At 44.3% G+C, this 71611-nt stretch overlaps 2 protein-coding genes across 12 annotated transcripts in view; one reads left to right on the top strand and one right to left on the bottom strand.

The window, feature by feature from the left end:
- Nucleotides 1–27441, top strand: part of DLC1 (DLC1 Rho GTPase activating protein) — a 250599-nt gene extending 223158 nt beyond the window's left edge. For 7 of the 10 annotated variants that reach the window (XM_083457972.1, XM_083457966.1, XM_083457969.1 and 4 more), the window contains 11 exons: nt 5900–5963; nt 10679–12096; nt 12994–13170; nt 15554–15713; nt 16158–16356; nt 19085–19310; nt 19785–19899; nt 20056–20274; nt 21600–21817; nt 22318–22491; nt 23220–27441. In XM_083457972.1, coding sequence (XP_083314098.1) covers nt 5900–5963; nt 10679–12096; nt 12994–13170; nt 15554–15713; nt 16158–16356; nt 19085–19310; nt 19785–19899; nt 20056–20274; nt 21600–21817; nt 22318–22491; nt 23220–23340 — 3091 coding nt within the window. In that variant the 3' untranslated portion in view covers nt 23341–27441. The remainder of the gene's footprint in view (nt 1–5899; nt 5964–10678; nt 12097–12993; nt 13171–15553; nt 15714–16157; nt 16357–19084; nt 19311–19784; nt 19900–20055; nt 20275–21599; nt 21818–22317; nt 22492–23219) is intronic. The other 3 variants (XM_083457974.1, XM_083457970.1, XM_083457971.1) reach the window with 1 other exon arrangement.
- A 9684-nt stretch (nt 27442–37125) lies between these two features.
- TRMT9B (tRNA methyltransferase 9B (putative)) lies at nt 37126–61348 on the bottom strand. 2 transcript variants are annotated; one of them, XM_083458385.1, is made up of 4 exons: nt 60980–61348; nt 42084–42238; nt 39497–39670; nt 37126–38406 (listed from the first exon to the last, which is right to left on the bottom strand). In XM_083458385.1, exons 1-4 carry the CDS (start codon nt 61021–61023, stop codon nt 37373–37375), a joined length of 1407 nt encoding a protein of 468 aa, XP_083314511.1. In that variant the 5' UTR covers nt 61024–61348; the 3' UTR covers nt 37126–37372. The 2 variants fall into 2 exon arrangements, with proteins under 2 accessions (XP_083314511.1, XP_083314512.1); XM_083458386.1 differs by lacking the exon at nt 60980–61348 and adding an exon at nt 60761–60898.
- Between the last annotated feature and the right edge of the window lie 10263 nt (nt 61349–71611).

The following is a 71611-nucleotide window of genomic DNA, read 5'->3' as shown; positions in this document are numbered from 1 at the left end:
GTTTGAATGTCTCAAGGATGCATTCTAAATTTGTTTTCAGCCAAAGCAACAGAAACAAAAGTGAAATGGATTGACTCGGTGTATGTAGGTCTTAACATTTTGCAGAAAACCCCCATCATAAATGGATTTAGGAGTTTTTTTTAAGAAAAATCATTTGCCTCTGTTTAATAATGTGTTAAAGCTATGGTTTTCCCAGTAGTGATATATGGAAGTGAGAGCTGGACCATAAAGAAGGCTGATCACTGAAGAACTGATGCTTTTGAATTATGGTGCTGGAGGAGACTCTTGAGAGTCCCATGGACTGCAAGAAGATCAAACCTATCCATTCTGAAGGAAATCAGCCCTGAGTGCTCACTGGAAGGACAGATGCTGAAGCTGAGGCTCCAATACTTTGGCCACCTCATGAGAAGAGAAGACTCCCTGGAAAAGACCCTGATGTTGAGAAAGATGGAGGGCACAAGGAGAAGGGGACGACAGAGGACGAAATGGTTGGACAGTGTTCTCGAAGCTACCAGCATGAGTTTGACCAAACTGCGGGAGGCAGTGGAAGAAAGAAGTGCCTGGCGTGCTCTGGTCCATGGGGTCATGAAGAGTCGGACACGACTAAACGACTAAACCACCACAACAACAATAATGTGTCTCATCAGTTGCAAATAGATTGGATTTACAAGTCTAACCAAGCATTGACACTCTTCATTCAGTCAAGTGTGTTACAGGACTTGATTTTGCTGCTGTAAACTTGATAGAATGAATGCACTTAGAAGGTGCTACACAAGTTATGCACAGGCATTTTGCCTTTCCTCAGCTGAAGAAAGGGCAGCAGCAGTAGTGAGTGGCGACGTCCCAGACTGAGGGCTGGACCAGTATTTGATTTGCCGTTTTGGGTGCAGTGTCTTTTAAACTGTGAAACCCGGAGGGAACTGGGTTTGCAGTGTGGCTGAGGAATGCCATTGTGTGCACTTTCCCCTTCTGTTAAGTTTGTCTTCTCCATGAAGTAACAATGGCATAAATACCCCGGCTTGGATTAGGAATAATCATATACCTCAGTTTTCACCATTGCCTCTTCAGGCATTCTCTTTTCTTTTGTGATTGTCACTTACCAAGGGACGGTGGGCTCACGCTGGCAAGCCCTGTCCCCGTTGTCTTGGTCCTCTTTCCTCCCCCCCACCAAAGCTCCCTAGAAGTTTAGGATAGAGTAAAATTCTGAAGCAGGGATCTTCCCCTACTCATCGGGGTTGCCTGCATGATTTAAACACTTGATTATGCACGATTCTAAATCACTTAACACAACGGCATGCAAACAACATGAATCTTGTGGGTTCTTGTTTTTGTCAGGATTCCAGATTTCTTCCTTTTTTCTCTCTAGAAGCCAGCTTCCAGCAATCAAAGTTGCTGTGGTATTTTTTAGATTCTTAGGGTTAGTAGAAGGCAAAGCTGTTGTTTTTTAAGCCACGTGGATAAATGTTTTTGTTGTTAGACTACAACCCTGTACCTGCTTCCTTGGGAGTTGACCCCACTGAACTGAGCAGAACTTACTTTGGGTTAAATATGTCCAGGATTGTACTGCTAGGTCCATTTCAGGGCACACCAGATTACCCCTTTAAGTGTGCACAGCTGCTAAGCAACATCCAAATACCTTGCTCAACCAACAGTTGGTTTCCATGCACTTAATATGTTAGGGAAAATGAAAATGTCCTTTAGGCTTCTGATTGTAGTGCCAGCTCCAGTATCGTTATATTGCTGGTGGTGATTCCCAAATAGTATAGCATCGATTTTGAGATCTTTACACATAATAATGTAGGAAACTGCCTTCCCTTCTTCTGCATCAGACCATGGATCCACCTAGCCCAGTATTGGTCCATTGGCCCATCTAGCCCTACATGGACTGCTTGTGACTATCCAGGATTTCAGGCAGGGATCACTGTCACACTACTTGGGAGATACTGGGAATTGAACCTGGACCTTCTGCGTACAAATGAGATGTTCTACTACTGCACTACCATCTTCCTCTTATATATGCTTTGTGTGTGTGTGTGTGTGTGTGTGTGTATTCTGAATCAGGGTTTCCCAAACTTGGGTCTCCAGCTGTTTTTGGACTACAATTCCCATCATCCCTGACCACTGGTCCTGCTACCTAGGGAAGATGGGAGTTGTAGTCCAAAAACAGCTGGAGACCCAAGTTTGGGAAACCCTGCTCTGAATGTTCACTCATTGCAACTCTTAAAACTGGGATCTTAAAATTAGACTTACTAGGTTGTGTCCTTTCATTTTAAAGGGTTGTTTTGTTTAGCGTTCTGCTTCTTTTCTGTTTGCCTTTCTGCAAAGTGTATGTTTAAACTTCTGAAGGTACCTCCAAGGAAATAGTTTTCACCGTCTCTACACTTATCTATTTCAGCTGCCTAAGGGTCTTATTTTGAGGAGCAGGCTACAGATAATCTTGGTGAAATCAAAGCTCTTATCAGGCCAGCTGGAAATATGTTTTCTCTGACAGATCAAAGTGGTTGGGCTGGTTAAATGCAACAGGTTGAAACTAGAGAAAACTCCATGTGGGGACCAGTGTTGTAAAATGTGCAAATGTTTATGTAAAACAAACCTGGAGATCCAAACTGGGAGATTCTTTCCCTTTTCCCCTTTTCCCCATTATTTTTAAGGAGGAAGGCATGCGCAAGCCATCTCAATGTTGTCCCTTAATTTCATTTGATGTATCGGAAGCTTAATTAGTTATTTTATATAATTTTTGTAAATTAAATGGAAACGTGTTTGGGGATTCCTGGAAGGGAGTCCCTGTGTGACACCTCCTGGGTTTGGAAGCAGACCTTGGTCCTCTGTACTCTCTCCTCCATTCCTCTCACGTGGGGAAGAAGTGAAAAACTGAATCAAGAGATCCTACATTTATTTACCGTATTTTTCGCCACATAGGGCGCACCGGCCCATAGGGCGCACCTAGTTTTTTGGGGGGGAAATAAAGAAAAAAAAAATTCCCCAGGTGTGGGGCTTGGGCAGGGCCCCCAGAACAGGCTGCTATCCGCAAGCCATGGGAGAGCTGCGCAAAGCCCAAAGCCTGGGGGGTGCTGAGCGAAGTTGCGCACCTCTCCCTCAGCTTGCGGATAGCTTCCTGAAGCCTGGAGAGCAAGAGGGGTCAGTGCGCACCGACCCCTCTCGCTCTCCAGGCTTCAGCGAAAGCCTGCATTCACCCCGTAGGACGCACACACATTTCCCCTTCATTTTTGGAGGAGAAAAAGTGCGTCCTATAGGGCGAAAAATACAGTAACTCCAGGTTCCTGCTTGACCAACACAGCCAACATTGTACTCTACAAATGTTGTTGGACTCCCATTTCCATCAGCCCCAGCCAGCATGGCCAATGGATGATGAGAGGTTTTAGTCCATCCACATCTGGATTGGCTGCCCCTGCTCTAGACCTCTTGAGATTAAGCCCTCTTGCCCCCATATTATCTCAGTGTAGGATCTCCTGTTCATTTTTCTCTCCAGTTGGTGAAGAATACATGTGTGACTGAATGTGGCCTTCCACAGGGCTCCTGTGACAGCTGGTTTCTCTGGTTCGCAAATGTGCCCATGGACCCAAAAAAGGTTGCCACCCCTATGCTAAACTGTAGTAGTGTTGTGTCCTAGTGGGTAATGCTGGGATTGAGCCAGGTCTCATGTACTTTGACCCCAAAGCATTGCATCTCTTGTGGTCAAGTGAAATGTTTTGGCAAACGGTGTTTAAGGAGATAACAGAAATCACAGGGTTAAAGCTGACTGGAAGTCCAGAGGTAGCATTGTTAGCAATTTATGACAGGGTGGATGGCACGCAGGCTATGAAATACTTGCTCACAAATTTATTGACAGCTGCACAAGGTATTCTAGCTAGGAAGTGGAAGGGGCAAAGTGAATATCAAATGGAAGAATGGTATAAAGAGGTGTGAGAGAAAGCTATTAATGATAAATTAATGTGTGCTATCAAGGTAAGATAAGACAGGGAATATGAAGGAGGAATGATTTTGAGGAGATATGGAAGGTATTTGTACTAAGAAAACGGAAAGGGGTCAAGTGATCGCAAAAGGTGCTGAAATTTTGGAAGGTTTGATAGTTACGATGGAGTGGTCTCGAGGGTGGGGTGCACATTTTTATTTATGCTTTGTAACTTGTATTATTTAATAAAAATAAAAAAAGAAAGAAGAAGTAGTATCTTTACTGGTAAGCTTACTTTAATTCACCACTTGCACTTAAAATAACAACCCAGCAATCCTTTTTGTTTCATTTTTGTGTGTCGGTGTAAAATTATGAGAAAAATTGTACAACCTTGAGAGAGAGAGAAGTAATCTGATTTTCTTCGTTTTGGGAATAGATTAGCAGAGTTCTCCCGGAGCTATACTGAAAATAATTATATTACAGACTGAAAAGAACAATCTAGGCACCTGATGTGTGGGAAATTAGTTTTCTTCTTTGAGGCTTTAGCTTAGTAGGTGGGGCAGGGGGGAGGAAATGAAAACAGATTCAGCAAGCTGCACCACACAAAGACATACGGGTAGAAGGATTCCATCTGATCTGGTCAAGAAAAGAGTGATTCCCCCTCTGCCCCAGGATTTTGTATGTACAGTAATACTGATGATAAATTACAATTATTGTTGCCTGTTCCTTTGTTGTTGTAACTTCTGATCATTTAAAATGGGTGTATTCCCTGGAGAAATTAAACTTAGAATCATAGAACTGTAGAGTTGGAAGGGACCACAAGGGTCATCCCGTCAGGCCCCCTGCAATGCAGGAATCTCTTGCCCAACATGGGGCTTGAACCCACAACCCTGAGATTAAGAACCTCTTCCTATCCCAGCTGGACTTGTTCAGATGTTACACTGAACACTGGTACAAGCTGCCTCAAGACATGTGAGCAATCCTGCAAACCCTTCCACATGTTCCATTCAACGAGTGTGCAATATGTGTACCTGTGTACGCAAATAGCTTGGCTGTTTATTCATACAGTTATTCACATTAAAGTGTGTGCAATCTGCATACACAAATCGTTGAGCTGTACAAATCAACAGGTTACATTCACACCAACACTTGTATGTGCATACATAGAGGCAGACAACTGGTACTTCGGTTACACAGACTCTACACATGTTGAGCATTACCTGTGAATAATTGTATGGCCCGGCTGTTGTATAAACATACTGTACACTTGTTGAATGTAACATGTGAACGTTCCTTTTGCCTTAGTTACAGTAGGGACTATGGAGATCTGGAAAAGACGAGTTTTGAGGAGAGAGCTAGAGGAAATCAGGGAGGTGGTCACACAGAGGTATTCTAGAAGGCAACTGAATGGATAAGGCTAAACAGCAGTAGCAATTTCTCCATCTCTCCAAGTCCATTTTGAGCCAGCTTGCACCGTATTAAGGGGAAATGGCTGGCAGTTCTCAGATGTTCTTTTTCAATTCCGATGTCTCCTTAAGGCCATTTGAGCACCGTGCTAGATGCAGACGGTTTATTCCAAAATATCTTAACTCCTGCTTGCATGCATAGAGCACAGCATTCCAAGAAAGTTCAGTCCCTGGAAGGGCTTGGTAGTTTTCCATTAGAAGAACAAGAGCCACACTCCAATTACCCACATTTCATGGCTTCTGGCTGAACAAGCTCTCCTTTATGGTCCTGACTCATAAGGAACTGTTTTTCTTATGCCTCTGCATCTGCATCCCAACCACTCTACAGAATCTGGTATCCACCTGATGTAACGTGGTGTTAATTAAACATATGTGCTATTCTGAGGCTCTCCTTTGGGGCATTTGCATGTAAATAAGCGTAGTGACAGCTTCCAAGATGATCTTTTATTTGAAATAGTTAGTTTCACAGAATGACAGGTTTACTGTTAATCTTGTTTTGTTTTTCTTCTTCCCTGCATAGGCGTTTAAATACTTTAAACAAATGTGCAATGATGAAGCTAGAGATCAGTCCACACAGGAAGCGGGTAAGTGCCCTTGATGAATCTGTCACAGTACTGTAAAGAATTGGTTGATATTCTGGCTTCCTGTATATGTTTACTTGGAAGTAAGCCCCCCATTGATGTCAGTGGGTCTTATTCCCTTGCAGGTGTGCATGGGATTCAGTCTGCAGCCCTAAACATACTTACTGTGTCTGCACCATTCAACAAAATGGCATTTCTTTCCAAGTATAAGCATGCATAGGATGACATTGTTCATTCTCTTCCTTTATGATTATCCATGTGGCAAACAAAGGCATCATTGGTCAGACTGATATTCTTTTAACATCAGACTGTCTGTTTTAATGGGCGCAGCGTTGTCAGGATTAAACCTGCCTTTCTGGAAGCTTCATGCCTGATGGTCCTTATTTTTCAAGATGGAATCTGAGTTTTTTCATCTCTATCAAAGCTGTTCATTACAAAATCGTGGTAAAGATCTGTTAACTGATATCCTGGTACCAAATCTGTGTGAATTTTGGCGCTTTTGCATTGAATAGAGTTTTTTTAATAATAAAAAAACACAGCTGCCAGAGATGTCAAGTATGTGAAATGTCAGCATTTTGTTTTTCAGTCATCTTGACAATAAGGCACATCGCTATGTTATATAGGCTGTTTTTGATCAGTTGCTTAAAGATGGCCAATACAGATAGACCTCTGCCCCATGTGGGGCTTGCAGACTGGGCAGAATGAGTTGGCCTCAGTATTACATGAGGAGTTGTTGTTATTGTTGTTGTTGTTATTGTTGTTGTTGTTGTTGTTTTATTTGTATGTCACCCATCTGACTGGGTTTCCCCAGCCACTCTGGGTGGCTCCCAGCAGAATATTAAAACACGATAAAACATTGAACATTAAAAACTTCCCCAAACAGGGCTGCCTTCAGATGTCTTCTAAAATTCAGATAGTTGTTTATTTCCTTGACATCTGATGGGAGGGCATTCCACAGGACGGGCACCACCACTGAGAAGGCCCTCTGCCTGTGTAATCCTCTGTATGTAGTCTTCTGAATGCAATCATGGGACCATTCCCGAAGTGTCACTGTTTTGAAAATGTGTTTGTTTACAAATTTTGTAATGCTTGCTTTTGACTCCCCAAAGTAAGTCCCCAAAGTGGCTGGCAATAGTAAACCAGTTTTTTAAAATATCCACATTTAAAGCAGTAAAGTACATTGGGTTGGATTGAGCAATATGCCAACACAAGACATTCTGGCAGAGATACTGTTCTGCGGACTGTTGTGCAAGAACAAGATTTTGCTACACAACTTGAATTTAGCACAAGCGCACATTGTGATGATCTTGTGCAAGACTTCATGTACGTGACCGGGCAACACTCTACATCATACATCTATTCTGCATAGCCTCAATAACTACATATAAACCTTCTTTATACATTTTTCCATCTGAAACATTAACATACCTACCCAATCCTAGAAACAGCAGCATGAACACCTAAACTTCCTCTGTTCCCAAATGCCCAGAGGAATGAAATTACCTTAACCAGCGGTTAGAATCATAGAATCATAGAGTTGGAAGAGACCACAAGGGCCATCGAGTCCAACCCCCTGCCAAGCAGGAAACACCATCAGAGCATTCCTGACATATGGTTGTCAAGCCTCTGCTTAAAGACCTCCAAATCTGAAATCTGGTATCTGAAATAGATTTGAAACTGTTACATTCCCATTCATTTAAGGGGAAAAATCAGTCTAAACTTTCAAGAGAATTGAACATTCCCCACGAAAATGGGAGAAAGTAAATGGAGGTATGTAAAAGAAATTCCTTTCTTAGCTATACCCCCTCATTAGTCCTCCTTGGTCTATTCTCCCCTACCCCTTAAAAACAGACTCTTAGCTTTGTTTGGTTTTTATATTGTGCACCAGTGTGTGGAAGAAATGCCACAAACAAAATTATTAAGACAGTATAGCAACTAAATAAGTAAGTTACGCACTGTACGTGCTGTTCCATGTCAGCAAAAAGTGGAGGAGCCACTTCTGCAGTCTTGATGCTGCCCTAGCTTTCTAGTTTTAAAAACTTGAAGCGGATCTTCCACGTTCAAAATCTCATTTGAGCATTGCCTGGAAGATATTCAGTGCACACCATTGTCATGTTGGGTGTGCATTAATGTGCACCCTCAGCTGACTTCTGCTTCTCCCGAGTTCCATGAAGTCAAATATTTAAAATGCCTGAAGCAATGTCTGAAAAAGCATCTTCTCAAGGTTCTCATATACTGAGTTGAGGGAAGGAGGCGACAAGATATGGTAAGAGGCCTGGAGGCATCAACCTGCAGCAATCTCCCACATGGCCTCATTAGTCACACTTGAAAGACCTTTAAGATCAGTAAGGAGTTAAGCTGCTACAATTCAGAACTGCTTCTTAATTGCATTAGGGAAAATAAACAAGAGAGCAGGGCTTGGATGGTGCTGCCCTCGCTGGCACCAGTGGAACATTTTATGCATGCCGCACTTTTCCACTGATCTAAATGGTATCTCGTGTAACTTAATAGAACATCCACAGGGGCTAGTGGCAGCTCATAGACACCGAAAGATTTGTGTAGTTCCTTCTGTTTTGTAAAGCTGTTTTCTTTACGTTTCAAATGCATAACACACATACACACATATATATATCTCGGCACCATGTCATGGAACACACTGCTCTGTCTTCAAGCACTTTGCTGCTTCTGAAATTCATGACTGTTTGTAGGGAAAGGACCACATTGTTGTGATACAGTCCCCTATTCTGTAGGGATCCCCACCTCCAAGTGGCAGATTTCAAAAGTAGGTCTTCCCCCACCTTTTAAAATCCTAGTGAGGGAAAATCTAGCCTTTAGGAAGGGTCTTCTAGCCATTAGTCCATCAGGCCGTTAGTCCATCTAGCTCATTGTTGTCTATGCTGGCTAGAACCAGTTCTATCGCAGGATTTCAGACCTGCCTGAAAATGCCAGGGATTGATCCTGGTGTCTTTTACATACAAAAATTTTGTTTGGGGTGAGGAAATACCAGGCATGGTAAAGATGAACCACCCCCTCACCCTGCTGTTTCTTCGCTCATAATCTGCCTCTCTCCCAGCTGCTTTCCCTTCTTTTTCAAAGCAGTTTCATGTTGAGTATAGTTTTTATTTGTTGCATACATTGGGTTTCATTATTTATTATTTTTATTGTTAGTTATCATTTTCACACAATGCAGATAACAGTAAAACGCACAAAACCCCAACCCCCCACCCTCCTCAGGAGATGAGATTACATACAGTGGTACCTCAGGATGCGAACGGGATCCGTTCCGGAGCCCCGTTCACATCCTGAAGCGAACGCAACCCGCGACTGCGCATCTGGGTCATGATTTGCTGCTTCTGCGCATGCGCATGACATCATTTTGACCGTCTGTGCATGCGCAAGCGGCAAAACCCGGAAGTAACGCGTTCCGTTACTTCCAGATCGCCGCGGAGCGCAACCCGAAAGCACTCAACCTGAAGCATATTCAAGTGTATGACTGTATTACCATGAGGCCTTACAACAACACAATTCCAGTCAGTTGTCCAAATGAGTAAATAAATTATAGCTTGAAATTACACTAGCCAGAAAATTTCGTACAGGCAGACCTTGGAGCGATTGTGGGTTCAGTTCCAGACCAAAGCAATAAAGCAAGTCGTACATTTCTTTTGGTTTCCCGGCGCATATAAAGTAATTTTTGCACAATACTATTAAGCCAGCTCCCTGCCCCCCCCCCAACTGCAGGGGTGGGAGGGGGAAACCCCAGGTCCAGGCCTAGGCAGTTCTACTCCCCATGGCCAGAAGCGGGGTGGTGGTGGAGGGGGGGGATTTCCTTTCCTGGAAATGACTGGCATGCCTGCATCCACACCCGCATCCTCATGAGGAGCACTATCTGCAAAGCACAATAAAACGAGGTATGGCTGTAATGTGAGGGAGATTCTGCCATGTCTTCTTTTGCTGTAAAGGCAGCAACCATTTTGTGTGTGTTCAGTTGACACGCAACTGCTGATATATGGCTCCTTTTGGACCTGGAAGAGAGCAGAAGGGGGACATGGGTTGCCTGCAGACATAATAATAAAGCTATACCCATCTGTTGCAAGTGCATCCTTTTGTTCCACACCCCTCAGAAGCTTTAATTCTTAGAGCCACTTCCGCCCTCCAGAGGAGGTGGGGTTACGGGCTTCACGCTCCCATCACACGCGCGGTGGCTAGAGCCCAGCCCCCGTGCGATTGGGGGAATCCCTGGGCGCGTCACCCCTGGCCAGCCAATTGGCTGGCTTTGGGGGGGTGGCCTGACCTATTTAAAGGGAGCGCGGCCGGGGATCTCCCTCTTTTGCCCCTTCCAGCTGATTTTCTTATACCATGTGGCAATTGATGCTTTCTTTAAAATAAAATAAAAAAGTCAATAGGACTCCATTGTGCACAGTTACATGTAACATGCAGCCAACATCTGAGTTGGGATATGAACCCTAGTCTCACAGACAGAGGTTGATACTGCATGCACAACTCTGCTCTGCTCTTCTAATGATCTTCTTGGATTATCACACTGACATGAAACCAGCATCCACTGGCTTACTAAAAAGAGCAGAAAATACTAAAGTGTTCACATCAGTAGGTCATTGTTAGTTGGGATAACATTGATTTGAAATGAACTGTATTGCCATTGGAAGTATTTTATTGCCATTGTTTTTTGTAATCATTGGGGATGTCCTGTTTCATTGCAGAGCGAGGATTCGGATGAAGATGAGCCTTGTGCGATAAGTGGCAAGTGGACCTTCCAGAGGGACAGCAAGAGGTGGTCCAGGCTTGAGGAATTTGACGTCTTCCCCCCGAAGCAGGATGTGAATCCTTCATGCCCAGAAGCGGCTCATCTCAGCAGTGCAGCTAGTCATGGAGGCCTGCTAACTGACCACACCGAACATCAGGAGGTAGTTTCCATCCACAGCATCAGCAGCCACCCAGATGCCTCTCAGAGCGAAGCGCCCACCACCAGAACCAACTCTGTCATCAGTGTTGGCTCCTCAGCCAACCTCGTGGCAAACGAGGACTCCTTCAGCAGCCTGCCCTCTCCTAAAGAGCTGTCAAACTTCAATTTCAACGTGAAAACTAACGAGAAGAATGCCAAGTCCAAAACGAGAAGCCTCTTGAAAAGGATGGAGAGCTTTAAAATAAAAAGCTCCCATCATGGTAAAAGCAAAGCTCCTTCAAAGCTTGGTCTTATCATCAGCGGGCCTATCTTGCAAGAAGGCGTTGATGAAGAGAAACTGAAGCAGCTGAACTGCGTGGAGATCTCCACCCTCAATGGCAACCACATCAACATCCCTATGGTACGTAAAAGAAGCGTCTCCAATTCCACCCAGACCAGCAGTAGTAGCAGCCAGTCGGAAACAAGCAGTGCCGTCAGCACCCCAAGCCCCATCACAAGGACACGCAGCCTCAGCGCCTACAATAAAAGAGTGGGAATGTACCTGGAAGGCTTTGATCCTTTCAACCAATCAACGTTCAACGATGTCATGGAGCAGAACTTCAAAAACAGGGAGGGCTTTGCTGAAGACACAGTCTTCTTCATTCCGGAAGACCACAAGCCTGGGACTTTCCCCAAAGCCCTCTCCAATGGTAACTTTGCTCCCTCGGAGAACAGCACTTCGGTCAACTGGAGAACGGGGAGCTTCCACGGCCACAGCCACCTCGCCCTCAGGAGGGAGAACAGTTCCGACAGCTCCAAAGACCTGAGCCTTGGGAAGAGGCGCAATTCTTCTAGCTCCATGTGCAGCCGCCTCAGCATTTACGACAACGTGCCGGGATCTATCCTGTATTCCAGTACGGGGGACCTGGCTGGCCTTGAGAATGAAGACCTCTTTCCTGAGCTCGATGACATCCTGTATCATGTCAAAGGCATGCAGAAAATTGTGAACCAGTGGTCCGAGAAGTTTTCAGACGAAGGAGACTCTGATTCAGCCCTAGATTCAGTGTCCCCGTGCCCTTCGTCTCCCAAGCAGATCCTCCTCGATGTGGACAATGATAGGACAATACCCAGTGATCTTGACAGTACAGGAAATTCCTTGATTGATACGGAAGACTCAACAGGGATCCAAGAAAGAAGAGACTCTGGGGTGGGAGCATCATTAACACGTTCTAACAGGTCAGTAAACACAGACTTTACAGTGGTACCTTGGTTCTTGAACTTAATGCATTCGACTCCCGAAACGGTTCAAAAGCAAGACTTGGCTTCCAATTCGCTGCAGGAGCTTCCTGCATTCGAGCGGAAGCCGCGTAGGATGTTTGGCTTCCAAAAAACGTTTACAAACCAGAACGCTTCCAGGTTTGCAGCATTCAGGAGCTGTTTTGTTCTGGAGCCAAGCCAATCGACTACCAAGGTACCACTGTATATATATTGGTGTATATGCATGCTTGTGTGGCTATAGATACATATATATGTTTGTATTGATACAGCGTACATAGGAAGTGTGATGCTTTTCAACAGCATGTTGGCTTTTATATTTGAGGATGGGATGTAAAGAGTGGCTGGAAAATTCTACATAGCTCTGTGTCTAGAAACACGTTTTCTGGACTGATTTATGGCAAAAAATAATAATACCAAAACAAAAAAAAATCCCAGTTAGCCCAACTGAGGAGTTATAGAAAGTGCTCTGTCAAATACCCAAAAGTCAGAACAAGCATTTTTCCTCTTCTGCATCATGGCTTCCTTGAATGAATCCTAGGAACTGCAGTTATTTTAAGGGTTCTAAGAGTTGTTAGGAGACCCCTATTTCTTACAAAGAGTTACAATTTCCAGAGTGGTTTGGCAATCAATCCCTCTTCCCAGGAATCTCTGGAAAGTGAAGCTCTCTGAGGGGAATAGAAGCAACAGACTTTGGAAAATTTAGCCTTGCAATATTTTACACACACTGTGCATGCTGTACTTAAGTTCCAAATGTCATCAACATGTGAGATCTTGCAAATGGTACAGCAGGTGCCGGGCTTTCCTTTTACTCTGACTTCTAACCATTAAATGTCTCTCTTTCTCCCTCTCCTGAAGGCACAGAATGAGGTGGCACAGCTTTCAGAGCTCCCATCGACCCAGCCTAAGCTCAGCACTGCTACAGATCGACTGCCAGTCTGTGGCACAGATGAACCTTCTGCAGAAATATTCCCTCTTGAAGTTAACTGCCCTCTTGGAGAAATATACACCTTCCAATAAACATGGCTTCAGCTGGTAAGGAGCTGCAAACATCTCTGGGAGGCCAGTCAGAAGCTACAAACAGTAAAACATAAAGTGTTCATTCCTTTCTGCCAAAAACCAGTTGATTTTTTTTTTAGGTGTGCATTACCTTCAAAAGTTGCTTAGACTTGGGGTTTTGGCATGGGTGAATGGGTGATAGGTAAAATTGAGAACACCCTCTTAAGTTTATCTTTAAACTTTGAGTTGGACCATATTCATGTCCAGTTACCCCTTGCCAGATAAATGCTTTTGAAAAACCCTGCATTGCCTAATCTCTATTGCTGGTTCTGTAGGATTCTGAAGCAGTCCAAAGTACAATATAAGTTCTGTGGGGTGGTATTTGGTGTTTTTTTTTTTGTTCCCATTTCTACCATCTGGTCTTTCTCCTCCTTCCTTTCCCTGGGAGTCACAGAGAGTATTTAAACTCCATCATCAAAGCTCCTCCTGTTCAAAGACTGTTATTATGGGAGCTGTGCTAAATACAGAAGTTGTTTGTTCTGAAAGACAGAAATAAGTATTGACCAGTTTATCCCTGCATGCTTTGGATTCTCTGCAGATGTCGTAATGTGTGTTTCTTTTTTGCATTCCGCTGCTGTGTGTTGTGACAAAATGCAAACTATGTGAGCACTCGGGTCAATAGCGCCGTATGTTAAAACCCCGTGGAAATACAAATGGGGAGGGGGTATTTGCACAGGGAGGATTAGTCATTCATAAACCTAAAATGCTGTTTACGTAGCTATAGTGTGAATTTAGAATTTTATGGGTTTTGCCTGCTATGCTAGTATTTGCTTTGCGCGCCAACGTGCTTCCTAGCTGATCTCAATTTAAAACTCAGAATGGTTTTATTAAGTGAAATAGCAGGACTCTGGAATTCCTGCGGGTAGATTTTTCCTACTCGTCAAAACCAAATGGAAAGGCCTTTTACCAAAGTGGGTGGGTGAAGTGATAGAGAAGGAAGGTGCCGGGGTGGGGTGGGGGGGAGAAACACGCCTGAAAGGTCATTTGTTGAACTGAAACTTGTTGCTGGCAAACGCCAGCTTATTACATCAGTTTCCTGCTGCGACACAGGCTGGTGGGTGGTGGGACGGGGTTTGAGGGCTTTCTAAAGCGAGTGGTTAACATACAAAAAGCTCATTGTTCACATGTCTATCTTTCCCTAGAGCCCTAAAGAAGTCAGATTATAAAGGGTCATTGACTGCTAGATTTGCGTTTGACTCTTACAGGGGTTGACATGGCCACCCTCATTCTGCCTGGTACCTTTTAGGCACGGCAGATTCTGGTACACAAGGTTAACTAATTAACTGAAAAGATCCATCTGCTAATGGAAGGATTCGTCTATTTCGTTGATACTATCAGATTTATTCTGTAGCTGCACAGTTAAGCATGTTTGATGCAGCCAACTTAAATAATTTGACATGGCCATATCCCCAAGGAGTTGTCACCTAGTTGGCATAAATCAAATGGTTTTGCAGCAAGCGATGAGAAAGATAAGAGCTCCCACCTGCACAGAAGTGTTGTTGCTAATGCTGATCTTGCGAACATTTTGTAATACCTTTTATTCCACCAATCTGATGGAAGTTGATTTCCCAAATAAGAGAGGAAATTATATTAACTGGGATGCAAAGACGTTGTCTCTGTTGACGTTGGAATGTTGGCTACAACTTCTTTCCCAACTTGACTCATGAGTCAACTGGGGGATAAAAATATAGGAGCGACCTAGGATTGGAAGATTAATCTCCTAAAAGCATTAAATTGGTGGGGATGCAAGATAAGGGCACATTTGTTGTTTGTTTGTGGTGACTCTTCCAATATGTTACAGTAAAAGAGAATGAAAAGCCATTCAAGTTGTTATTCTAAGTGAAATACAACTTTTGTTTTGTTATATCTCACTTCCTTCAGCATTTGGGATGGGGTGGTAGTTCTGATCAGTACATAGGTGGAAGCCATCCAAGAATCCTACATACACAGCCTTGAGCTCCATGCTAGAGGAAATGCAGTATATAAAAATGCAAAAATAAGAGTAATAAAATGCATGTTTATTTAAGTTTTAATTTAATAAAAAGCAGGTGTCTAAATCAACTATATTCTTTGTTCGCCTGTCTGTTTATATTCTTTGTTCGCCCAGAAAACCCCTTAAAATCTGTTAATGGTTCTTCTCCTTACCTTGTGTCTCTCCCCCCATTTAACATAATGGAATGTCAACTCAGTGCCACAATCAAGATTTCTATATTGATATTCTCAGTGAGTCAAGTTGATGTTTTCTGGTGTGCTACTTATTCGACAGCCCGCAGATAGAAATAGAAATGTGAGATGTTTTGGAAAGAGACAGCACACTTGGAAGGTTGTTAATCTTGACCGTATTCCTTCTCTTCTGCAGGGCTGTGCCAAAGTTTATGAAAAGGATCAAAGTTCCAGATTATAAAGACCGAAATGTGTTTGGCGTTCCCCTCACCGTTAATGTCCAGCGTACAGGACAGCCTCTTCCTCAGAGCATCCAGCAAGCCATGCGATACCTTCGCAACCATTGCCTGGATCAGGTTAGATTCCTTGCTCTACTCCTGGGTTTCAGGCTGCCTCATGATCCCGGAACTTTATTTTCACAGCTGTTCACAAGTCCTTTTGTCTTCTTGTTTAAGTGAGTCAAACAAATAGGTTTGGAATTGGACTATGAGCTTCAGACTCAAAAACAATTTCTGCCATTCTCCTCCATCCTATATCAGTGTATCCGACAAAAATAGCTGTGTTGTACTACTTAAGACTCGGGGGGGCAGGGGGCAGCGGCATATTTGCATGTTCTTCCACATGTGGATCAACTGCTTGCCTTTGGAAAGGTTTTGATGTCCAGGAAAAGCTTGTGTGATACCTTCTTCCCTGATTGTTTGACATGGCAACTAGAATTCTGGTTTCAGAATCCTCACGCATTATTAACTGCAAGCACAATATACCCTCAAATAAACGTCCCTGTTCTTTTTGTCGCATAGGTTGGGCTTTTTCGAAAATCTGGAGTCAAGTCAAGAATCCAGGCGTTGCGACAGATGAATGAGAGCTCAACAGGCAAAATAAATTATGAAGGGCAGTCTGCCTATGATGTGGCCGACATGCTGAAGCAATATTTCCGCGATCTGCCAGAGCCACTCATAACCAACAAACTTTCGGAGACTTTCCTACAGATCTACCAATGTAAGTCCTGGGTTGTTCGTAGTTTCATTTGTAGCCATTCTCAAGTAGCCACCTCTCCTTGCAATGCAGAGCATGTCCCGTTTGGGACTGAAACGAAGTGCGAGCCCAAGATTGTAAGCAGCAATTGTAAGCGACGCGAGTTGAGTGCTGTGTTCTGGTGGGTGAGCGATTTTTGGCATCCCCCCCCCCAAAAAAAACCAATCAAGCAGCCAATCGCCACTTACAATCTCAGGCTCGCGCCAAAAAACCATTCACGCGTTCCCCCCCCCCCCCCAGCACTGCCCGTGTATAAGACGAGCCTACATTGTGAACTTCATTTTTGGGTCAAAATTGCTTGTCTTATACACAGAAAAATACGGTATGTAGTATCAATGTGCATATTATGAAAAATTCACATGCCCCATGATGTGAGGGGCAGGTAGAAGTGGCTATTCCTCATTTGTTTGCATAGTGCTATGATCAGATGTATCTTGTATCATGTGTGTTTGCCCAGAGCAGTCTTGCCCAGCCTTGGCTCTTGTCCATCATCCCAGCCAGCTTGGCCAATAGTAAGGATGGTGGACATTGTAGTCCCAACAGCAATGTCCTGGTTTGGATAAGGCAGGTCTAGTGTTCCTCCTGCTTTCCCAGCTTGCCCATCCTTTCTGAGCCTCCTCTGCTTTCTGCTGCACCCCAGTCTGGTACCAACCATCTAGGCAGTGTGTGACCTCCATGCTATGTATCCATTGTGGATTGGGGCACTAATCCCACATTGGTGTTGGGAAGAGGAATAAAATATGACATTTCCAACCTGTCTTAAAACGCACAAGAACAGGAAAACATAACCTCATGACATCAGCTTGGGCTGATATGGGTCAGGTGGTGGGAGCACCTGCCTTCATAAATACAATGAGAATTCTCTACTACCAGACTCCACCGTCATCATCTGAGGCTCTTCTTCATGTGCCTTCTCCACATAAGGTCCTGAGGGTGTCAACACGAGAGCGGGCCTTTTCTGCAGTGGCCCCTCATTTGTGGAATGCTCTCCCTGGGGAGGTTCATCTGGCATTCCTTATACATCTTTAGGTGCCAGGCGAAAATGTCCCTCTTCAACCAGGCCCTTGGCTGATTAATATTCTACAGCCTTTTCAATGTGTGGGAGGGTGGGGTTATTGTTTTGTTGTTGAGAGCCAGTGTGGTGTAGTGGTTAAGAGCAGTAGACTCGCAATCTGGGGAACCGGGTTCACGTCTCTGCTCCTCCACATGCAGCTGCTGGGTGATCTTGGGCTAGTCACACTTCTCTGAAGTATCTCAGCCCCACTCGCCTCACAGAGTGTTTGTTGTGGGGGAGGAAGGGAAAGGAGAATGTTGGCCGCTTTGAGACTCCTTCAGGTAGTGGTAAAGCGGGATATCAAATCCAGACTCTTCTTGTTTCTGTTTTAGCTATCTATTTTTGCTATTACAGTGGTACCTTGGGTTACATATGCTTCAGGTTACATACGCTTCAGGTTACAGACTCCGCTAACCCAGAAATAGTGCTTCAGGTTAAGAACTTTTCTTCAGGACAAGAACAGAAATCGTGCTCTGGCAGCGCGGCAGCAGCAGGAGGCCCCATTAGCTAAAGTGGTGCTTCAGGTTAAGAACAGTTTCAGGTTAAGTACGGACCTCCGGAACAAATTAAGGACTTAACCCGAGGTACCACTGTATCTCATGTTTTTATCTTGTGAACTGCCCTGAGATCTTTTGGCGAAGGTATCTAAATCTAATAAATCAAATAAATACTAGCGAACAGTTGGCCCACCCCTTTGCGTCTTGGCTGATGGTGAGAGGCAAGAGCTACTTGCCTCCAGATCTCATCCTTCCCTGGATTTTTGTGTTCCTTTCTTCCATGTACGCAACTCCCCCAAGCGGAGCACGCTCCACAATTTGAGACCACTTCCATGAGTCCCTTGAGTGGCTTTTGGATATTTTTCAACCCTTGCTGCATCAAAACAAATCAAGATCTCTTACTATTTTGTCAGTCGTCGTCTCCGCCGCCACTGGCCGTATTTTCCATTTTTTAAAAAAGGACATTTGCTATTGAAAGTATTTGTTGTGCTCTGTAGCCATGGATCTGTGCAATGGTATGTGTCGGTACATTAGGGATGACACCCCACCCAGTCTTCACTGACTACATCATTGTTCGATGAAGCAATCCTCTCTGCTTATTGAAGTACCGTCTGGATATTTTGTGGTGCCAAAGTTGGGAACCGTTTTTAAGGGCTATTTATTTTAATTGCCTCCCCAGTTGAGGAGCGTGTTTCACTGGTGTGTATGGATTTTTGCTGGAGTCCAGGTTGGCTGAGCTTAGTGTTTGCATTTTCGTCGCCACCCATGTTAATAAATCGAAGGAGGGCCTCCCCCCTCCCCCAATCTAATTTAACAGCCCTTTTAGCGAGTCTGCAGAAGTGTGTGGCTCTCAAAATGAAATTCTAAATTTAACTCTGGAATATGCACAGCTTTGTTTTACTGTTGAGTCTCTTGCTAGGCAGGAAATACCTGAGGGCAGTTAAGCTGTTGACAAAAAAAAAAAATTGGGGGGGGGGAGGGAAATCCACTCTTGTGCCATGAATGGTATGCAGCGCTCTGAAGGAAATCGCTTCAGACTCGAGTCAGAAGTATTTGAAGCTAAGAGTTTGCTTTGGGACGCATTCGTGCTATATGTGTGGAAAATCAAGGGCTTGACGAGAGGGTTGCTAATCTTGTGCAGATGTGCCAAAGGACCAGCATCTCCAGGCGATCAAGGCAGCCATTATGCTTCTACCAGATGAGAACAGAGAAGTCCTACAGATCCTCCTATACTTTCTGAGTGACGTCACAGCCGCTGTGAAGGAAAACCAGATGACGCCGACAAACCTGGCTGTGTGCTTAGCGCCTTCGCTTTTCCACTTGAACACCCTCAAGAGGGAAAATTCTTCCCCAAGGCAAGTCTCCAGGTAGCTCAGTCCTCTGTTTCTTCCTGGCGTCCTCGCTGGTGGTTTGTTGGGCACTTATATAAGCCTTTCCTTAAGACGCTTTGAACTCTTCCCCCCTTTTTAAAAAATCAGTCTACCTTTGGGCTAGTGCAAATTCTTCCCACTGAACAGTGGAAACAGGTTGAGGGGACTTTTAAGGGAAAGGTGCTAGTGATTATGCCTGTGATGATCACGCAAGTCATTTTTTAAAATTCTGCGTTCAACATGATGATGAACACGTGTGCTAAATTCATCTGGCCATTCCATTACATAGTTGAAAATGAAGATCACGTTTAGACCTAGAGCGCAAGATTTATTATCAGCGTTCAGGTGTTGTCCCTAGCTTTTTCATTTCATGTTACTTCGTTCACACAGGAAAGCACACCTTGGCGCTCCCAATATAGTCCTGACAACTTTTCTTTCATCACAACTAATTAATGGTGATTGCGTTAACAGGGTGATGCAGAGGAAACAGAGTCTGGGGAAACCCGATCAGAAAGATTTAAATGAGAATTTGGCTGCAACGCAAGGTCTGGGCCACATGATTGCAGAGTGTAAGAAGCTGTTTCAGGTGAATATTCCACTATACACTTCTTCCTTGGGTCTTTTAATATCATGCAATGTGCTATTGACCTGATAAGACTGGCAACCAGTCTTATAGTGAGTCATCGTGTCTGTAGTTTTGAACCTTCCAACCATTTTATCCTTCTTGTTCCCATACCCTCAGATCCCTGAAGAAATGAGTAGATGTCGGAATTCCTATACGGAGCAAGATCTTCGGCCTCTGAGCTTGGAGGAACTAGGCAAAACTAATAACTCTGAGCCTGCTGACTACCGTTTTTACATCCAGGACTGTATGGATGATTTGCTTAAGGAGATTAAGGATAAATTTAAAGGCTGGGTCAACTGTTCCACCTCGGAGCAAGCAGAGCTTGCCTACAAGAAGGTATATTAGCACAACTCCAGGACTGTTGTTAAATCTCGATGCATTTCACATAGAAAGTGAAATCACAGAGAGAGTACATTTGGAAAGGGGGGAAATAATGACTGCCTTAAACTTGGCAAACTTCAAATAATATTCCCACTCACTAGGGCTTCTCCCAAAAGTGAGAAAGATGGAACAAACTGATCTGATCTGAAATCATTTTGCAGAGCTGATTGCCAGCAAAGCTTGAGCCAATGATGAAATCATCCAAAGTTATTAACATTTCAGAGAAGGTCAAACCAATGTAGCATTTTATGGGCGAAAATGATATGTGGACTGAGGGGCAGTATAGAATTTAAGGCCTTTGCCAAGCACAAAATTCAGGTCTGGTTTATACATGGAGTCAGAAGCCTCCAGTTGACTGCAGCAGAGATAATTCAGCTCTCCTCCAGAACTGCCACCATGGTCTACTCGCTTGCCCTCTAGCAGAAGTCCTGCTGGCAGGATCAGTAAAGACAAGGGAACTACAGCCAAAGGAAGATAGCTGCTACAGTCATCAAAGGGCTTCTGACCACACCATTTCTTATGTGGTCCATGGGTTGCACTTAGGATCTGTTCACCCCCTGCAATTCTTTAACAGTGCAGTCCTAAGCATGTCTATTCAGAAGTAAGTCTTTTTGTACACAGTGGGGCTTATTTGCAGCTAATTGGAATTTCAGCCTCAAGAGACTGAAGTCAGTGGATCACTTCAGAATAAGTGCTTTGAGGACAAATTCCCACAGATACCATGCTCCAGACATAACTTAGACATTTGCACAGTAACTAAGGTAAAGGGATCCCTGACCATAAGGTCCATTCGTGACCGACTCTGGGGTTGTGGCACTCATCTCGCTTTATTGGCCGAGGGAGCCGGCGTACAGCTTCCGGGTCATGTGGCCAGCATGACTAAGCCACTTCTGGCGAACCAGAGCAGCGCACAGAAATGCCGTTTACCTTCCCGCCAGAGCAGTACCTATTTATCTACTTGCACTTTGATGTGCTTTTGAACTGCTAGGTGGGCAGGAGCAGGGACCGAGCAACGGGAGCTCATCCCGTCGCGGGGATTCGAGCCACCGGCCTTCTGATCGGCAAGCCCTGGGCTCTGTGGTTTAACCCACAGCGCCACCCGCGTCCCTTGGGCAGTAACTACTATATATTAGAAAGAGGCTTGATCCCTTTCTTTGTTTTCAACTTGGCTCAGTTTTGAATTTACATTTTCAAAATTAATCAGGCTTAAAGGGCTACCTTGTTGAGCATAGTTAACTGTGTAAGCATATATAGCTACCTATGGTGACAATGTTTTCCAGGTTTCCGAGGGTCCACCTCTCAGGTTATGGAAATCCACGGTTGAAATCCCTGCAGTTCCTGAAGAGATCTTGAACCGTTTACTTAAAGAACAGCATCTTTGGGATGAAGATCTTCTGGATGCTAAAGTGATTGAGACTTTGGACAGCCAGACTGACATATACCAGTATGTACAGAACAGCCTGGCACCCCACCCAGCCAGAGACTACGTCGTCCTAAGGTAATCTTGCAGATTTCATCCCTGGCAGATTTATGAAGGACAGAGCCTGCAAAACCCTTTTATCAATACAGCTAGCTTAAAATGTAGATATATTGATTCATCTACTGATTTGTTTATTTTTTAAATGCCTCCACTACCTGAAATGTATGAAGCCTACATTTAAGCAAGCTCTTCATTTAAAAAGAAATAGGTCAGTCCGCTATGTTAAAATTAACAGTTGCTGGCTGATACATACAAACTTGTTTTCTACAGGGTAGATTTATATGTACTAGTAGCAAGAATGTTACAGCCTACTTTTTTTTTTACTGCCAATGAGATTTTTAATTTGGAGACATTCAGATTTTTAAGCTTTGACAACTTGCATTTCTGAATGTTTATTTGTTTTTAACGTCCTCTTGGATTTACTTGTTCTGTAGGTTACGTTGTAAAGGCTATTGGCGGCAAACAATAAAAACCTGGCTAGCAGTCTTTTGTTATAAAGCTGTTCTTGTTCCTAACAGGACTTGGAGGACAAATTTATCTAAAGGCGCTTGTGCACTTTTAAGCTCTTCGGTGGACCATGACCGTGCTGCAGTCCTTGGCGTTAGAGTGAATGTGCTCTTGTCCAGGTATCTCATTGAACCTTCTGGATCAGGAAAATCCAAACTCACCTATATGTGCAGAACTGATTTAAGGTAAGCCTTTTTCCTCCACTTTTTCCTCTTCCGTTGTTTTAACCTCCAAACCCTGTTAGAAGAATGAACTGCCGTATGGCCCAGAATCAGCTGTGCTGTCTTTCCCCTTCCCCATTTGTATAGTGCAGAAGAGACGGTGATTGGTTTTATTGGTTATTTTAAATGGCCAACTTCACAAACGATTCACACAAGAACTCCTTGCAATCCCACCGCAGAGATGTGCAACATGTTCAAAAGCAATTCCTCTTGGTAGTCTGGTCCCTCCATCACAAATTCCACCCCCCGCTTGTGGAATTGGGGTGCTTTCGTTTGCACTTCCATTTATCTTGTTTACAATTGGTGTGCATATTTATGTGAATGCATACCTTGCTCATAATTGCACTGTAGCATGCGATGTGGAATCTCAAATCATTAACAGAACAAGAATGTGGTTGTCTCAGGTCCATTGCCAGCTTAATGGTAAGACACCTTCGCTGCATGCAGAAGGTTCCAGGTGGACATCTCCAGGGAACGCAGGGAACGCCCCCAGTCTGAAATCCTGGAGAGCGCCTGCCAATCACTGTAGACATTAGGCAGTTAGATGGACCAATGGCAGCTTCCACAGTTCCCTATCCCTGCTCCCCAGCAACTGAATACTTGTTCCAGGGATTCGTGTTCCATCTCTTGTTTCTTCCAAGTTACATCTGCTATGACCAGCTTCAAGCATGCATTTTCTTTCTTGGAAACAGGGGCCACAAACCTGACTGGTACACAAAGGCTTTTGGACACTTGTGTGCAGCCGAAGTCATTAAGATCAGAGACTCTTTCAGTAATCAGAACCTGGAGACGAAAGAAGCAAAGTCCAGGTGACGACTGAAGCAGACCAACGTGGCCGCAACGTGAATAGATACTTCCAGGAACTGTTGATTGTTACAGAACGGGCCACAGGGTGGCCTAATAAGTCTTGCCATGAAGAAAGTGTGTCTGGAATGGGCCCGGGATTCTCACTTCCAACGTCTGTGGCAAACAGTACATTTTCAAAGCTGCTTCCTATCGGTATTAGGCCTATACTGTAGGCCTTGACTGGAATATATTGGATGGTGCAACCTTTTTCTGTCTTTTTTTCTAATAATACTATACTATGTTGCTTAGACAGTGTGAATTGCTTCTGAGAAGCAAAACCCTTCAGACTTTAAATATATATTTCTGGATTGTAGTGGAAATGATTCTTTCCTATATAATGTTAGGTTTATTGTATGTATCTGTGTGCCATTTGTTGAGGGACTGTTGCATCCACTGGATTTGTTGGCACTCATCCATGGGGTCTCGCTAAAGCAAGTGAAGGAAGGTTTGCACAGAGGAAGAGGTGTGAATGACTGTGTAATTGTTGAGCGGAGTTGTAGAAAACAAGAGTAGGGGAATTGGAAGTGTCTGGGACACTCAAGAGCATTTGGGAAGATTTTAATCTGTGAGGGGGAGGTAGGCCTAGGAGTTTTTTTGTCTGTCCAACAGACCATCGCAAGCTAGTCTTTGCTCATGTGTACTGTTATTACTTGTGTATATCAGAAAAGGAAAATGGAGGAGCTGCCCCAAACACGGCAAGGAAAGTTGAAGCTCAACACTTGCAAATGAAGATAGCTGAAGCAAATAAAATGAATGCCTGATGCATTTCAACCTGTGTCTTTTGCATGGACCTTGGGTTGTATTCCATCATGCAAGGACTTCTGTTTGCACGACAGAACTTTGCCTTCCTCTTTTCTCCCTGCACAACCCCCCAAATCTGCTCCAGAGAGTTGGGGGAAACCCCAGAACAGATTTGGAGTGTGTATGGGGAGGGGAGAAAAAGGGGGTCCATTGCACTAGCAGAAATCCTTCATGAATGGAACAATTTTGTTGGATACCAACCCAATCCTCCTAAAGATGAGTTTCCTGTTTTAAAGTTCTCAGAACCTTTTCACCTGTGTTACACCCAGGTAAATCTGAGTCTACAAAGAGTGTGTGTGAAACCTGGAGTTGTGGTTGTTGACAGCTTCCTCAAAAGTGCACCTGCAGAAGACCTGTATTTGCCATGCTCATGTTTTATATTGGGGTTCTTCAAGCTTGGGGTCCCAGAGTTGAACTGTAACTCCTATCATTCCCTTCCAGCTAAGCCACCAATCAAGAAAGGAGAGTTGTAATTCTGACAACATCTGGGGACCCAAGCTTGAAGAACACTGCTTTCCATTTGCAGGTGCACTCACTTAGAAGCCTCTTGGGCACATATTTCAAAAAACGAAATGCGTGTGAAGCTGACATCACCCATATTTCTACTTCTCTGGTGGAGAATGTCTTGAGTTAAGGTCCTTGAAAAAGATAGACATTGAAAGGTATTGGGTATTTTTTTACTTACTCAAGCGCAAAGTTTTCTCCACAGCCACCTTCCTGCACAAGTACCTGTTGAAAGTATTGGCTGTGGTCTTTTAACAATCCTCTTTTTTGAATGAATCTCATAGGAATGAACGGAAAGCTTGTGGCATGAGCTGAAACTGCTTTCAGTGGCTTGAAAAGTCAGCACTGGAATACGTCATAACTGGAGCATTCTCAAGTTCTAAAGCGATTCGTTGTAATAGAATACCGTGTTAGGAGTTCGAAAGTCTTCATATATTCCACTCCACTATAACCATATAACCTCATTTTATCCACTTAGTTTGAAGGGAGGGGACCTCTAAAACGTTCAGAGGTTTGGATAAGAAAGGGTACTGTGGCTATCGGATTATGTGGTGTAATGTAAAGGACTGCAGGCTAGGATAAACAGGAGGGTCAGAGTGATGAGGCCTACCATGCTTCAGGTCAGCCACCTTTACAAGACACCTAGACCTATAAACTCTAAACATCCTCTTTGGGGGAAGCAAGATAGCCATAATAAAAGAGTAACGATATCTAGGAAAGATGTGTATAGAATTGTGCTGTTATTTTGCCTTCCTTAGAAGCTGTAGATGCAATTGTCTGGTGCTGAGGTCATGTTTGCGGGCTTCTCTTAGGCATCTGGTTGGCCGCTATGAGAACAGGATTCTGGACTAGATAGGCCATTGGCCTGATCCAGGCAGCTTCTTATGTTCAGATACAGTTCAATGCATTCTAAGGGGCTGGGTTAAATGACCCTTTGGATCCATTCCAACTCTTCCATTCAATAATCTTGTGTTTCTGTGAATGTGGAATATGAAATACAGTATCCCCCAAAGCAGGGCTTGGACCCTTGCTAGGACTATTGCCTTCTTCCTACCAAAACCCTATCTAGAGTCCCATGTAGGTCGCAGGTTCGATCCCCATATGGAACAGCTGCCTATTCCTGAATTGTAGTCGGTTGGACGAGATAATCCTCAGGGTCCCTTCCAACTCTGCAACTCTCTGATTCCATGTAAGGGTTGTTCTTTGATGTAGAAATGCAGTATTAGCACAGAGATGTGCTGAACCAATGTAAGGCGAGATTGGGGGGGGGTGTAGATTGGAAAGTGATTTTTTTCAAAGCAAGGACTTTTTATGCAGTCGTCCATAATATCTCTGCACTCGGACTCTGCCCCTGGAACCCAGCCTTTTAGCCCTCCCTGCAAAAGCTAGAACAGGCTGCTCACGCACACACAGGTGAGTCTTACGAAAGATGGAGTGACCTGCTGGACAGTTGGTTCCATTTTGCTCACCCTCTCAACCTAGAAAAGCCCTTGTGACCTTGTGGTTGCCTTCTTTCCCCATCCCAGAGCAGTGATGCAGCTGGAAGCAGCCCATTGTTACCATTGACAGTGTTATATTATTATTTTTTACTTCTTCTTTTTTAAGGGGTTGTGTGATGAAGAATTATGGTGTGTTGGTGGATTGTGTCTGGTTCCTAGCAATCGCCTATGTCCACATGATTGGCCCATTTTTATTTCATAGTGTTTTATGTCACTGTGTCTCTCGTTTGCTTCTCTCCGTTCATCTTCTGTTCTTTGCATGTTGCAGTAGGACATGCATGCAAAGATCAGGTGAGGAACAATGAGAGAGAGAGAGGATTTGCAGTGAGGGACACCCGGCAGGCTGGGGAACTTCTTTGTGTGTTGATCTGCTTGCAGAATTTCAGGGAGAAGTTTCCAGGGACAACAGTCCTTGTGATATCTGTGCAGAAATCATGAAGAACGTAGCAGGGATTTTAGTAACTCTCTTGATGTGGTTTGCGTCTCTGTACCAAACCCAGAGGTCTGTACCAAACCCTTTGCCCTTGCAAGGAATACTGCCAAGGATCAAATATGGATTGGAACCAACTGTTTCAGATGTGACCTGAGGGATAAAGCTGTTCTAGATCAGTAGTCTTCAACTTTTCAGACCCAGGACTAGCTTTTAACCCAAGCAAGCATGTGGAGACCCATTGCTCTCTCTTTTTTTAGCATATATTTGGATGGTGTTAGTGCTACTATTGCAACCCACTATAGACCAGGCCACTACCAACTAAAGAATCCCAACCCACCAGTTGAAGACGACTGTTCTGGATCATACCTTTAACCCTTAACCTGGGTGGGGGAACCCAAAAAGTTTATTAGGTAGTAAATCCAGTTGAGAGATTACTGCCATGTATGTGTGCTAAGGATTGCACCAGTAGCATATCTCACCAATAGGGAAGTCTTGTGTATTCTTTGTATACTTTTTAAATGTTCAAATGTGTGTGTGTAAAAAAAATAAAAGTATGTTGTACATACCAGTCTGTTGTAAACATGTACACTTGCTCACAGTTTATTGTCCAACATAGATAAAGCATGAAAATAATTATTTAAAATATAGTTGTATTTATACCTCAGATATTCTTTTGAGGGGCAGGGTATTTGTACCTCAAGTTGGCTACCCTCCCCCCTCCCCTGTAAATACGTTCTATACGATTAAGGTCTAAGTAAAAGAAGAAAAGGTTTATAACTTGCTATTATATGTCTGTACAGAATATAATCAATAAATGCACTATTAAATGTTCATGTTTGTGAAACACCTCTTTTCTCCACCACATGGTGGATAAGGCTACAATGACTACTATGCTGCTATGGCCTATGTTCTTCCTGCACTGTGGGAGGCAGTACATACCTCTGTATACCAGTTGTTGGGGATCTCAAGGGGCAGTGCTATTTTTCTAGAAAAAGAGATGTCAGAACTGAGTTCTGGTGAGTTTTGGCTGGAAAAAAAGCCCTTTCAAGAGAGCCAAGGGCTGCTTGCGCTCAAGCCCTGCTTACGGCTTCTATTTGTTTGGCTGCTGTGAGAATAGGATGCTGGAATAAAGGGGACTTTGATCCAACAGAGCCAGTGTGGTGTAGTGGTTAAGAGCGGTAGACTCCTAATCTGGGGAACCGGGTTCACGTCTCCGCTCCTCCACATGCAGCTGCTGGGTGACCTTGGGCCAGTCACACTTCTCTGAAGTCTCTCAGCCCCACTCACCTCACAGAGTGTTTGTTGTGGGGGAGGAAGGGAAAAGAGAATGTTAGCCACTTTGAGACTCCTGAAAGGGAGTGAAAGGCGGGGTATCAAATCCAAATTCTTCTTCTTCCTCCTCCTCCTCCTCCTCCTCTTCTTCTTCTTCTTCCTCCTCCTCCTCCTCCTCCTCCTCCTCCTCTTCTTCTTCTTCTTCTTCTTCTTCTTCTCTCCATGCACTCTTACTCATTTAATGTTGCCTATTTTTCTCACATGCTATGAAAAGCTGCTCCCTAAACCAGTGACAGGCAACATCCCAAATCTACTGTGCAGGCAATGTCTAGCCTCTCATAGTGAGCAGGCTGTTTATCCAGCTATGCAAAAGAAAAAGCCTGCTGTAGATACAGCTGGTTTTCGTCTCTTCATGCCCATCTAGCAGAATCCCCTCTTATTTTGGTTTAATGATCTATTGAGGCCTACAGCTGACAAGCCCTCTTGTGTGAATCAGCCCTTTTAAGTATTAAGTAATCTGTGGATCAGATTGCGAGTTTCAGTTTATTAAACTGGGTCAACACAACATTACATGAGGGACTTACTCTAGCTAAACTCAGGGCAGGCTATCTCCCAATTTTAAGTCCGTCTGTTACTGGCAGAGCTGTTAAAGAGGTTTTCACAGCAGAGAGGAAACGCTGTTGTCCTGTCCAGGAAACATGTAGGTTCCTTCAAAACAAAAGGGACAAAAGACCAAACGATAAATTGGAGAAAGTTTAATGTTTGCAAAGGAAGGAAGTCGAGAACTGGAATGTTGGGCTTCATGTGTCACTTTGCAATGCTGTCAAAGAAAGTAGTCAATTAAAACGCCACTTTTGTGCCTCCAGAAGGAGAGGTTCCATTTTTGTCTCCTCCTGCGGTAACGTTCTGAATGCCACATCGATAATTAAGTAGCTGCTGCTGTGCAGCAAAGAAGGCAGCTCCTTTTGCAGCTGTTTTTCCAGCTGTGAATCCAAAGAAATGTCAGAGCATCCTCTTCCCCCCCCCCACACACACACCAGCACCCCACCTCCCCATCATTTCAATGGGATGTTATGGAATTATAAGGTCTAAGATATAAAATAAATGTACCAAGCAAACACATACATCAATATAGAAACCGCATGTCTGAAACAGTACGGAGAAAAAGTCCTGAAACCATTTTGTCTCTCCCAAATTGACCTCAAATGTTTCTCTGCAAGGAGGGAGGAAATGAGAAAAACCTCCCCATTGTCTCTTTGCTCGCAAATCCTGCCTTAAGGGCACATTTAAGATATGAATAGGGCGAGCCTGTGACCTGGACTCCAGAATTAAGTATTTATCATCACAAAAGAATAGCCAGGCTAGCCAGGTAAACCCATATGTGTCAGACAGGATTCTGTTGTAGACTGCCCCTTCTCTGATGTATGTATGATGTATTGGGGGGTGGTCTTGGGCTCCAGGGTGGGCAATTTCAAAATGTCTATATAAGGGCTCGCGTGCCATTGTTCTGGGTCCCTCCTGCCTCCGGCGTGTGGTTGTGAGCACCCTGTTGCAACGGTTAATAAAGATCAGGCTTACTAGCTGCTTTGCTTCTCAATATTCTCTGGTTGGCCTCTGTTATTTTCTCCTACCCATAGAGAACCTACAAAAGGACTCTATATGGGCTCTTGGGTAGCCCATAAGGGAAAAGGAGCAGTTTTTTCTTATAACAGGGACATATCCTCCCAACAGAGGAGCTCAGGAAGGCGACACAGGAAAGTGGTGACAGGTGTCCTAGATGGGTAACCTTTTAGAGTTAATTGTGATTACTTGGAAAGAGGATTCTGTTGTGCTATGAAATGACTTCGCCATACACATAATTGCACGTATCAATCTTTTTTCAAAGGGTAAACTTGATGCTTCCAAATGGGCAGCAATGAAATTGTAATAATGAGCCTTTATAGCCAGTTTGGGAGAGTTTTGTGTTCCTCAGCTGGATAAGCGGAGCACGGAGTCTTGTGCAAAAGGGGAAACACCTGGTGCAATGGCAGGGCATCAGAAGTCCCCAAAAGGAACTGTGTTCATCACCATGACGTCATAGGCCCCACCCAACAGGTCAAGAATGGGGAACTGGATTACGCCCGTGGGCCAGATCCAGAACTACTACCCCTCCACCACCTACTGGCCACTTTGATAAAGGCCACCCACCTGCCCACCTGCAAAGCAAGAAGGGGGAATAGCCTCATGCTAGTGTGAGCTCTTAAGGCTGATGTTCTAATACCTTCTGAAATAAATTTACTGAAACTAAATTCTAACTTATCTCTCTTGTATATTTTTGTGCCTTGGAAAAACAGTCTCTTAGAGAAGAGCCCTATTACAAATCCTCAATAGGCTGAGCACCCTCTAGTGGAAAATGATGTCTGTACCTATAACTGCTGCCCATAGTTATAAAACAGCTTCTAAGCTGTTGCACTTATTACTACCCAAGAGAAAGTGTTTACTATGAGCTGGCTCTGCACACTTGTGGCGATTGGCATCTATAAATGAACTTTCACATATCCTGCTCACACCACAGACATAACTTTTCAGACCATGCCCCAAACGCAATACTGTTTCATTATGCACATGTTCATCTGTGAGTCGTTCAGTGCTGACTGGCAAACTGGTGATAAATCAAGTTATTTACATGTAGGTGTGAACCGCTCTCATATTATTATGAGCAGGGTTTATTTTTACAAAACTGTGGTCCGGTGATGAAACACTAGAACTATGGGAAGAAACTAAATCAGCAAACAGATGTCTGCAAAAGCTTCACTGACAGCCAACCTATTCGGGTGGGCATTCCGGGTCATCCCAGTTTCCAGATGGACAGTTGTTGTTTTTTCATAGCAGAGGTGAGGAATCTGTTGCCCTCCAGAGATTATTGGACTCCAACATCCATCATCCCCTTCCAGTGGCCATGCTGGTTCAGGGTTGATGGACATTGGAGTCCAGCCACATCTGAAGAGCCACAGATTCCCCATCCATGGTCTGTACCAGCAAAGAATCCTATTGCATCTTTAATGCATTGTGACAGCATATGTAAGTCATAGTTGCTACCAATGTCTTTAGCAAAACACACATAGACTCTGATTCCATGTATGTGTATTTTTATGGTTGCAAAAATTTGGGCATGTCTGGTTGCCACTGAGCATGTACAGGGTTTCTTTCCCCTAGGTAAGTGTGTGTGTGTGTGTGTGTGTGTTTAATGAGAATAAAACAATGGTACCCAGTAATACAGTAAGCCCACAACTTATGCAGGGTTTGTGTTCCTAAAGCCAAAATTCTGCATAGTCAAAACACATTGGGTTCAATGGTGGGTGGGATTGCCAAAGTCCTTTTCCCCAAAACCCTGCTGCCTTTCCACCATCTCTTTAATTTGTTTACATTTTTGCCTCACATGTAAAGCTGAATGCGCACAAATTAAATGCACATAAGAGGTGGACTTACTTTAATAGCAAACATGATTTTTATAAATAAAATAAAACAAAATCTGATTTATGCTGGAAATGGAAAATGGTATTTCCATCCATTTGTTGGTGGACCTGTATACGGAATATTTTTGGAAGACAATATTGAAAGCAGTTAAGGTCATTGTGGAAGATTCTAGACCCCCAAAATACTCATATTCAAAGGAGCAGTGTCTAAAGAAAAAGAGGAAAGGTTTTTCTGAGACAGCAAGAATAACATGCTAAATATTAGGAGACTTCTCAGATGGCTAAATTAAGAGAATAATACAGGTAACTTGCATCTTATGCTTATCGTAATTATGCGACCGCAACTTTACGCTAAAGAGCGGTTTTCCTGGGAATGCAGGGAGCAGCAGAACAAGAAGAAATGTGGATAACCCTGAGGTTAATACTGAATTTTAAATTCTTGCAACCCACCCTGGGACCTGCTGGTGAAGGGCAGGTAACAAATACAACAATAAGCAACAACACCATTCAGGTATCATCTGTTGGCAACTCCACCTTTTTGTGAGAAAAGCAGTGATTTATTTAAGGATATCCACTTTGCAACTGTCCTGAGGGCCACACTAGGCTTCAGTACTATTTGCATTTAACAAATTGCATAAGCAGGGTGTGGGTGTGAGACGATAGCAGCAGGCATGAGAGGGACAATTTAATCCTTCCCTTCTGAGGTCTTATGGGGAATCTCTCTTCCAAAGGTGCCATAGGCTTGTGATGCAATACCAGATGAAATACCAATAACTTTCAAACAGCAGCACTGGCTGATGCTATTTGCATTCAACAGACAGACAGACAGACAAACAAACAAACAAACAAACATACTGCATTATTAACACCAAGATGCATTTAATGTCCTGCCCAGTTTGATCTTGATGCACTCATATTTTGTACTCAGCTATTTGAAGTAGCCCTGGGGGAGCAGGAAAATGCTCATCATCACCATTCCAAATTATCCTCCTGGAAACCTTGGGTATTCCTGCATTGCAGGGGGTTGGACTATGTGGCCCTTGTGGTCCATTCCAACTGTACGATCCTATGATTCTATGTAGTTGTATCTTAGTAACTTTACCATAGATGATGTTACGTTGACAAGATCCACATTTGTGCACCAAGGAAGACTGTCTCAGATGCTGGTGCGAGTTATCCTTTGCCCAACTACAACTAAGAATTTATCAGTGGGGGGGGGGGGGCTATTAAATATATACAGGTCTCTTTTCAACTCTAACCTTATTAACGCTAACCTAAAGCTTCTTACAGGCCTCATTCTATATTTTCCCAGGTTAAATAATGAGCTAAAAAGGACAAACAACCAATTTTCAGTTGTCCTGTTTAGCAAATGTACCTTTTCAGTCCAGAAGAGGGCCACCTAACATTAAGTATCCCTTTGACTTGAAAGCTTATGCTGTGAAACACATGCCTCGCAGCACCTCCTGACAGCAGACTAGAGCCACCAATTTTAGCCACCATCACCATCAGATCATTTCCAGCTGCTAAACATCCAGAGCATTTCTACCGAAAGCGCAGGACAACTGCTGAATCACCTCTTAGGTCTGCAATCCAGGTGTGTGCATGGAATAGTCTTGCTTTCAAGCCCAGAGTTCTAGAGGAGTTCGCTGCTGTTTCAAAGCCCTGAAACAAATGTGGACAAACACTTTTAAAGACAACTGAATACAAGTCCCCTGGATCAGCCAACGAAATGATAACTCACCCAGACACACATTTATTTATTTTATTGATAACATAAATAATCTTTATTAACGTACCATGGAATAGTTGAAAACCTGGACATTTAAAGTTCAATTATGTATCATGTTCTAAATGTCAGTGCGGACGGTTACAGTACACTATTTGGTATGAATTACAACACTGAATAGCTGCCAGGCTGAGTACAAGGCAAAGAATAAAATGTAATGCATTGACATTTAGCTCCAAGGTTTTATATTATTAATTAAAGTCCACACTTCTGCTGTGTTACAGGTTAATGAATATTAGCTTCTATCAGTGCGTTGCTTGACCCTGCAGGGTCTAGTTTAATGTCCAACTGAGTTTCGTGCCCAGTAGTGCAAATGCAGTTGCCAAAGTAGAGCGAACAAAACCAAGCCCAATTGTTCATTAGCACCGCCTATATCTCATAGCTGCAAAAGAACTGCAAACAAGCACATGATAAATAACAAAATGTCAACATATTGCACAAAGAATAATTGCAGCTTTGACAACCTATTTGTGCTTTCAAGATCATCTCCCTCTGCAGCTTGGAGGGAACCAATTTAATTGCATGTTGCAGAAAGCCAATAGCTTTCCTCACATGTAAATATGTACATCTACAGTTTCGTTAAAAGTAATGTAATCTGAGATTCGACATTGGTTATTCTGAAGGTGAGGTTTGTTCCACTCTAACCAAGGATGCTTTTATTGCAAGTGGCTCTTCTGGGTGAGGAAACAAAAGTAGCTTGGGAACAGCGAAGACAGACCATGGCTGATTTTGATTAATATATTGCCTTTTAAGCTCAATTCAAAAAGATGATCCCAATCTAAAAAAAACCCCAAATATTCCAGGTCCAGCAGATTCAGACATCACTTCCATGACCCACCATGCTCTCTTAAATACAACCCATGCCAAAATAAATGCCAAAGGGCATGCAGAGAGGATACTGGCACATAAGATGAAACTTTGGAATTGTCTTCCAGAGATCCACCAAAACCAAATCTGCACATTTTCTGAAAATAGTTGTAGATTAGAGTAATTAGCGTATTGTTACTCATTCCCCTATCCCTGGGACAGGGCAGACTGCGCCAGATAAATACACACACTGAAGCAATACATTGAGAATAACCAGTATGCCATGCTAGCAATGGGGACAGCTTGCCAGGCTTGTTTTATCATGCAGGGTGCTGTAGGCAAGGAAGCACACTGAACGAAGGGCATTTACATCCAATGGCAGGAATCAAGAGGTGAGCTCCAACTGACATCAGTGGAAGAAGCAACATGACCCTGCTCCTTTTAGGACATGGGTGCCCAAACTTTTTTCAAAGAGGGCCAGATCTGATGAAGTGAACCTGTGTGAGGCCTGACCCATAGTTGTTGAGCTTTTTTAAGAATTGAAGTTACTGGGCTTTTTAAAGGATTTTACCTCAGGACATATACTGCCACGGGGACCAAATTAAATTGACCGGCAGACCGGATTATGCCCCAGAGGCGGACTTTGGACATGCCTGCTTTTGGACATCGGGATGGGATGCAAAGAAGTAGGTTGCATTATCTCGTGACAACTCCTGCATGCCCCCCTGCCCAAACCACTGTGTGACTCTTGAAAAATGAAGTCAGAGCACTATTACTCCAGCAGGGCTCCCCACACAGAAAGAACATGAAGTAAAAGACAGCAAAAGGCTGGCCATGGAGTTGTAATAGTGCTCTGACTTCATTTGCACTCTCTGCAGCATTGCTAAGGGTAAAGGTAAAGGACCCCTGGACGGTTAAGTCCAGTCAGACTTGACTATGGGGTGCAGTGCTTATCTCGCTTCAGGCTGAGGGAGCCAGCATTTGTCCACAGACAGCTTTCCGGGTCATGTGGCCAGAATGACTAAACCACTGGGACACTGGGACGGAAACCAGAGCACATAGAAATGCTGTTTACCTTCCCACCGGAGCGGTACCTATTTATCTACTTGCACTGGCATGCTTTCAAACTGCTAGGATGGCAGGAGCTGGGACAGAGCAATGGGAGCTCACCCAGTCACAGGGATTCAAACCACCGACCTTCTGATCAGCAAGCCCAAGAGGCTCAGTGGTTTAGACCACAGCGCCACCCATTCCCTTCAGGACATGCCTTCAGCAGCAGCAGACCTACAGGTATTTGCTAGTAGACTCAATAGACCTCACTTCTGAGTAGGCATGCACAGAATCACACTGTAAATTGAAAAGGAGACTATATGGCTATTATTCTGTAAGACTCACCCATGGAAGATGCTGCCTGTTAACTGCAGGACTATCTCACAAAAACGCAACAAGGGCTTTCGACAGCTGATGATGTGGGAAGATGTAGCATATAAAGGATGTGGCATCAGTTTGATTAGATGGAGGCACTCATCAGAAGGGCATTTCTATTGCAGTAAATCTCCATTTAAAAAAAAAAAGTAGGAATGATATGAAGCAATATCCCATCAAATTGTCAAGTATCATTCAGCCATTGAAAAGGCAGTTAAATCTCAGCTACCTAAGTTATTAGAGGAGCCTTGCAGAGATGGAGGTCCTGGAATATTTAACCTAACTGATTTTAAGGATCCCACTCTGGGATATAAAAGCACCAGCAATCAAGTACTTCTTCACATTTATGCAATCAAGTGCTTCTTCACATTTATGCTAGTCATCACTTCATTGCCCAAGAAGTACTATCATAATGTACAGGATGACTGAGCAAGCAAAGCAAGAGTTCATGTGAGTTTTTAAAAGGGGGAAACTCAGTCTAGCTGGACTAATGGAAAAAGACTGCAGAGAAAAAACACATCGGGTGGTATTCAACTACATTTTATTCATAGTAAGCCCACTGAAGTTTATGGACCTAACTTAGCCATATTCATTTATTTTAATGGCTCTGCTCTGAGTAAAAGGTAGCTGAACATTGCCTACTGCCTACACCCATCCATGAAATTCAGGGAGTGTTTTGTTGAGCACTACATGGGACGCGGGTGGCGCTGTGGGTAAAAGCCTCAGCACCTAGGGCTTGCTGATCGAAAGGTCGGCGGTTCGAATCCCCGCGGCGGGGTGCGCTCCCGTCGTTCGGTCACAGCACCTGCCAACCTAGCAGTTCGAAAGCACCTCCGGGTGGAAGTAGATAAATAGGGACCGCTTACTGGCGGGAAGGTAAACGGCGTTTCCGTGTGCTGCACTGGCTCGCCAGATGCGGCTTTGTCACGCTGGCCACGTGACCCGGAAGTGTCTGCGGACAGCGCTGGCTCCCGGCCTCTAGAGTGAGATGAGCGCACAACCCTAGAGTCTGTCAAGACTGGCCCATACGGGCAGGGGTACCTTTACCTTTACCTTTACATGGAGAAAAGAAAGTCAAATGCTAGTCTACTAAGAAACCAATTCATCAGCCTCCCTTAGGAAAGCAGAAATGTTTTAAGGGTCCGTTTAAAGTATGGAAGACAATGTGTTAAGGACTATGCAGTCCAACTGCTAGTCTGTTTAGGGGGAAATCAGCTTGGGTCCAAGTAGCAAAACAGGCCCCTTAGGCTGGTTCCATCATCATTACTTGAGTGAATATAATGAGCACAGCCTATAGCCTCAGTTTATATATGCATCACTTCAAGAAACAGTGAAGGACACCCAGAAAGACACTCCTTCTACGGGTCATGTTTGATTTTCTCAGACTCTTTTTTACATCTCTTTTATCCCTCTTGTTGTCTTGATTTTTCAGTTCATCCCTGGCTCTCACCTCACGTGTCTCTAAGATCCCACAGGAAACAGCACCTGAAACCCTCGTTTTACAGTGTCCTTTTCGCCACAGTGAAAAAGTATCCTATGTATGTACAGTATATTTGGATAGCAACATTAAAAAAAGAAAAAGAAAACAGAAAAGCAACATGAAAAGCAAAGGCCTTCAGATACGAGGTGTGTGCTCCTCGAAGCAAAAGTCCAGCAAGTAAAATGCATGCAACATATTTCAGTGCCAATAGGCTAAGGGTTGATCTTTTCATCGGGTGAACATTCATTCATTCATTTATTTTGGGGCAACTAAAAAAAATGCCTCGTTCCTCATCTTACAAAAGGCTTTATTTATAAAATGTTCTTAAAAACGCAAAACAGATTTCCTAAAAGCAATATAAAACTATGATGGGTGTTTACAGAAGGCCTGCATTTCTGCAAAATGTCAAGTACCCTTTTTCACAATGACATCCTTATCCACACATTTGTTCCCACACACACAGAATGGGAGATCAGATGGGGGGGGAGTCTTTAAAATTCCACAGGAAGCAATATCTGAAGCCCTTGATTTCCAGAACTACGCATGCTGTTGTTCACCTGCTTTCTTCACAATAATGCACCAGTTACCGTGATCATAGCTTGAGCTTATTATGTGAACCTCAGGCACATAATCTTCAAGCAGAGAGCACAGCTCCCCTTCCCGAAAAACATGGTAATAGCGCATGAAGGCTTTTGTATCCTGACCACAAGCAACTCGGTCTCCCACAGCCACAGCCGCATCTACAATAGACTCACTGGAGCTCGCCGATGAAGTCCTTTTAAAGTGTTTGCCTGCAAAAGAATGACTATTGCCTGGCGGGATGTAGCCGTTGTTTACATTTTCAACAGAGCTCTCCAGGAATGACATTTCCCCATTTTTGCTTTGGACTAAAGCAGGTGGCTCACCATTGAAATCTCCCAGTGATCTTGAGGCCGCCAGCCATTCCAATCTTTTGCACGCCATGTGCTTCATAAACACTTCATCATAACTATCTAGTTGCTGCTCTTTCAGCAATGGTCCTCCACAGCCTAAATCTACACTGCAGTGCCTTGATGGCTGAACAGAGACGGCGTTGTTTGTCCATCCAGCTGTGCTCTTCAAAGCCTGCATCTTCTCATTCTGCTTCCCCAAGGCAGACTCGTCTAGTGACCTGGAGGAAAACCAGGAACGAAAAGATCTCCCAAGAGCACTGTAAACTCGTTTCTCTTCCTCTTCAGAGATTTTCACACAACAGGCTTCAGCTAAGCAGCTGCCAGTCCTCTGGGGGTGTTTCTGGTCAAGGGTAACAGGGTAGCTGTAGTTGGAACCCATTAGCTGGTCCGGGGGCACAGTCTGAGATGTTACGGCATGAGATGCAAGCTCCCTCTTACACGCATCCTTGCTGCGTTCAGAAAGCAACCGGGAGCAGAGGGCTTTGTTCCATGGAACAAACACATCTTGCTTCTCAAAATGCCGGTTCTTTTGTTCCATGGCCCACACGTAAATCATCATCTGGCCTCCAGGTACCAGCACCCTGGCCATTTCTTTTATTGCTTTGATCCGCCTTTGTTGTGTGGAGAAATGGTGAATCACTGGGGAGAGAAGCAAAACGATATTTTAACATTTGTGGATGTGGGGACTCTGTGCTAAAAATATTAAAACACTGTGCCTTTTACATGTGTGTCAATGCAACTTTACAAGTAAGATTACAATTTTCACATTATTTTTGCACCTAATGAATAATTCCTATAATGCTGAATTTAAACAAATGTTTTATATATGATGTTAAAAGCCCAGCATCTTGTACTCTTGCCCTGTAGGCTCTATCTCATGCAAGGCTAGAAGGAGCATGGGGAGTGGTCTGAAAAACATCCAACCATCTAGTCTAGGCACAGGTTCTTGGCTGCTGTGTCACAAGGCTTGATCCTCAGCCTATGTTAATGACACACCAACTAGCCATGTTTATCTGCAACACACCCAGGAACATGATCTCTTTCCCCTGCTAGTGTATCAAGCCAAAGCCTCTCTCTTCACTGCTTCCCAAAACAAAATGAATTATTCTGTGCTGTTCAGGTACGAGGGGGAAATTGCACAGATGTCAGAAAAAATAATTTACTGTTGCAGAAATTTTCAGATTCAATCCATGGCACTTCCAGTTAAAAGGACTAGATCCCCTCTATTGTTTCTACTGACTTTAGAAGTAGTTGCTAGGAGAGTAAGAGAAAACATAGATATAAAAGGGGTAAAGGTGGAACATCAAACATATAAAATAATAGTGTTTGCAGACGATGTGGTTTTAACACTGGAAGACCTGAGGAGTAGTGTAACTAAGTTTCTATGCAAACTCATGCACTCTTCTGTATCCTCCATCCACAGAAGGAAGAGCCATTATCAGAGTTCTGAGACACATTCCAGCCAGGGAAAAACACTTTGGGGGTGAAAAAGGACTGGCAAGGGCTGTGGTCTGGAGACAGGGGCTGTGGCCTGGGGAGAGGTCCAAGGGCCAGATAAAAAGGCCTGGGGGCCATATTCAACCTCTGGACTTGAGGTTCCCCATCCCTGCTCTATACTATTCTTCATATTCTGGACAAAGTGAGCAAACAGAAGTGCAGAAGCACACATTGTATAGTGAACATATTTTACTTTCCCCCCCCCCCACCCCAAACATCCAGACTCTCTTACCTCCCACAGAAATGATCGCATTGAAGCACTGGCCCCGGAAAGGAAGATTAAGGTTATCACAGATCATCACTTCGCAACCATTGTTTCTTGCAATCTCTACCAAAGAACCGCAGTAATCACATCCAAGATTATACACCTGGCTATTGACACCAAGGTATTTTCCAGTCCCACAACCTTAAAAAAATAAAAATAAACACACTCACACAAACACCAAACAAGGTTACAGAGGGACAAAACAATCTCTATTGTTCAGCTGACATTGGAACAGAGTAAAACTGTGTGTTCTCAGAGTGAATATGGACCACTGAAACAGACAAATACAGTGGTACCTTGGTTTTCAAACGTAATCCATTCCGGAAGACTGTTCGAGTTCCAAAACGTTTGAAAAGCGAAACCTCAATAGCCGACAGCTAGGCCTCAGGATCTTGCATTCAGCGGAAGCTGCATAGCACGTTCAACTTCCGAGGCGTGTTCGAAAACAGGGGCATTTACATCCGGGTTTACGACGTTTGAAAACCGAAATGTTTGACAACTGAGATGTTCGGAAACTGAAGTACCACTGTTATCTTTTCTTACAAGAATTGCCAGGTTTAGATTCACGTTGCTAACATCAAGTTAATGCTAAAGCTGTCTTCTTCAATCCACCCTACACTTACAACTTTAGGGGACTCAGCATCCATCCACAGAAACAGCTGGAGTCAATTCCTTACCTATAGCTCTCTTCATTTTAGTGACATTATATGTAAACAGCAACCACAATACTACAAGTGTCATTCTGAAGGATACTTCAAAGCTACGTGGACAAATAACTGGATTTTAATATGACGTGTATGACATTCTGCCCTAATCCAATTCTAGTCATGGATTACAACTGGGATGGATAGGATGTAGATGAGCATCCCTATCTGCACTCAGAGATGCATCCCAGTCCATCCTATGGATTGTGCATTCAGATTAACATTAACAATAATAAGGCTGCACGAAGCCTCCATCACAGATCTCTGTTGCTGGATTGCAGCATTCTTCCATAAAAATTACTGCTACTCATATGTTAAGCTTTAGGAGTCACTACAAAACATATCTCCTTCCTGTACGTAGTTTCAAATCTATAGCCAAGAAAAAGTACCACTCTAATGCAAAACCATTCAAAGAAACCTTTTCAAAAAGAGTTTGAAAACTGCTCCAGGCAGTCAGCAGGCAAGTGATGAAGAATAATTCCTGCCAATTTTCAGCTGGAGAGATGCAGGGAAGCAGCAAAAGGCACTAGTTTACTATAAAATGCTTCCAATTGCCTTAAAAAACAGCCCTAAGTTTTTCTGACCTGCTAATAGTGTTAATGAAAAAACTGTCTCCCAGTCACTACAGAATGACAATGGAGCATCTTAAATAATAAGAAAGCAAACGTTCAAAGCAGAAGCCTGCATACTTCTTCAAGCATACTCTACTATTGAAAAATGAAGGCTGCAATCCAGCACACAGTAGTAGTCATTGTCACAGTAATATGATGATAATATTTGGCATTTATAGAGCACTTTAGGGGATATTCAGTCTGTTTCAAATGTTTTCATAGTTGTTCAGTTTGCTTAGTGCTGGGTAGGGGTGAGGTATTGGGGTGGAAGACAAGACAGCTCAGCTGGTATAAGCTACTCATCATTCTCCGAGCCTGGGATTTCCTGGTTGCTATGTCACCAATCCATCAGTTCTGAAACTGCAGCGGTGTTCCAGGTCAGTAACCGGCAACCATCTTCCATCCAAAATTTAATCCTAGAAAGGGATGGCCAAACCACCCGGCTCACCTCAAACCCAATCTGAATTTTGCAAGAATCCCCACATGGTTTCACCCACCCTGCTTCAAAAGCAAAGAAAAAACTTACCATTGCAAGGAGGTAACCAGAAACAGGAGGCAGCCAGGCTACTGGTCAACAGGCCGGCCGGCCAGCCCACCCGTTCAGCTGCAGAAATTAACTGATGCTTCTGGGCACGCTCACAGAAATTTATCCATTAACATCACCAGAGAGTGGTGTGTGTAAAAGAAATGCTTGCATCGAGCTGTTCCCTTCATCAAAGTGAACACGAAGATACTATAGACTCTCCTCACCACATCAGAGCTCAGGGCTGGAGTTTATGTAACTTGTGGTGGATAAATAAACAAACATATAGTCTCTCCCCCTCCCTCCTTTTTATTGGACTCGAAATAGATATACAGTGGTACCTCGGGTTAAGTACTTAATTCGTTCCGGAGGTCCGTTCTTAACCTGAAACTGTTCTTAACCTGAAGCACCACTTTAGCTAATGGGGCCTCCCGCTGCTGCCGCGCCACCAGAGCACAATTTCTGATCTCATCCTGAAGCAAAGTTTTTAACTATTTCTGGGTTAGCGGAGTCTGTAACCTGAAGCCTATGTAACCTGAAGCGTATGTAACCCGAGGTACCACTGTATGGCAAATCCAAACTTATTGGTAATGTGTACATAACAGGATGTAAAATCATCTCCTCCTATCTTCTTAAAGTTATAAGGATTCTTCATGCTGTCTGTCTATCTGTATACACATACATACATGCATACATGCACACAAACATATACGTACCTATATCAGCAATGAGGCTGCCTGGCTTTTGCTCTAGGAGAAACTGTCGGACGCGAGGCCATGCCTTGCCCTGCAGATCATTGAAATAGGCAGCTGTGCTTTCATAGACGTTATGCACATGTTTCTTTTCTAGCTGGGAAGCCTCATGTTCCATCCTTCAAGAAACAAACAGACCAAACATGCACTGAACAACATGTTCCAGAGTTAAATTCCAAAAAAGAACAGCCATGAATAGAGGCCCAATCTCAACATACAGCAGCAGAATAGGCTCTTGTGAGAACTCCCCTTTGAAAAGTGGCAAGGGAAGGGAGTTCCCAACCTTTTCCAAGCAACATCTCCCACCCACCCCAACCATTTCTGCATACAAAAATGCATTCTTCATTTGCCCCCCAACGTCTTACTTTGGGTGGAACGCCGTTTGTTTTCTCCTCTCAGTCACCCTGATTAGCAGGCCTCCCTTTTTTCTCTACAAGTTCTGCCTGCTAATAGCCTCTTGCAGCAGAGCATGGTGCTAAACCAGATCACTCCAGGAGGCAACATATGCAACCCACTCAATGCACTACCACGTCTCCATTTGCTACTATTTTGCTCATTTCCTATGGTGGCATAGCTGTCCCTGTTTCTATGTAAGTCAGGCTTCCACACTGCTGCTCTAAGATCAGTGGCATAGCGTGGGGGGTGCAGGGGGGCCGGCCGCACCGGGTGCAACATCTGGGGGTTAGGGTTAGGGGGCACAAATCCACGGGTTAGGGGGCGCAAATTACTTACCTTGCCCCGGGTGCTGACAACCCACGCTACGCCACTGTCTAAGATGCCTACATTCCAGCCACAAACAGGGGAATCCCCGCTTAAGTGGGGCTTCCATTCTGGGCTGCTGCACGTGTCATCAGGATGTCCACAAACAGGGATTCCTCTGCTCCACCCTTGCCCCCTTTTGGGTGGGGATTTCCCTGTACAGTCACTTGGACTGTTTGATTAGGAGCTACTTTGAAGACACTGGTGTGGACAACTCTTCTAGTTGCTGCTTCCCAATGCCTCTCCTCCCATCCATTTGCAGTACCAAAGTGACCTCTCTGGGACTCCACTCCAGTTTTGGAGAGCCAGTGTGGTGTAGTGGTTAGGAGTGGTGGACTTGTAATCTGGTGAACCAGGTTTGCATCTCCGCTCCTCCACATGCAGCTGCTGGGTGACCTTGGGCCAGTCACACTTCTTTGAAGTCTCTCAGCCCCACTCACCTCACAGAGTGTTTGTTGTGGGGGAGGAAGGGAAAGGAGAATGTTAGCCGCTTTGAGACTCCTTAAAGGGAGTGAAAGGCGGGATATCAAATCCAAACTCTTCTTATTCTTCTTTTGTGTAGTGTTTACTCCGTAGCCTTTTCTTCTCCCGAAGATGTCCTGTAAGGCAGCGGGTATGGATGGTTCTTTGGGGTTTATTCCCAAAGCTTTTCTCACAAATGCAAGGCAGCAGAGGTTTAGGGTCAGAGATTTCCTTCTCTTAGATGGGATACTTTCCCAGGTTGACAAACCCTATTTGCCCCTCATTTCCCTTTACACCCCGGGCAGAAATGGCCTTCTTGACCATTGGACCCACTATTGGTCTTGTCCACTGAGTCCACCAGAGTCTGTTTGCATGCAGGGGAAGTTCCTAACTAAGATGTGGCTGTTTCGTCCTTTCATCTATTCTCCAAGAATGAGCTGAGCAAACTTAAGTTTGTTTCATGGAGCCTGAATGCCAAAGTGCCAGGGCTGCAAATACTTAACTGGAGCTTTCTTTCAGTGTTAAAAAAGGCCGAGGCTACAATTGCCGCTTTACCCTAGAAAAACCAAAAGCATGAAAAAGCCACTACCTTTCTTTGGCCAGGGAAAGCTAAAGCTTGTTTACCCAATCGTCTCCAAGGAATCCAACAATACATAAAGAAACACAGGGGAGGGTGTGGCTTTCGGGAATTATTCAGAAGCACTAAAGCATAAATCATGTCTTAATTTGAAGAGACCTCCACAGACTGAATGCCTGGAACCATATTTTTAAAAACTCCTGTACTATCTCCATTGCTGCTTTTATAGTCCATTAGTGTTACAGTTTAAACTAGCACAACCAGCAGAAATATTTGTTTGTTAAGGATCCCCCAAGCAAGTTTGCAAGACTCTTGGGCTGGGGTATTGTTTAGGAATGAGGGGATTCAGGGGGGATTGATATTATTATTTTTTGTATCTTATTGATAGGTCTTATGATTTATGTGAAAACTGTTCAATTTGGTTGTGCTTTTTGATGCTTTATTTATTGTGTTATGCTTGTAGTTAGGTTTTTTTAATGTAAAGCTGCTTTGAGCATGGTGGTAATTCTGGAAAGGCAGCATACAAATAAAATTAACGGCCTCAGTCCAGTATACCTGAAGGAGTGTCTCCATCTCCATTGTTCTGCCCGGACACTGAGGTCCAGCGCCAAGGGCCTTCTGGCCGTTCCCTCACTGTGAGAAGCCAAGTTACAGGGAACTAGGCAGAGGGCCTTCTCAGTAGTGGCACTCGCCCTGTGGAACGCCCTCCCACCAGATGTCAAAGAGAAAAATAACTACCAAACTTATAGAAGACATCTGAAGGCAGCCCTGTTTAGGGAAGCTTTTAATGTTTAATAGGTTATTGTATATTAGTGTTTTGTTGGAAGCCACCCAGAGTGGCTGGGGAAACCCAGCCAGATGGGCAGGATATAAATAATATATTATTATTATTATTATTATTATTATTATTATTATTATTATTATTATTATTGCTTAGAAGCAAATCTCACTGATTTCAGTGGGACTTATTCCCAAAAAAGTATGTAGGACTGAAGTCTTCTGTCCGGTTCCCTGTATTTTCACTTTTTGCAGTGAGGGAACTGCAGAAGGCCCTCAGAGTTGAACCTCCAGACCGAACGATGGGGATGGAGACACTCCTGCAGGTATACAGGACCAAGGTAGTTTAGAGCCTTAAAGGTCAACACCAACACTTTGAATTATGCTTGGAAATGTACTGGTAGCCAATGTAGATCCTTTAGGACTGGTGATATATGGTCCCAGTGGCGGCTCCCAGTCACCAGTCTGGCAGCCGCATTCTGGATTAATTGTAGTTTCCAAGTCTCCTTCAATGGTAGCCCTACAGTTTTCACATTCAGCGTAATTGTAAACCACTTAACTTTTCCTGTGGCCAAGCCTGCTTGATCTCAACAAGTTTGGTAAGAATAAGCCTTCATAAGTGGTTTGTAAATAAAACGTGTTGTTTCCACTGCTTTGGAACCCTTTCCTTTCATCCATGCATGTCTTGAACAAGAATAGAAAGCGCATAACTGCAAACCACTTTACAAAATTGCCAGCTTCTGCCAACAATGCATTATACTATCTTGGCTGAAGGTTAAAGTTTTCAAGCAAAGCCCAAAGTCAACACAAACTTGATCCAAGAGCATACACTGGAGTTTCCAGAAGAGGGGCAGCAGATCTCTTTGGGAAGTGTGGGAGCCTCAGTGGATTCTGATCAACTGCAGACTGCGATGAAGGGCAATTGATGAAAGGCACTGAAGGAGAGTATGACAAAATTATTGGAGAATCTCAGCTATCAATTACAACAAAGTTCCTCAACTAAAGATTGCATGACCGAAAGCTACACAGAATTAAAGCAACAGAAGCTTAGAACTCAGTCTTCAGAACTAGGTGGCTTGGACCTCCCTGAAGATCAGATGACACATGATATTCATGAACTGGTTCTTCTAAGATACTTTTATAAAGCAACTGCAGGAGGACCAATTTGGATTTGGACCATAGTGCTGGGGAAGCAAGGTTTAACCCTTCTCCCCTGCTATGGTTGGGACTAGTCAAAACTGAAAATTGGCTACCTCTTGTTTGTCATATATTCCATAAGGTCAAGTGTAGGTAGCAACTTAACATTTTTAATGCATTATGGAGAATGGGGAACCTACGAGCTTCTAGATGTTGAATTCCAGCTCCCACCATCGCTGACCATGCAACTTGGGGCTGGTAGTTGTCATTCAGCATATTCTGATTTTATTCTATGAACTGCCCTGAGACCTGCGGGTATAGGGCCGTATAATAATAATAATAATAATAATAATAATAATAATAATAGACACCAGGTTGGCACAGTTTGTTCTACACTACCGTCCAAGTAGAGTAATTTTGGCTTAGCTCAGCAGCCAGTTCTTCCTCCCCTTGCCTCTCAGTACATGACAGAAGACTCAAGAAAGGGAGGAAACTGGTTTCTCAGATCAGGCAGGGCTCTCTGCAGCGGAAAAAAAGCAGGGCAAATTTCTGGCACAAGAGGGTGGCAGGGAGTTTGGTTGTCTCTGTCACATTACGCTTTGGAGCAGGCAGAACCTTCTAATGTTTCCAAAGCGTGTTCTCCTTCATGGAGAGCACGTGTTGCGGTGGGGGCCTCCAAGACACTCCGAAGTTGGAGGGCGGGCTAATTGATCGTTGGCCACTGATGCAATTGGGGCTTCCCTTGTTGTTGGGAAGAAGTTAATGTTGCCATTTATTGACTGACAGCCAGAAATACTAAAACTCCTTGCACGGGGCTAGGGCTTCCTCTTTTCGCCCATGCATCGGATTGCCCGTCCCCCCCTCCCTAGAATAGGGTTGTTCGCTTTGACCTTGCTATGCCTGTCATGGGGTCATCTGCTTTGGAGCGCGGGCCTGGTAGGAATTTTGTCCATCTGGCTGATTGGCTGGGGCCATTTGGTTTTTGCCTACTGCGTAGCAAATCGTCACAACTTGTAAGGTTGCGGTTAGGCATTGGTTTTATGGTTTGGTTGGTTGAGGGACATGGATTGGCTGTGCCTGCCCCTCTAATGCTGCTGCTGCAAGGGATTCCGTTAAAGGAATTGGGAGCTAACTATTGCTTGTCCACTCTGTCAAGGGGGCTCGGGCCATAGCAATGAGCTCCTGGTTGCATTTGGGGTGAGGGCAGGTTCCCTGCTCCGCGTAACCCCCAAGTGTATTCCCCCATTCTGACTTTCGCATCGTGCGGAATGTCAGTCTGTCCCCCATGGTGGGGGCAGATAGTCGCAACCAATGCCTACGCAACCACTCACAAATTTGTATTTTAATAAAGTTGTGGCCAAAATTATGCCAAAAATCTTAAACAAAAATTTCTGTGTGATGTGTGAGTTATTTGGGGTGGACCTGGGGACCTCGACACGCAAAGCTCAGAACAGTGTAAGAGAACTTCCCCAACGGAAAACTTGGGCCAGGACGGTGTGCTTCTGAGCAGCATCTGACAATGTCAAAAGGCATGGGGCGCTTGCCTTCAGCAAACTGGCAAGCGGGGGCAAACGAAGGCTAACCAACGCCCGGGGCGGGGCAAACCGCTGGCTGCGCACGCGTTGCGCCGCTACGTACGTGGCACCGCATGCGTGGCACGTACAACCACATACGTGGTGTTGCTATGTAGGGCGCATGTGCGGCGGCGCTACATGCATTGTACGTAGCAGTTTGCCGCCAGTGCTGCCCAAGCACCATACGGATGGTGGTGGGATCCTCCACTTGCGGCTGTAGCAGCAACAGAGGGATCCCACCACCATCCATATGGTGCTCAGGCGGTGCCGGCAGCAAACCGCTATGTACAGCGCATGTACGGCGTCACTGAGCGGCCACCGAGGGATCCCACCACCATCTGTATGGTGCTCAGGCGGCGCCGGCGGCAAACTTCTATGTACAGCACATGTGCAGCGTCACTGCATACAGTGCATGCATGCAACACAATGCATGCGTTGTATGTAGCGGTTTGCCGCCAGCGCAGCCCAAGCGCTGTATGGACAGTGGTGGGATCCTTCACATGCAGCTGCGGCAGCGTGGTGGCTGCTCGCGCCGCCGCGCCTAGGGGTGGCAGGGCAAGCACCCCGCGGGGTGTCTTTTTCTCACCCTTCCAGACATGGCACCTGGGGCACACCGTCGTCGTCCCCCGCAATGCCACTGCTGGCAAGTGAGTTTGAGAAGGCTTGCTAGTGGCCCTCCCTGAAACTGCTGCTGCTCTACAGGAACCACCTTCTCAGTTAAACCAAAATTTGCTCTCTCTGTTGCTTACTTGCAGACCATTTCCCTTGCTGTTCCCCTATCACTTTGATGTGGCAACAAGGGTAGGGAATTGGAAGTAAGTTTGAAGGGCATTCAAGTGCCCCATGTCTTAAACAAGCCTTGTGGTAGAACTCATCTCAGTTTGAATTTTTAAGCCACTTATTGGAGCTCAACTTATTTTTATACAGTGCCTAGTGGTTTCAGGAACAAGATGATAATGATTAATTATCAGCAGCTCGTTCCCTTCAGACAGAAGTCTTTAGTGCACTGAAAAGCTTAAGGACATTGTTCACCCAAGAGCTCTTCCATATCTTCTGTTATTCTGTTTCCTTGTTTATTCAAAATTATTCTATGAGTTGGAAAGGGAAAGATGTTTAGCCTCTCTGTGAAGTAAAAGCACATTGAGTAGCATGAATACTGTTAATATTTGTGAGGCTTTTCTTTGAGGAAATGAGTCATCAGGCCTGAATGTGTAATTACAGCAGAAATGCATTATTATGCATTGTTCACTGAGAGGCTATAACTACATTTCACCTCTCCCTGCAGAGCTTTTTGGGGGGCGGGGATTAAAAAACTAAACTTACCACTAAATCCCTAAAAGTTGGAACTGTAACTTTATGAAATATCAGTTTCCCACAGGAAACCATTCTGCCCATCCCCACCTCCATTAAAGTTTAAATAGCTTAAGTTTCAAAGATGCCTCTTTAAAAATACATATTTTTAAATTTTTGTTGGCAATTTTTTTGTTGTGACAGAAAGGTGCATTTTTCTTTTTTATTAAGAATGACATTAACGTGTGTGCATTAATGAACCTACATAGTATCTTAATTAAAGTGATATCCTATATACAATAATTGTGATATGCATAATTTGTATTGTTTGTTATTATCTTAAGAAGATTTCCTTTCAGTGTAATCAATTCCCATTGTTCCAGGTGCATTTTGCAACAGGAAATTTCATTAGTGCAAGCAGTTTCTGAGCTCTGGCCGCAGTACTGCACCTAAAATTTCACATTAAAACTGCAGAGTGGAAGAAAAGGAGGGCCTTTTTCTGCCTCCCCACTTCCGGCTACTCTCTGAAGATGGGAGAAGAGACTCTCTTAATAATATTAGAGGGGTGGGCAGGAAAAGGATTAGATCATGTGAAAAATGAACACAACATTTTAGCTGCAGCTCATTCATTTTCAGCTTTGTATTCTTGTTCTGGGGAAAAGCATGCCTAGACATTCTGTTGTTGTGCCCATAATCTAGATTTAAGATGCCTTTTAGCTCCAAGCTTTTATATCTCAACTTCTAACACTGTTACCTTTGTCTGAATGCAAATCAAGAGAAATACATGGTTTCATTGCATCTTAAACGTCATTATTCCAATACAATAATAATTAAAATGGTTCCAATTCTCTGACAAGAGGTCAAAGAGAAATACAGTGGTGCCCCGCAAGACGAATGCCTCACAAGATGGAAAACCCGCTAGACGAAAGGGTTTTCCGTTTTGGAGGTGCTTTGCAAAACGAATTTGCTATGGGCTTGCTTCGCAAGACGAAAATGTCTTGCGAGTTCCTGCGGGGTTTCCCCCCCCCCCTTTTTCCCAAGCCGCTAAGCCGCTTAACAGGTGATCCGCTAAGCCGCTTATCAGCTGATCCGCTAAGCCGCTTATCAGCTGATCCGCTAAGCCGCTTATCAGCTGATCCGCTAAGCCCGCTAAGCTGCTAATAGCGCTAATCCGCTAATGGGCTTGCTTCGCAAGACGAAAAAAACCACAAGACGAAGAGACTCGCGGAACGGATTCTTTTCGTCTTGCGAGGCACCACTGTAGCATCCAGTACAATTAAGAAAGATGGGAGCTCCAGAGTTTGGGAATGCAGATTAGGCCCTGGAAGAGGGGTGAAGGATGCATATACAAGCCAGGATCTCTCCCTCTGCTGCCCACCTGGAACAGCTCACTGCTAACATTGTGCCAGAATACTCTACGTGAACAGAGAAGGATATTGGAGATTTGGATTCCAGGAAGCAGTGATTTCAACTAATGATCTTTTTTCTTACCCATCTCTGACATGAGCAGGTGCCCCAATCCAGGCGACCAGCTGTGTGTTCAGCTTTTGTGGTACAGGAAGGAGCTAAGGCATACAGTGCTACTTCAGGTTACGAACTTAATTCGTTCCAGAAGTCTGTTCTTAACCCGAAATGTTCTTAACCCAAGACACGCATTCCCTACATAGGCCTCCCGCGGCCCCAGAAGCGGATTGCGTTCGTATCCCGGGGCAAAGTTCATAACCCGGGACACCTATTTCCAGGTTTGTTGAGTTAATAACCCGAAGCATTTGTAAGCAGGACTGTTCGTAACCTGAGGTACCACTGTAATTTAAACACAGCTTTGCAGCAGAGACTCAATGTAGTTATTTAAAACTCCATGATGGAGACCAAAAAGGAAAAAAGAAAATCTTGTTGGCATCTGCTCATTATCATACCGACTTCTTCAAATACGGGAGTTATAGAGCTTTGGTTATCAGAGTTTAATCATACTCACGGAGGTGTATACTGCACTCTACCTTGCGAATTGGGAATACTTTAATGGTTTTTTCCAAGCAGAGGTCACGCTCAGAGCAGAGAACACTGTTGAATAGTTAAGGCCAATCGAGGATGATGATTCATAGCAGTTGCCTTTAGAAGCCAGCTGCTCAGTGTTTATGCTCTTCAAGAGGAAGACTGCAGTTCAAAACGGTCCAAGACTCTCAGGCTACAGGACGATAATCGTTATTCCCCACAAGTCAGTACTGAGGCCCTAAACCACTCCATTATCTACAGTGAGTTCTGCCTTGGCCAGATCTGGATGGAATTTCCACACAACCCAAGGCATTGAAGGAAACTTAAAACTAACCAGGGCATAGATGCTAAACTTCATAGAAATGATATGTAGGGATGCAAATTTAGGATTTAAATATCGCAACAGAAGGCCAGTGAAGTAATTTTCAATGCAGAACACCCTAGATGAATTCTATCCTGTTTTGGACCTTAGGTAAAGTCCTGTCTCAGATGAAACAGGGCGACCCTGGTTGAGATGCTGGTGAAGGGTGGAAATCATTATGTTTCAGTTCAGTAAGAGACTGACTGCCCAAGCCCGACCTAGGTTCCACCTTCCCATTATCCATGAGTGCCTCAGCCTAATGGCAAAAATAAACAAATTAATTGAATTAAACTGCCACCCTTGCCCTTTAAGGGCCTTCACATTTTCTGCCTGAGCCACTTCATGATGCTCCCAACTAACTCCACTTACAGGATTCCAACTATGATACTATCACTTTTTGCATAGATCAGTCTTTTCCCCACTGGCTCAGGTACTGCTACCCCTGGGAAAAGGTCCAGCCTGCTAGCTCACAGAACATCACAACTCTGTTCAGAATTCCCAGATTTCCACCTTTTGGGGGAAGAATTTCTGTGTCTTCAAAGGGTTAAGGAGCGGCAGAAAGCTAAACTGCACAGCTTTACTCATCACTCCGGCTGGATCTAGACACATCAAAGATGTGTTTCAGTTAAACGTGTTGTAAACTCATACAGGGAAATCCAGTTGGGAAAGACGCGACTCCTTTCCACAGCGCCGCCTGGTGTCACAATGTTATATCACATATACAACACATATAAAACGCTTTTTTTTTAAGCTGAGTCCTCCGTCTCTATGCTGGGAAAACCTGCAATTCTTTGACTGCTGCCAGCTCAGCTTTAAAGTCACATGATGAGTCTCCTTTTCACTGAAGTGAAAATCCAGTAGGAATTTTAACAACGTACAAGATTAGAATCGTACCCCAGAGTCCTAAAGCCTGCCTGTCTGCTAAGATTCTTAAAATTATGGCATGAACTGCATTTCTTTCTTTTTTAAAAAAAAAATGATGAATTACATAATTGATGGGCTTTATTTAAAGCAGCAATTATAGTTGGTGCTTTTAAAAAAAATAATTCCATCCTGTTCACAGCAAGATTAAAAGTACTGTGATTATTCTTTGATGTTGCCAGGCTAATTAAAAGTGTATTTGCCGCCACTGACTTTTTAATGCGAATGAATATATTACCTCCTGTGGATGAATCATGTATTGAAGTATCCATCAAAACTTCCAAACCATTCCATTGTTTCCTGATTAGATTTTTATTATCCCATGAACTAAAGTGGAATTAAATATTAACAACACAGCACTGAATTTGGTTCTCTATCAATGAATTATTCAACGCACTATTGTGTATCATTATAGATACATGGTAACATTTACCAGGTTTTGGATACAATCTTGGACTGGGTACTGTAAGTCTAACTGGCGGACTGGTGGAACTGGGGTGGCAGTTGAGAGAATTTAACCTCCTCTAGCAGCCCAAGTGGGATGGCTTTGCAAGATTCCCTTTACGCCACTGTGCTTGAAATTCCAGCTTGTGGTTGTACCCTTTTCGGCAATTCCAATCACACCGAAAGGCTGGGATTCAATCGCTAACAAAGCGACCGTTCCATGATAACAATTTTTATTATTTATACCCCGCCCATCTGACTGGGTTTCCCCAGCCACTCTGAGCGGCTTCCATATATATAAAATAATAACAGCATCCCTATTAATATGTAGAGATCAGGAGTGGAGCCAAAAGTCTCTCACTCTGTCCCCCTCCCCAGTGCATACGTACATTTTTATACTGTTTTACCATCTGTGCAGGGCTTGAGACATATCTTGAGCAGCAAGCAGAATAAAGGTATAAAGTGCTAACCCCTCAGACAATCCATCATTTGACTACATCTGCCCTCATGTTCATTTCATAATGACAGTTATCCAAAGCTGTGCAACAGTCAGGCTTGTGAATTATATGAAGTTGGACAGTGATGTCCCTGCCACAGGGGCCATTGCTAGTAATTAACAATTCTGGTGAAGATTCACCCAGCAACATAGCGAGCCTGCTAATTCCAACTGATTAAATATTTTGGCATTTTTACCAGAGAAGCGACAGGACATAAAGAGTCCTACAATTTTCTACACACACACACACACACACACACACACTTTTTTTTGTCTCCTGCTTAGAACATGAGCAATTATAGGAAAGCGTTGATGGTTTATTTTCTTTTTATATTTTTTATATAAGCCTGCTTTTGCAAATACTCTCACGCATTGCTTGCCTCTTTTCCATGCCTGTTTTGGAGTCCTGGTTCACACATTCAGAATTGTAATCAGCTGCACGGTTCACATCACTCCAGGCAAAGGCAAAGTAATGATGGCGCAGGAGGAATTTTATCCTCCATACCTTATCAGCCCTGGCAGCAATTCTGAAATTATTCTGCTCACCTCTTCACTTGTGTATTGGGAAACGGTGCAACTGCTCAGCTTGGCAAGATGTTTAGAGGCCTTCTTTCCTACTGTGGAGCAGAAAGGTCCTCCTTGCCTCTTGTCTTCAACTGGCTTATACATTTCTATTGCATAAGGGTAAAGGGACCCTTGACCATTATGTCCAGTCGTGACCTACTCTGGGGTTGCGGCGCTCATCTTGTTTTATTGGCCGAGGAAGCTTCCAGGTCATGTGGCAAGCATGACTAAGCCGCTTCTGGTGAACCAGAGCAGCGCACGGAAGCCTTCCCGTTTACCCATTTACCTTCCCGCTGGAGCGGTACCTATTTATCTACTTGCACTTTGACATGCTTTCGAACTGCTAGGTTGGCAGAAGCTGGGACCGGACAAGGGAGCTCACCCCGTCGTGGGGATTTGAACCGCCGACCTTCTGATCGGCAAGTCCTAGGCTCTGTGGTTTAACCCACAGCATAGCAAGCACAAAAAGAAGATAACTGGGTAGGAAGGACACAAAAATCCCATAGCCAGAAATGCTGTGATCGTGAAGAACCTAAGCCATAAGTCTACGTCCATTTTGGCTCCCCTGCCCCTTCCATTAACACAGATCAAAGTGACTGCTTGTAGAGAGATAACACCTCCCATTACTTCATCTGTTTCAGCTCTACCCATTTCTGGTTTTCTCCCTCCCAGCCTCCATCTCTCTCTCTCTCCTGGATCCGCCCCAACCACACAGCTCACCACAATACTGGCTCACCCTGTAGCAACCATTTCTCCTCTATATCTCTATCTCTCTCACAAACAGAGAAGAGGCAGCAGTTCTCAGAAGGAGAGTCCAGAGAGCAAGAGTTGTGTGCCCACAGTCACCTTTGATATTTGCCAGGCACAATTTGCACCTGGTTATCAGCCACTTGAGACCGAGTGAGGTTGCATGGGCCACAGGATGGGATCTGGTGCCTTCACCATCTGGAGGTGCAATGCTTGGATATGGACTGTTTTCACATACTATCAACACATCCTATAGAATTCTATCTGTGATATCTTACCTGTACAATCAGAATGAATTTCAGGAACAAAAAAAAAAAAAATTGTATTGAAAAATACAACTTTCAAGGCATCTTGCCCCAAAATGGCAACTAGGGATTCTGTTTTGGCAACTGTAACCCTGGTTTAAGGAGCCATTTGGTGTCTAGCTTATATATCTGAGTTTCTAACACTACCCACAGCATCCAGAGGACCACATGAAATTGGGCCAGGGGCTCTATGAGCACATTTAAAGGGGAGGCAATGCAAAATAGCAAAAATCTAACTATAAAGCAGTCTTAACAAAATTACATCAAATAATATTAGTAAAGTGCACGAAGTGTTTGGCAGTCATTGCACACATTGGCCAGGACATCAGCAGAAGCAGCATGTTTACCTCTGAGCAAATGGAATAGAAATCTTCCTGCACAGTTTTCCATAGATGGCCACTAGCTTAAAAGTGGACAGAGACAGGAGACAAATAAACTGTACATTTTTATAAAAATGCTGATAATGCAGGCAAGGTCTACATGTATCACTTTCTGCATTAAAGCTGAACATGAAAAATGATGCACATTTACTTCTGTAATTATTCATCAAGGCATTTCTATATTGCACTTTTGCAAAAAGTCAAGATGGTGTGCAACAATGTCAAAACATTCAGAAGCAATACGAAGCAATCATTAAAATGGCTGGCTGCTCCAGAGTCATTTTAAAAAACTGCATAGGCCTGTTGCCATAAAAAAAAGTCCCCAAGAAACGCCTGAAAGTCAAAAGTGAGGATGCCTTCCAAATCTCTGCTGGAAGAGTGTTCTGCAGTGACACTCAACTCCTGACTTCTAGATGAGGCCAGTCCAGGCTTTGTGGCACAGAGAGCAACTAACAGTGCTCCTCTGGATGATCTCGGTGATCAGACTGGAACAGAAGGGCTCGGGCGATACATAAGGTATCCTGGACCCAAGTTGTTCAGGGCTCTGTAGATCAACTCAAGAACCTTGGATGTGACACAGCAAGGTATGGGCAGCTAGCGAAGACCTTGTAGCAAAGGTGCTACATGTTACCAGCTATTTGCCCCCATCAGAAGTCTAACCACCGCATTCTGCACCAGGCCCAAGGGCAGCCACTCATAAAGTGTGTTGCAGGAATCTAGTGTCTAGGTAATCAATGCATGGACTACAGTGGCCAAGTTATCCTCATTCAGGAACAGATGTAGGTGGCATACCAGTTAAAGCTCATAAAAGACACTCCTAGCCACTCTTGTCCACAGACAGCTTCCTCTAATGAGAAAGATGTATACAGAAGTACTCCCAAGCTATGTCCCTGCTCCATTAGAGGGAGTGCAGTCCCTTCCAGAACAAGCAACTACCCTATCTTCCACACATTTAGGCACCTTCCATGTTTCCGTCTCATTGGTATTGCCTGAAGTTGTGCTTTTACTATCTCCCTCTTAACAAACTCCCAGCCATCATGAACTCCCTTTCCTTTTAGTATTACTGTCCATGGGATCTCACCCAGCACTTCCCTAAGTTTTATGAAGTCGGCTTTCTTAAAGTCAAGAAATTGAGTCCTAGTATGCTTGGCTGCTCCTTTCCGTTGTATAGTAAACTTCAGAAGAGCATGATCACTTCAGAAGAGCCCTTCCGTTGTATAGTAAACTTCAGAAGAGCATGCCTAAAGAAGCCAGGGTGGCTATCTAAAGAACTTTTAACTGAGTTAAGATTAAAAAAGGATGTGTACAAAAAATGGAAAAGGGCGGAAACCACCAAAGAGGAATTCAAACAAATAGCCAGCACGTGTAGACACAAAGTCAGAAAAGCTAAAGCACAGAATGAACTCAGGCTTGCTAGAGAGGTTAAAAGCAACAAAAAAGGCTTCTATGGGTATGTTCGTAGCAAAAGGAAGAACAAAGAAACAGTGGGGTCACTCAGAGGAGAAGATGGTGAAATGCAAACAGGGGACACAGAAAGGGCTGAACTCCTCAATGCCTTCTTTGCCTCAGTCTTCTCCGATAAAGAAAACAATGCCCGACCTGAAGAATTTGGAGGAAATGATTCAGCAGAGGAAACACAGCCCAGAATAACTAAGGAGATAGTACAAGAATACTTGGCTAGTTTAGATGTATTCAAGTCTCCAGGGCCAGATGAACTGCATCCAAGAGTATTAAAAGAACTGGCAGATGTGATCTCAGAACCACTGGCAGTCATCTTTGAGAATTCCTGGAGAACAGGCGAAGTCCCGGCAGACTGGAGGAGGGCAAATGTTGTCCCTATTTTCAAAAAGGGGAAAAGAGAGGACCCAAATAATTACCGCCCAGTCAGTCTAACATCAATACCAGGGAAGATTCTGGAGCAGATCATTAAGCAAACAATCTGTGAGCACCTAGAAAGGAATGCTGTGATCACCAATAGTCAGCATGGATTTCTGAAAAATAAGTCATGTCAGACTAACCTGATCTCATTTTTTGACAGAATTACAAGCCTGGTAGATGAAGGGAACGCAGTGGATGTAGTCTACCTTGATTTCAGCAAGGCATTTGACAAGGTGCCCCATGATATTCTTGTAAAGAAGCTGGTAAAATGCGGTCTTGACTATGCTACCACTCAGTGGATTTGTAACTGGCTGACTGACCGGACCCAAAGGGTGCTCATCAATGGTTCCTCTTCATCCTGGAGAAGAGTGACTAGTGGGGTGCCACAGGGTTCTGTCTTGGGCCCGGTCTTATTCAACATCTTTATCAACGACTTGGATGATGGACTCAAGGGCATCCTGATCAAATTTGCAGATGACACCAAACTGGGAGGGGTGGCTAACACCCCAGAAGACAGGATCACACTTCAAAACAACCTTGACAGATTAGAGAACTGGGCCAAAACAAACAAGATGAATTTTAACAGGGAGAAATGTAAAGTATTGCACTTGGGCAAAAAAAATGAGAGGCACAAATACAAGATGGGTGACACCTGGCTTGAGAGCAGTACATGTGAAAAGGATCTAGGAGTCTTGGTTGACCACAAACTTAACATGAGCCAACAGTGTGACGCGGCAGCTAAAAAAGCCAATGCAATTCTGGGCTGCATCAATAGGAGTATAGCATCTAGATCAAGGGAAGTTATAGTGCCACTGTATTCTGCTCTGGTCAGACCTCACCTGGAGTACTGTGTCCAGTTCTGGGCACCACAGTTCAAGAAGGACACTGACAAACTAGAACGTGTACAGAGGAGGGCAACCAAAATGGTCAAAGGCCTGGAAACAATGCCTTATGAGGATCGGCTAAGGGAGCTGGGCATGTTTAGCCTGGAGAAGAGGAGGTTAAGGGGTGATATGATAGCCATGTTCAAATATATAAAAGGATGTCACATAGAGGAGGGAGAAAGGTTGTTTTCTGCTGCTCCAGAGAAGCGGACACGGAGCAATGGATACAAACTACAAGAAAGAAGATTCCACCTAAACATTAGGAAGAACTTCCTGACAGTAAGAGCTGTTCGACAGTGGAATTTGCTGCCAAGGAGTGTGGTGGAGTCTCCTTCTTTGGAGGTCTTTAAGCAGAGGCTTGACAACCATATGTCAGGAGTGCTCTGATGGTGTTTCCTGCTTGGCAGGGGGTTGGACTCGATGACCCTTGTGGTCTCTTCCAACTCTATGATTCTATGATTCTATTCTATGATTCTATACATAGGAACCGCCCACCCACAGAGCTTCCCAGGCATCAAACACAGTTTATTGACCTTTATCTAGTCCACCAATGGTCCAGAGCTTCCACAGACTCTCCTGATTCATGGAGAAATAGAGCTGTGCATCATCAGCAAACTGATGCCACTGTGCTCCCAAACTCCTAATAACCACTTATTTGATAAATACTTCCATCCATAAACTTACGTTTATGAGATCAAATCTTCTTAAGATTAGATTGGTCTTCATTAGATTGGTCGCAACTAGGGCCAGGGCCTTTTCAGTACTGGCCCCGACTTGGTGGAACACTCTGTCACAAAAGACTAGGGCCCTGCGGGACTTGACATCTTTGACATCTTTGGTTTGTTGAAAACAACCACAACACTAAAAAGTCTACCATTAAGCCAAACAAAGAGCCAAGTTCACTTCCCCAAAGTCCTTCCTAAATAGAAATGTCACCAGAGAACCTGGGCTGTGTACACACCATACATTTAAAGCACATTTGCACGTGACTTCCCCCAAATAATTCTGGGAAGTGTAGTTTGTTAAGAGTGCTGGGAATTGCTGTTCTTTAAGGGGTGTCCTGATAATTCTCAGAATTATCAACATTCTACAGTTCCCAAGATTCTTTGGGGAGAGTTATGTGCTTTAAATGTATGGTGTGTATGCAGACCTGGTTGGCAAGATTCTCTGAAACTGAAAGGGCCCTACTCCTCAGAACTGAACTTTTTACATCCTTGGAACTGTAGTTTTTATATCCACAGGACCAGATGTTCAGAGCATGGCAAAAATACCAAATACAACTATAGTATGAGAACCATATAAATGCATGTATCTGTTTTAAATCGGTAAAGGAAGAGAAAGCACCAGAAAGATTTTTTAAAAAAACAAAAATAATGTATTTTTTAAAGCACTGAATTTAAAGAATTTGCTGAGGGAAAGAAATCTGAGTTAGGGAATTCCATCCAACTCAAAAATGAAAGCAAGGGACTCTGCACAGAGTATTTTAATAATATATTATAACAAGATGCAACAAATGTTTTCCTAATTCTAGAAGCCACTATGCTCTGTCATCTCATTATGCACAGTTTCATTATAGAATAACTATGTATTGTTTTAACTATCTACTTACTCGGATTTATTAGTTTGCCTTTAACAAATTTCCTTTCACTCCGCAACGATTCCCCACCACACCCAATCAGCTTAACAAATATTTCTCCCCAAACAGGGTGGTTTAAACAGAAGTGCTGTGAAGCAGCCTTAAAAGAAAGAAAGGAGATGGAAATATATAGCTGCTGAGAAACTGGATGAGCCAGGCACAAGTTAAGACCGGAGCATATGGCTACCATGTTCTATGGAAGGGAAATGTATTTGGTGCACAGATATGCAAACACGAAAGTGCAGGCTAGCAACAGAAGGGGAAGCCAGCAAGCCATCACCTGGCCACCTGCTACTCCTGGCAAAGAAAGCAGCACAAACACACACCCCACATGAACGCAAGATCACTATCACATTTCTGTCTGGAAATTAAATCCCACCACTAGACTGGGTGAAATTATTGCACCTGGCTTCTCCAGCTGGACTAGATTTGCATTCCCTTGGCACTGCTGATAATTTTCATACATGAATATCAATTCTGGGGAGTGGGGGGGGGGACACATTCACCATTGCATGCAGCAAACCCATGGCCATTCTGGCAGCTGTAAACATGTCAATACTGGCACGTGCATTCGTTACACACGAAGGCATGGGTGTAGCCAGGATTTTTGTTGCGGGGGCAGGCCTTTTGTTGGGGGGCAGAACATCAGTTTGCTATGTATTTTTATTGATTGATTTGGGGTGGCAGCAGCCCCCTCTGTCCGTCCCCCCCTTGGCTAAGCCCATACAGGAAGCTTCACATCTTTTCCAATTCATATGTAATATCCATGCTGGGAAATCGGCAGACTTCAGGAACAACAAAAGGTCAAAAGAATGAGACAAAAACTGAAGGTAACCGCGTGAAGTTCTCCAAGTCAGCTGAGAAGGCTGAGGCAAGATCAGAACAGGATGGTTGCTTTTTTAAAATAATAATTTAAAAAATAGTCTCCAGCCATGAGGATGCTAGAGAGCTTTAAGAACAAAACAAGCGAACCGCTAGGCAAGAGTTACACCCCCCACCCACTTCACTTCAAAGATCTGGTCTATTTTAAGGTTTGTTTATTTATTTGTTCGTTGCAAAATGCAAAACAGCTACAAAGATCAAAGGAGGGAGGTTGGGCCACTGCTGCCGCCCGCATGAAGACCTTCCAGCCCCAAATAGCAGAGAGGCGTCCAAGCAAGTGGCGCGGCGGAAGAGAAAAAGGAAGAAGTTGTGCCGAGCGGGATGGCATCTTAAATCAGCATCTCTGTTGAACTGGCTGGACAGGGGAATAAAAGGAAGTTTAATGGACGGGTTTAAACATGCACCAGCAACGGGGATCGTCCTGCACGTGCGGTGTGCATAGGCAAGCATAGACAGATTTATTCTTAAGCCAAACCGACAATGTCTCCCCACCCCACCCCCCACCCCCTTTCCACAGCCCGATCCTAAACATGTCGGGAAAGTAAATCTCGCTGCGTGCAGCGGGACTCCCCTACCCGAGTCCGCTTGGAACAGTCACCCCAACTCTTCGGAGTGGGAGAATCGGGAGGGCGCATCGCCAAATGGGGGGAGCGGGATTATACAACGCTTCGGTCGCTCTACCGTATGCATCCTAAGAGAGCCGCGAGAGGCATTGCTGAGAAGCCGCGGTCTGCCCGCCTGCCTGGCGAGCGTCCCGAAGAGCCGCCTCGTTTCCCGCCCTGGCCCCCGTTTACCTGCACCCGCCGGTAGGAGGCAGGGTGGGCGAGAGCCGCCTCATGCGCCTCCTCTATCCGCCGCGCGCCGCAGGCTGCCGGCCGCGAGCAGCAGCAGCAGAAGCACCGCCACCAGTCGCCGCCGCCGCTGCCTCTGCATCCTGCCCGGGGAGAAGGAGGAGGAGGCGGCGCTTAACTCGGGCGACGTCGGGGGCTACGAGGCTCCCCTCGGCGGCCGGGCTCATTCCTCCTCTCTCTGCCCCGGCTCTCCCTTCTTAGCGCCTCTCCGCTGGCGCGAGGGGGCGCGGAAGCTTCTGCTGAGAAGATGGGAAGGTGACGGGGAAGGGGGGGGTGGATAGAGAGGCGAAGGCGGCTCTGGCGCTTAACGAGCAGGTGAGAGCGCGCGAGGAAAAAAGGTCCCCTTCGGCACGACGACGTAGGCGGAATGGCGCGAGAGAGGAATGCGAAGAGGCAGCCGGGGAGGCGGCGGGGGTGGGTGGGGAGGGAGACGCCAAGGGCGCGCCGGGGAGGGAAACCAAACCGAAGGCAAGGGCAACAGACTTTGGGGGCAGGAGGCGAGCCAGGACAGACCCAGGGAGACGAGACCCAGTGGCGTTGCGTGGGTTGTCAGCACCCGGGGCAAGGCGAGACCCAAGGCATTTGGACACCTGAGGCGGACCCCACCAATTCTCCCTTGCGCCCTGCCAGGGAATAAGGGGAAGGGAAGATCTACATCAGGAAGGGGTGAGGAAGCGTGACATCGAGATCTGTTGTCCCCGTGGGTCCTGCCACCTGAGGCGGTCACCTCACCATGCCTCATGGGTGGGCCAGCAGGGCTGTCTTTAGCATATGCGCCGCTGGGGTGCAAAGATCCGCCCAGCGCCCCCAAATTTAGTTAATTCCGCACGCACAGCGCCGTTGAGAATGACAAGCGCCATCCTTGAGTCTGACAAGTGCCACAGTCGTGAATGTCAAGCGCTGCTGCTGGCGCGGCAGGTCTTTGGTAAATGGGCACACAAAGTTGAAAGTCCTTTAGTGAAACAGTAGGCATACATTTTGGTGATACCTAGGTATATATGTATTTTGTTTTTCTAGCTTGATCAAAATTATTTATTATTTCACAACAGGTAGATAGTTAAGAGCTTAGGTGGCTTCAGCGGCGGGCACCGGGCACCCCCCAGATTTTGGCACCCAGATGCCCCACACTCCTGTACCCCTAGGTAATGATGGCCCTATGGGCTGGCTCTGGGCAAGCTGCCCTGCCTCACTGGGTTGCCGTGGGACTGGGTTGCCAAGCCGCCATTTTATATTACTGCTTTGCATCCCTCCTTTTTCTCCAAGGAGCTCCAGGTTCTCCCCCTCGTGATTTAATCCCTCACAACCAGTGCTATTTTTCTAAAAAAAATTGGTGCCAGAACTCATTGTGAACGCCTCCCTCGTTCTCTCGCATTACAGAGCCCACCTGAGAGGTGAGTTCTGGCTAGGGAAAAAAGGCCTGCCCACAACATTTAGGCTGAGACACAGTAACCCTGGTCATCCAGTGAGGTTCACGGCCCTGTGGGGATTTGAACCCTGGTCTCCACACACACGCGGGGAGGGGACGCGGGTGGCGCTGTGGGTAAAAGCCTCAGCGCCTAGGGCTTGTCGATTGAAAGGTCGGTGGTTTGAATCTCCGCGGCGGGGTGCGCTCCCATTGTTCGGTCCCAGCGCCTGCCAACCTAGCAGTTCGAAAGCACTCTCGGGTGCAAGTAGATAAATAGGGACCGCTTACTAGCGGGAAGGTAAACGGCGTTTCCGTGTGCGGCTCTGGCTCGCCAGAGCAGCGATGTCACGCTGGCCACGTGACCCGGAAGTGTCTCCGGACAGCGCTGGCCCTCGGCCTCTTTGAGTGAGATGGGCGCACAACCCTAGAGTCTGTCAAGACTGGCCCGTACGGGCAGGGGTACCTTTACCTTTACCTTACTCCACACACACATACCCCCAGGGCCTAGTCCCTCACACTGAACACTATAGCACACAGTGCCACTGCAGGGAATTTTACATGAGGAGCGCTGTGGGAAATTGTGACACCTAGGCATGCGGTGGGGCTAAGGCAAGCACCATGCCTGATACCCCTAGGTTTGTGACGCCATTTTTCTTGTGGTCTCCCACCTGTGAGTGAACCCCTATGTGCTTGGCCCTCATTGGGCTGAATGTTGTCCATTCTTATTGTATTTAGGCAATATGATGCAGTAAGTTGATTTTATTTTTACAAATATTTCTAGACCACTCCTCATGCAAAATATGCCTTTAGATTACAGTCTGTCATAGTTACCTGTAAATCCACTAAAAATCAATCCTATATCTTTGCTATATTGCAGCAGTGGTTCCCAGTTAGCTACTGTAAGTACTGCAGACCCCTTGTTTTTTGTTCTTTTCCAAAAGTCAAGCCATGGACCTCCTATTTTTGAAAATGTTGTTACTGTATCTCTATGGTAGTTTTTGTTATGTCAATGGTGTCCCAGACCCCATGGGTGGGTTGTGCAGACCTCCTGGGGTCCACAGACCACCAGTTGGGAACTACTGCTGTTCAGGTTTACTTGGAAGCAAGTCCCACTGTGTTCATTGGGGCTTGCATTTAGCAACTCTGAGATTGCAGCATCCTAACTGCATGTAATAGGCCAGGGAGTAGACCCTGTTAAATGGAACAGCAAACATGCATAAAATTGTGCTGTTAGTTCTGAAAGGCACCAGATCACCTTAGCTACTCCTACAGAATTACATGTTTCCTGCTGCAGTAAACTGAGCTGAAACGTACTTACAGACTTTGAGAGGAATAAGAGGGCATGAAATTTGATGCAGAACTGGGGACCAGTTTAAAGGAAAGCACTTCCGTTCCAGATTCAGAATGGTGGATCTCATTAAGATACCTGTGTGAGAGAAAGTAAGAGAAACAGAACCTAGGCTATTTATATATAAGAGGCAGTGGTGGGCTTTGGTAATATGGTGCCTTGAGTGAGGCAAAAATTTGGTGCCCCCAAATGTATCTTCTCGATTATGGATCTTATCAATTTGGCACCAGCTCAGCATCCTGAGTGGGGGAACTTCTACACTGCCCTAAATCTGATGCTGCAGCAGGGAAGAGGGGAACCTGTGGTGCTCTGGATGGTGTTGGACATTTCAGCATGATCAGAGATGATGGGAGATGCAACCCAACCACAGCCAGAGGTCCACAGATTCCCCATCCCTGACATGAAGCATTTAAGGATAGAAGCAGGCTTGGTTCTCAATGGCTACAATCTGGGACACAGTTGTGGGGAGACTAAATCTGCCTCTTACCCCAGAGAGTAGGGCCAGTGAGGAATATAGTTTGAACCTTACCTCATATGCAACCCTTTGATTTCTCTCATATAAGTGAATTGCTGCCATTCGCTTGGTTAAAAAACTTGACATTCATGGGAGAGGGGGGAGGAGATTCAGGGAAACGAAGTGCTTCCTTTGGAGACAACACTGCCGTGTCTCTGATTTGATTGCCTACTGTGTTTTCTGTGACCCAGACACCTGATAGCTTCATGAATAATCCTTTTAACAAATGAGAAGCCACATGTCTGACCTAAAGTGATACTGAAATACAAGAATTCATGCAGAAACAAAGAAGAAAATTACAACTTACCATATTTTTCGCCCTACAGGACGCACTTTTTCCCCTCCAAAAATGAAGGGGGAATGTGTGTGCATCCTATGGAGCGAATGCAGGCTTTTGCTGAAGCCTGGACAGCGAGAGGGGTCGGTGCGCACCGACCCCTCTCGCTCTCCAGGCTTCAGGCAGCTATCTGCAAGCCTTCTGAGCGCCCCGGGAGTTGCCACCGGGCTCTGAAGGCTTGTGGATAGCAGCACCGCGCTCAGAAGGTTTGTGGATAGCTGCCTGAAGCCTGGAGAATGAGAGGGGTCAGTGCGCACCGCCAGGCTCTGAAGGCTTGCGGATAGCAGTCTGTTCTGGGGGCTGGGGTCAGGGGAAGCTCGGGCTTCCCCCACCCCAGCCCCATGGCTGGGGGGGGAATTCTTTATTTCCCCCCCCCTAAAAACTAGGTGCGCCCTATGGTCCGGTGCACCCTATGGAGCGAAAAATACAGTATGCTTTTTTAAAAAATCTGTAAGTGTTGCCCTCATGTTCACTGCTGGTGAATATCATGCCAGGGCCCTCTGCTGCAACCACTCTTGGCACCCATTTAAGCATGGCAAAAGATACCCGTAAACATCTACAATGCATGCAAAACATTAATACCCATCCATCAACTGGAATGGTTGTGTCTTTCAATGGCTCTGTGCCTTTTTCATCGCATAGTCTGCTGCTGTAGCAACCTCCCCTCTTCATTGGCAGTTTCATTGTTCTTGACAGGGACACTGTGTATCAGAACCTTTGCCCAGCATAAGTTCAGACCTGGTGAGGAAAAGATATGACAACCTTTTGTTAGAGATAGATGCTGGTGAAATCCAGAATTCTGCAGCCTTGGGGACTTCAGACCAAAGCAAGGGTGGGGAACCTCAGCCCTGAGCTAATGGAGGCCCACGGGTCAACATGTTCTGCCTCCAGTGTTCGAAACTCCCATTGTTCTAGGTGCATTTTCAACAGGGAATTTCATTAGCACGAGCAGTTTCTGAGCTCTGGCCGCAGTACTGCGCCAAAAATTTCAAATTAAAACTGCAGAGTGGAAGAAAAGGAGGACCTTTTTCTGCCTCCCCACTTCCAGCTACTCTCTGAAGACTGGATAAGAGACCCTCTTAAGAATATTAGAGGGGTGGGCAGTGGGAAGACTAGATCATGTGAAAACTGAATGTAATATTTTAGCTGCAGTTCATTCATTTTCAGCTTTGTATTCTTGTTATAAAAAGCCCATTCAGACATTCCGTTGTTGTGCCCATAACCTAGGTTTAAGGTGCCATTTAGCTCCTAGCTTTCGTATCTCAGTTTCTAACACCGCCTATTGCTACTGAATCCTGGGTGGCTTCCAGACAACCTGTTTATTTGAGCATTCATCCTGATTTGTTTTCACAAGGCTTGTGTGGAAGTTATATGATGCCTGCTCTTTATTGAACAAGCATTCATCCTGATTTGTTTGTGCAGAGGTTACAGATCTTCCTGATAATCGATTGTTAATCCCACCCTTTTTAGTGTATTCTTTCAACCACTTACTTCAAAAAGTCTGGTTTGTTTAGGGCTTTTAGGTGGGTTTGTTGCATTAGAGCACCACAATCCACATTGATCACACAAACCTAAATTTATTGGTGTGCAATTTAAACCTCCCCATGAAATAGTAACGGTCTGCAGGCTGTTGTTTCTTTCCTCCTTTGGGGACATTAACAGGAAATGGTCAGAAGCTTGGTATCTTAGGACAGTGGTTGGGAACCTTTGCCCCTTACTCCCATCAGCCTCAAGCAGCATGACCCATGAACTATAGGTTATAGGAGCCATAGTTTTAAAACATCTAGAGGTGATTCCTGCCTTAGGATACTGGTTTGAGAAGTTACCATGAACCTGAGAATATGATACATTTTCACTCCACATTCTCATAGAGCTAACTCACCTTGCCACCTGATTGTCACCTTGCTGTACACTGACTGAATTAAAGTTTTGTGGGGGGTTTTAAGACTATCAATGTCTTTATGATCCAGTGTCATCTTAATGAACCCAAAGCAACATATTGGTTAAACATGCATTCTACTAGTGAATAAGGCAAAACTTATTTCACAAAGAAGTGTAGGAACAGGACAGAACATTTATAATGGCTATGCAACTCACAGGAAATAATATATTTTACTGATCTTCTTTCATCGCATGGATATTGTGACAATTGAAGGGATAATGATGCTAACAAGATTTGCATGCCTGTTCTACAATCCGTGCAACTGTAACTATATCTATAGATTAAATGCATTTCCCTGTTTTTGATTAAGAGCTCTTAATCGCTTGAGCTCACTTTATTCTTACAAAGGCCATGAAATAACCAACCTCTGAACGGGAAGGTGTAGTGTTTTGGAAGTTTTATCATTATAGTATTTATCAATATAGTACTGGAAGATCTCATGGTGAGGTCATTGTGGTTGCAAATAATCTCATGTTTACCATTTGGATTCTCCTCTTAAGAACTGAAATGAAAAAGTGTTTACATACCTGCTTTGATTCTGTTATTTGCAGAGTTGTTATGTTGTTATCATTTGGCATCATTAGTAGTTTCAGTTTCCTCCTTTGCATTTTCCCTCCTAGTCCTGGTTGCACAGATTCTATCTTTAACAAGTTTTTCTTCTTCAGGGGGCTTTGATGATGAATGCTGACTTTTATACTTGGTTCTCTGTAACTATTCAGTTCAGCCAGATAACTTTCCTTATCTGTTCTGAAATAGGTGACGTGTCACTGAATCAGACAAAGTTGAAGGAAGGAGGCCAATGCTTGATAAGGAGTTAGAATGAATGGGAGCTGGAGGATGGCTAATGCCCAAATGCAATCTCACATTTCAAGAGCTGTGAATTTTACCTGCTCCCCTCTATCTCTCTAGCTGTAGTATTTTAAATGCTTTTTAAATAAGATTTCTTACCTGCCCTCCACAATACAGGCCAAGGCAGATTACAGGAATATAATCATATAGATATAAAAACAAATACAAAAGATGCAATCATAAAAACAAGTAAAACAGTCCCAACCAAAACAAAACAGTATAGATTCAACAACAAAAAGCTGAAACTGTCAAAGGACTCAGTAAAAGGGTACATCAGTATACTGAAGAAGATGTGAAAAGAGGACACTAGGCATATTTGAGTAGCAAAGGAGTTCAATAATTTAGGGGCTGCCACCAAGAAATCCTTCTTCCCTATTCTGGTACTTTGATATTTTGGGGGTGCATCCCATTCTTTTCCAGACACCTTACCCCTTCCTCAATGATGACCCATAGTAGCTGACATATCTTCTTTCTCCTTCCTTAAATTTTAGCTAGATCCCTCCTTGTCTCCTCCTTCCCCGTGTTCAGAACTCCTCCTCCTCCATTGTCTCTTCAGGAATAGTCTGTTCTGATCTCAACAGAAAGGCACTTGCCACTTACATTCCCTCAGGGAAAATCTTTTTAACCATATTAAAAGGGTTCTAAAGAACCCCATATAAAATAAAATGAGACTAATTACAGGGAAGCAGGCATTTTCGCTTGCTTCTCAGTGGTTCTGGGGCATGATCTAATAGGTCCTGTAGGTATTTGTGGAAGGCTGGGAGTCCTGGATGCGCTGCTCTGTGTCTTGCTTGCCTTTTCCCACCTGGCCTGGGAAAGCGGGGCCCTGACTGACTCCAACTACAAAAACTAAGGCTGCTGAACTGACTCTTGCTCTGGGGTATTATTTAGAGGGAGGTTGTTGCCACTATTGATATTAAATTTTTGTATCTTTATTTTTAGATCTGATTAATATTTATGTGGAAATCGGTTGGTTGTGTACTTTTTGATGTGTTTTATTTATTGTTTACAATTACTTTTGTTATGTTTGTAATTATGTATTTTTTCATGTTGTAAGCTGCCTTGAGCCTGGTTTTAACTATGGAAAGATGCCTTACAAATAAATAATGAATGATTGGGGATGCTAGCCCCCAAGGAAACAAACAAACAAAAAAGTCACGACCAACTCCATTGTGAACTCATGGCCCCATGGCACTTCTAGGTTATGCTAAATAACAATAATAATAATCCAAGCCTTTTTTCTACCTGATTTCCCTCTACCATGGGAAAAGTAAATGTAACCTTTCCCATGATATTTTAAACATGTTGATTGTTTTATTGCATGGTTTTATGGTTTTACTGCTTTAAACTGCTTTGATATATATTTTTACGATATAGTGGTAAATAAATATTTTCATAAATAAAATTTTCTTTACTCTCATCATCTTGTCCACTTTCAGATACTCTAGAGAAAGAAAAACACTGCTACCTTGCATGTAACTTTTTCTCTTCCTGGCTCTTCCACTTTCCTCACAGCAAAGTCAAGTCTCTAAGATGCCATCTCATAATTCCATATAAAGCCACGCCCTACCTCTGTTATCTCTTTTCTATAAAATAGCAGTTAAGCATATGGTCCAAATAACATGTGGGTGGTTTATAAACCCATTCTTCTCTGTATGTATCTATACTGATGTTTCAAGCTGTAAAAGATAATGCTTCTAAATCAGTGTGGACCATTGCCGTGTGATCTTATCCCTAAACCCCATTACTCTTTTGTAAAGAGCTGGCCTTGCAGAGTAAGCACCCTCATATTTTGTTCTTATTGGTCAGTGCTAAATGCCCCAGAGTAAGCAATCATAGCCAATGCATGTTTTTTTTTCCTGTGTGTACACAATTGTATCCAGTAAAGATCCCAAGATGAGTATTCTTCGAATTAGAATACATATGTTAAGTTATAGGTTAGCGTGCATTTGTGTACAGGTATGATAGCAAATCTAGTAGCAGTCCATGAAGCATATTTTGATAACTACCAACTGCATAGGGTATTTGAAGACATTAAGGAGCCACCTAATTTTTACCCAGAACTAGCTGGCTATAGTACAAAACATTAGGAAGAGATCTATCCCTCTTCACTTGGCACAAGAGAATAGCATAGCATATAATAACCTGTTCTTTGAAAGTTCCCACAATTACTTTGAAGCAAGTGGAACAAAGTGGGGGGAAATATACCCAGGATGCTAACCAAGTCCTACACTCTTGCCTGCATCACTTGATAGGTGTGTGGATTTTTCTAAAAGTATTTTTGGCACCTCTTAGGACGATATATTTTTCACACAGGCCAGCTGTGTGTTGTTGTTTAGTCGTGTCCGACTCCTTGTGACCCCATGGACCAGAGCACGCCAGGCACTCCTGTCTTCCACTGCCTCCCGCAGTTTGGTCAGGCTCATGTTTGTAGCTTCGACAACACTGTCCAACCATCTCGTCCTCTTTGTATCCATATGTTTTCCCTAAACACCTGTGTGGGATTTATATCTGGGGAAAGTTGTGGAAGAAATGGGTTAAATTTCATCTTCTCCAGTGCAGTGGTCCCAATACAATGTAGGGGTTCCAACAGTTGTTTTAGAGGAAATATTACATATATAAAAACCAAGAGATTATCCTAGATCATCCAGGCTGGTTCTTATAAACAGAATGGCTATATGGCAGCATCCTGGATACCCATTTGGGCACTATATTGTGACATGCACTCCAGTGGTGAGAGATTTCATGGGTGCATTGTCAATGACAATGTGTAGATCACTGCCAGGTTTTTTTATACTGGGAGTAGATCGCAGTCTCTCGGGAGTTGGACGGGCCTGCTATAAAACAACAACAAGCAGTTGTGTAGCTTCATAACATGTGAATAATCCCCTGGCAACCGTATGGCTCAGCAAGAGGAATCAGCATTTTGAAAGTGCTGCTTCATACAACAAAGAAAACTCCTCACAGTTCCATCATTCACACAGCACATCTTTGTTGTTTGAAGGGCGCATGCCTATCTGAAAAGATATGCTAAGCACATCTCCAGAAGCTGAAACGGGCCAGAGCTTTTGGGCATATGGTGTTTACCATGATTGCTCCAGATTGTGGCTTTGGATATTCTGAACAAGTGTGGGGAGAGGAAACACATCCCATATGTGCTGCCTTTGCCTCTAGTTGTTAAGAATATTCACAGCCACTCAAAGGTTGCAACTCTAAACATGCTTCAGTTGGATTTAGTATCAAGCAAACATGGATATTCATAGTATTTAATAGGAAACCTCTGCAACCAGGCAACTGTTTTTGTCGTCTGTTACAGCCTGTTTTATTGGTTAAGTTAATAAATTATTTTCCTTCTTTCTGTAATACTTAAACTATTAGGAGAAATGCATGTGACCTCTTCAACACACACAAGATCCAGTGCTTCATGCTGAAAGCACTGATCTAAGCAACAGTGAAGCGTTTTCGTTTATGTGCCTCCTCATTCCTGGAATTCAACAGAGATTCCTCCATTTCTGGCAAGGCAGTTCCAAAAAAGGTTTGTCTTGTAAACATGCTAGAGTTTTGAAAACACATACAGTATATTAAATCATACTTAGAGCCAAGCTTTTGCCTTCTGATTAAGGCTGACAATTTTCAGTTCTTTCTGTAGGTAAGAAAGTTCCCCACTTATGATTTAATTTTTGTATATCTAGTTTTCCTTTTCTCTTTTGAGATGCTGCCGTATTTTTCGCTCCATAAGATGCACTTTTTTCCTCCTAAAAGGTAAAGGGAAATGTGAGTGCGTCTGATGGAGCGAATGGCGCTGCGCAGAAAGATAGAGCTGTGCAATGCCTGTTCAGCGAAGCTGGAGGAGGAACAGAAGGAGACCATTTTGTTCCTCCTCCCGCTTCGCTGAAGTGCGCTGTGCAGCTCTCCCTCTCTGTGCATCACCTCTCCTTCGAAGGAGAAGTGCTGTGCAGAGAAGGAGAACTGTGCAGCGCCCCTTCAGCGACGCGCCTGTCCTGGATTCTGCCTTAGCCATGCGCAGGCGGAGCCTTCATCCTGCTGCCCTGAAGAGGCTTGGCACGGTTATCCCAGAAGCCAGAACAGCCACACGGTATCCCAGAAGCCAGATCCCTCTTGCTGTTCTGGCTTCTGGGATTCAGAATAATTTTTTCTTGTTTTCCTCCTCCCAAACCTA

This window comes from Podarcis tiliguerta (genome assembly GCF_965153285.1).
Source record: "Podarcis tiliguerta genome assembly, chromosome: 9".
Lineage (NCBI taxonomy): Eukaryota > Metazoa > Chordata > Lepidosauria > Squamata > Lacertidae > Podarcis > Podarcis tiliguerta.
The sequence above is the reverse complement of the archived record's forward strand: the minus strand, read 5'-3'. Positions and strand labels throughout refer to the sequence as shown.

What these genes read in the sequence shown, in the direction of transcription:
- TRMT9B (XM_083458385.1), bottom strand. Translation starts at nt 61,023, where the DNA reads ATGAGGCGGCTCTCGCCCACCCTGCCTCCTACCGGCGGGTGCAG. An exon ending in CCTCCTACCGGCGGGTGCAG is followed by an intron (nt 42,239 to 60,979) that starts GTAAACGGGGGC and finishes TGTTTCTTGAAG; the next exon opens with GATGGAACATGAGGCTTCCC. An exon ending in CAGCCTCATTGCTGATATAG is followed by an intron (nt 39,671 to 42,083) that starts GTACGTATATGT and finishes TATTTTTTTAAG; the next exon opens with GTTGTGGGACTGGAAAATAC.